This window comes from Scyliorhinus canicula, chromosome 11 (assembly GCF_902713615.1).
Source record: "Scyliorhinus canicula chromosome 11, sScyCan1.1, whole genome shotgun sequence".
Taxonomy (NCBI): Eukaryota; Metazoa; Chordata; class Chondrichthyes; order Carcharhiniformes; family Scyliorhinidae; genus Scyliorhinus; species Scyliorhinus canicula.
This window is the reverse complement of record NC_052156.1, coordinates 6,462,775-6,534,369: the sequence shown is the minus strand read 5'-3', so window position 1 is coordinate 6,534,369 and position 71,595 is coordinate 6,462,775. Positions and strand designations below refer to the sequence as shown.

Here is a 71,595-nt window from a genome sequence, read left to right as displayed (position 1 = left end):
TCAGAATGCTTAAAGTAATGACTATGATTGTCACACCCAATAGAATATCTGAAAACAAGTGCCTAATTTGTGAGACAGCCTTTTGTTATTGTACAGCCGTTATATTTCATTGTCTTCCTCTGCTTACATAGATCGACATGAAGTCATCGTCAAAGACATCTTGGAACTGGATCCTTGGGAGAATGTTTGGAATGTAGTGGCCCGCAATGTCCTCATGCACGACAGCTATGATGTCTGCCTGGTCGCAAGGCTCAACTCGAGAGACCTGATTCCACCACCGCCCCACATGGTGGACCAGTGAGGGAAGGAAGAGGCAGCGGCGTTGTTGGCACCGGGAGTCTCCGTTCCCGCCACTGGTCAATTGTCGCCACCCGAAGCCGCCGGGAAACCCAGTGGTGGGGGTGCGCTGCCACTGAGAACTCAACCCATTGCGCTTTAACTTAAGTAAGCAGATCACGGTATTTGAGTGGGTTAAAAAAAATGATGTAGTGATGGGAGGCGTCGGGTTTGTTTTTGAGCCGGAAGCTGTGAGCTGAACAACAGGGATACAGAGACAACAATGCATTAATCTGACAGGATCTGTCTCTCTCTCCAAGCAGTCTTTTGAAGGAATTCTTTATCCAGGGGTTGGCAACTAATCCTGTGTTTGGTAACTTTATTTCAAACTGGGTTTTGACCTGTGATGGGTTTTGCTTGATTGGAGATAAAGAAGGTATCAGTTAGGAGTTGAAGTGTTTCATTTCATTGTTAAGCATTGTTTAACTGTTAATTGTTGGCCAGATTTCTGTGGTGTTACATTGGTTTAATACCGTGTTAATAATAAAGTTTATTTTAATATACCATATCCCTACTTGTGTGTGGAGTCACTGCTGGGGTGAAATATCCTTTCCTAGTATCCTAGCAAATGTTGGGCTCTGGTCCAGGATCGTAATAACATGCTCGGCTCATCTTACCTAAAGATTATTCTGAATTCCCAAATGGATTTTCCTGGCGACTATCTTATATTGACGACCTCTAGTTATGTTTTTCTCTTCATATGGAACCATTCTCCCTGTATCCACTTAATCAAAAGCTTTCATAATTTTAAAGACCTCTATTAGATCACCCCTCAGTGTTCTCTTGGAAATTAAAGAGACCAGCCTGTTAACCCTTTGCTGAATATACCCACGCATACTGGCACCATCCTTGTCTTTCTTCTTCGAGCCCTCGCCAGTGCTTCCATATCATGTTTCATGGTCCGGTGATGATACAGATTACCAGTGGAGTTCTGCCACTGACAATGTTTAGAAACGTTCGCTCAAAGAGCTCGAATCAACAAAACGGAACAAAGTCCCATAGCGAGCGCATTTGGCCGTGTGTTTCCCAGTGCTCACAGCGGTGGGGAGGGGGGGGGCGCGTTGTGGGAGAGAGGAGCTGGGTTTACATATGGGAGTGAGAGGCTGTGTGTGTGTGTGTGGGGGGGGGGGAGTGAGATACCGGGTGTGTCTATGTGGGACTGAGGGGCTGGGTTCATGTATGGGAGTGAGAGCTTGTTATATAAAGTTTGTTAAAATATACCATATCCCTATGTTTTCATGAAATCACTCCTGAAGTGAGGTCAGTGCAGTGTTGGACTGAGCTGTGTGTAGAAGCAAGCATGGAGACAGCACCTAGCCCTGGATCTTTACTGTACCAACGTTTATAGCTTATAGTAGTTAATAATGGTGACCACTGAACTACCAAGACTTCATAAACCTCAATAGATCCATCCAAACTGCACCCAATAATACAGGGCAGTGTTCTCCGACCCCGTGTCGGGTTGGAGAATCCCGGGGGGGGGATCGCGCCACGCCGCCCTGATGCTGACTCGCCGATTCTCCAGCGCCGATTTTCGTGCGCCCGCAGGGTCGCCACCACGCCGGCCGGGGGCCGTTGAAAGCCGGCGATTCGACGGGCCACGTGCTCGCCGGCGTGGGTTACTCAGATCCCACACGGCGGGACCTGGAAAGTGTGTCTGCGGGGGGCCGTCTTGGAGGGGGAGGGGGGGATCTGACCCCGGGTTGGGCCCTCCACGGTGGCCTGGCCTGCGATTGGGGCCTACCGATCGGCGGGCGGGCTGGTTCAGTGGGGGCCTATGTTAATCTGCGCCCGGCCCCTGGGCTCTGCCATGTTCCTGGGGGGGAGTGGGGGGGGGGGGGGGGTGCAGAGACAGGAGCCCACGCGCATGCCAGAGTGCAGTGGGATATTTAATGTCCACCTGATTGAACCGTAATTTAATTATCTGAAAGACAGTACATTCAGTAGTGTAGGGTTCCCTCAATACTACATTGGAGTGTCCGTGTAGATTGCTACACTTGAACATGGAACCTTGTGACTTGGAAGCAGAGCTACTGCTAACTGAGCTCCATATGAAACTTGTTAACAGTCTGTGAGACAGTGCTGTGCTGCTGTGTGCGTCTGCTTTGTGGCTCCTTGTTTACCATCACAGCATTGCAATTAAATTATCTGTGACTGGCTTTTCTCTGCAACAGGGGCGAGGGATGTGTAATGTTCCGCTATAAACATCCTAAAAACTTGCTCCTTAGTGGACCCAGCCCTGTGGAATGTGGAATGTAAGGTCAAATCGTTGCAGCTTTGGAAAAAAACATGTCTCACTTGGATACTAGTCAAGGTCAGGTGGAGGTTAGGCTACTGAAATGATAAATTCTCCTCGTGGCTGAGAAATCATCAAAAAGCAGAACACTGCAGACACCGGAAACCTGAATTAAAAACAGTAAATGTAGGAAACGCTCAGCATTTCAGGCAGTGACTGTGGAGAGAGAAACAGCTGGGGCGGGATTCTCCCATACCCGGCAGGGCGGGCGGACCCGGGGCCATATCCCCCCGCGCCCCCTCCCCCCCGAGGACACCGGGGGCTGCCCGCAGAGTCAGGTCCCGCCGGTAAGTACCAGGTCTAATTTACGCCGGCGGGACCGGCCTAAATCGGGCGGCCGCTCGGCCCATCGCAGGCCAGAGAATCGGCGGGGGGGGGGGGGGGGGGGGGGCGGTGCCAGCGGCTGCCAGCCGCGCGACGCGATTCCTGCCCCCGCCAAAACCCCAACGCCAGAGAATTCGGCAGCCGGCAGGGGCGGGATTCACGCCGTCCCCCCGGCGATTCTCCAGCCTGGCGAGGGGTTGGAGAATCCCACCCCCGATGTTCCAGGGCGATGACCCTTCATCAGAACATCACCCATCTCCTCGCCCTGGATCTTAGGGTGGGATTCTCCGTTGTCCGACGCCGATATCGTAATCGCCGATTGGGCACAGAATCCCTTTTTACGACCGAATCGGGGCCGGAGCCAGGTTTCAGACGCTCCGTCCCATCCAAAACGACACCATTGGGACGACCTCAGAACGTCACCTTAAGGATCTCAACCGACGCTCCGCCCCCGTTGGGCTGTTTCCCGATGGCGTGGATCACTTGGGCTCTCAGTTTTCATCCACCTCGCGTGACGGCTGAGGACTGTGTCCGGCACTGCCACAGTCCGGGGGGGGGGGGGGGAGCCGTTCCGATGGCCGGGGGGATCCTTGGCGTGGGCTGGGGGGGGGGGCAGGTGGGGGGTGGTCCGGGGTTGGCGACGGGGGGCGCTGAGGGGCACTGTCTGTCAGGTTGGGTCCACGCACGGCTGACGCCATCTTTGTACGGTGTGGCTGCTACAGGTCGTTGCCGTGCACATGCGCGGCCACGGACCCGGCCATTCCCCAGCCGCTTTCAGTGCGGGAGCCAGCTGTTTGACCAGCTGTTTGACCAGCTGTTTTACCAGGTGTTTTACCAGGTGTTTTACCAGCTGTTTTACCAGGTGTTTTACCAGGTGTTTTACCAGCTGTTTTACCAGGTGTTTTACCAGGTGTTTTACCAGGTGTTTTACCAGGTGTTTTACCCGGCGCCGCTGCTAGTCTCTCACCGGTCCCGGAATTGGTGACAGTCCGACGCCAATATTGGCATCGTACAACGTCACGGTTCCCACGCCGGCATCGGCACTTAACCGCAAAATCGGACAATCCAGCCCATTAACCGATTCTCCGCTCCCCACGCCGGGTGGGAGAATTGCGGGAGGGCCGGGCGAATCACGCCACACCGCCCTGGCACCCCCCACGATTTTCCCACCCCCCCCCCCCCCAAAATGGCGTGTCGCGTTTTGCGACAGGCCACTCGGAGAATCGCCGCTCGCCGTTTCTAACGGCGACCGGTGATTCTCCGGCCCGGGTGGGCCGAGCGGCCTGCCGAACCCGACCGGTTCACGCTGGCGCCAACCACACCTGGTCGCTGCCGACATGAACAGCGCGTGACCGCTGTGTGTGGGGCCTGTGGGGGGCAGATGGAGGATCGAGCACCACAGGCGTGCTCAGGAGGTGTCTGGCCCACGATCGGTGCCCACCGATCGTCGGGCCATCGTCTCTAAAAGACGCACTCTTTTCCCTCCTCCGCCCGCAAGATCAAGCCGGCGTGTCTTGCGGAGCAGTGGAGGGGACGACGGCAACCTGCGCATGTGCGGCTGACGTCACTTAGGTGCCGCCGGCCGCGTCATTCCCAGCGCGCCGCTTTGACGCAAGCGTCAAGGCCTGGCGCGCAAAATTCACGCACCGCCGCTCCTACCCCCCTGGTGGGGGGGGGAGGATAGGTGGCGAGGAGTGGCCTCCTACGCCGGAGTGAAACACTCCGGGTTTCACTCTGGCGCCGGCTGTTTGTCTCCCTTTGGGAGAATCGCGCCCAATGTTCTGGGGACCATGTTCAAATCCCGTCATGGCAGGTGGTGAAATTTAAATTCAATAAAAATCTGGAATTAAAAGTCTAATGATGACCATGGAACCATTGTCGATTGTCGTTAAATATCCATCTGCTTCACTAATGTCCTTTAGGGAAGGAAATCTGCCGTCATTACCCGGTCTGGCCTACATGTGACTCCAGACCCACAGCAATGTGGTTGACTCTGAAATGCCCCCAGGGATGGGCACGTACCAGCCTCCCCAAACAGGCGCCGGAATGTGGCGACTAGGGGCTTTTCACAGTAACTTCATTGAAGCCTACTCGTGACAATAAGCGATTTTCATTTCATTTCATTTTTTCAATAAATGCTGACCCAGCCGACGATGTCCACATCCCATAGATGAATTTTAAAAGAAATATCCAGCATTTTTTTTACTGTTTTTAATTGAAGTCTATGAGGAGATTTTTAAATCACGAACAGGTTAGATGAGTAAATAAAGACGAGATATTTCCACTAGCGGAAGGATCAATGACCAGAGGGCACAGATTTAAGGTCATTAACAAAAGAACCAGAAGCAACATGAGAAAGTTTAAAAATTAATTCCTGGGAATTTTAAAAATTCATTAATAGGATGTGAGCGACACCAGCTTTTGGTACCCATACCTAATTGCCCTTGAACTGAGTGGCTTGCTGGGCCGTTTCAGAGGGGCAGTTAAGAGTCAGCGGGTCTGGAGTCACATGTAAGGATGTGCAGATTTCCGATGAATCAGATGGGTTTTAATGACACTATGTTCTATTGGAATGGTGTAGGTCAGATAGGCTTCAGATGGTTTCACGGGTCGGCGCACCATCGAGGGCCGAAGGGCCCGTACTGCGCTGTAATGTTCTATGTTCTATGACACTGGTTTCATGGGGCTTTCAATTGTGGATCTTTATTGCATTCAAATTTCACCATCTGCCGTGGTTGGATTAGAACTCAGGTCCGCAGAGCATCCCCCTGGGACGCTGGATTACTAATCCAGCGGCATTACCACGACGCCACCCCATATGTGGTCAGCTTTTGTTGCCCATCCCTAATTGACCTCATAGAGTGGCGGTGAACCCCCTTCAACCACTGCAGTCCGCGTGGTACAGATGCCACTCTTTAGGAAGGGAAGACCTTGGAGCAGATACAGAGGGGGCTAACCAGGATGGTGCCGGGGATGAGGGTCTTCAGTGATGTGAAGAGCTATGAGAGGTTGCCCTTCTTAGAGCAGAGATGATTAAGGGGAGTGTTGGAACCAACAATTCTACGACACGTGCTTGTAGGATTAGAATACAATTCCCAGAGCTACTCCCCCGGTGATCAGGTAGTGCAACTGCACTTACAATATAGACACATGTATATACAGATTATAATCCCGTGTGAATCACATTCACCACAGGGAGATTTAATTGAGGTGTTCAGAGTTACGAGGGGGTTTCTAATCGAGCAAGGAGGGAGAAACTGTGGGTCACCAGTCAAAGGTCATAAATCTAAAATATTTGGCTAAAGACCTCAGTGGAAAATGAGGAGGAAGCATTTCACACAGAGGGTTGTTAAGATCTGAAAATCACAGAGAGGGCGATGGAGTCAAATTCCATAGCAACTTTCAATTGGCAATTTGAAAAGAAATGATGACAGGGTTATGGAGAGAAACGGAGCTGACGGACTAAATTAGAGAACACCTTCAAAGAGCTAGCAGAGAAATGGGCTGAATGACCTTTTACTGTGTTGTAAGAATCTATGGTACATCTAAATACCTGCCGAAGCACAGGCCATGGAGACTATGAGGGGACTAAGACCTCACCTTGCATAGTTTTTATAGACACAGATATCTCCAAAATGTTAAAAACGGGACCTTTTAAAATGGTTGGAGCTATGTCTGTTTGTCAATATCAAATACCTTGCAATTTCAAAGAATCCAGCACCACGTTATACCCGAAGAGACATCTCACATAAGGCACAGGTTGATATGGAGGCAAGGGAGGAAGGCCAATGGCTGCTGGATGAGATTTTGGAGGTGGATGGTAAGTATTCGGAGGACCTCACCCCAGAGGGCCTGGCCAGCAGGAAGAAACTGCAAACGCAGTTTGACGTTTTGTCCACAGGTAAGGTGGTGCGCCAGCTGCGGTGAACAAAGGCAGCAACGTATGAATTTGGGAGAAGACCAGTCGTTTAATGGCGGGCCAGCTGAGGCAGCAGGAAGCCTCCTGGGAGATTCCGGTTCGGGATAGGGGAGGTGGGCTGATGCCCACAGCGGACAAGGTGAATGGGACGTTTGAGGAGTTTTACAAAATGTTGTGTAGGTTGGAGATACCTGGGGATGAGTCGGATAGGGCGGAGATATTGGAGGGATTGGAGTGTTCCATAGTGGAAGAGGAAGCTAGGGCGGAGTTAGAGGAGCCACTGGGTGTTGAGGGGCTCCGGACAGCTATAGGGAGAATGCAGACTGGCAAAGCACCGGGGCCAGATGGTTCCCGGTGGAATTTTACAAAACGTTTGCTGACCAGCTAGCGGAGATGTTTGAAGATTCAGTAACGTGGGAGTCGCTCCCGGAGAAAATGATGCAGGCATCCATCTCGCTCCTATTAAAGAAAGATAAGGACCCAGTGGAGTGCGGATTATACCGACCCATCTCAGGGATAAGGGCAATTTATCATGGCCAATCCACCTAACCTGCACGTCTTTGGACAGTGGGAGGAAACCGGAGCACCCGGAGGCAACCCACGCAGACACGGGGAGAAGATGCAGACTCTGCACAGACAGTGACCCAAGTCGGGAATCGAACCTGCGACCTGGCGCTGTGAAGCCACAGTGCTAGTCACTTGTGCTACTGTGCTGCCCGTTAAGCAGGCTCAAGGGGCCGAATAGCCTCCTCCTGTTCCTATTCCTGATAGTCTTATCTGTCTTTCAGGCAGCACATGGCAGCTCACAACCTGCTGTTTTAAATAATTGACCTTTTGTGTCATCTCTGGTTCTTTTGTCAGACACTTTAAATCTGTACATTCTGGTTATTGGCCTTATAGCCATTGGAAACAATGATTTCCTCTTAATATTCTCTGCTCCCAGGGGAACAGCACCACCTTCTCCACACTCATCACTTAGCTCAAGTTACTCATCCCTAGAGCAAGAGGGCATAGAATCCCGAGAATGTGGAAGGAGGCCATTCGGCCCATCGAGTCTGTACAGACCCTCTGAAAGAGCACCCTGCCTAGGCCCACTCCTTCGCTCTATCCCCGTAACCCCTACACACCTAACCTGCACATCTTTGGACTGTGGGAGGAAACCTGAGCACCCGGAGCAAACCCACGCAGACACGGGGAGCACGTACAAACTCCACACAGATTGTTACCCAAGGCCAGAATTGAACCCAGGTCCCTGGCGCTGTGAGGCAGCAGTGCTAACCACTGTTCCACCGTGCCATCCCTCCCTGGAACTGTCTTCAACACTGAAAGCCGTTCAGTGTTTTACTTTTCAGTTAGATACTGATGACTGGTGGATTATTGTGAATACTGGAGCGGACATGCCCTCTGCTGGATGAATCTCACATCTGCAATGCCATTTAATTTCCACACCAAAAATTGAACTGCATCAGCCATAAGATATTGTGGCTACAAGAGGAGGTCAAAGGCTAGGAATCCTGTAGCGAGTAACTCACCTCCTGACTCCCCAAAGCCAGTCCACCATCTACAAGACACTTGCCTGGATGAGTTCCAGTGTCAAAGAAGAACTAGGCAACGTGTCTCAATGACTACCGTCCAGTGGCCTTGACATCGATCATTATGAAGTGCTTCGAGAGGTTGGTCATGAGACACATCAACTCCATACTCCCAAAATGCCTTGATCCACTGCAATTTGCATACTGCCGCAACCGGTCCACAGCAGGGGCCATCTCCCTGGCCCTACACTCATCCCTAGAGCATCTCGACAACAAGGATTCCTACATCAGACTCCTATTTATTGACTACAGCTCGGCCGTAACACCATAATCCCAGCCAACCTCATATCAAAGCTCCAAACCCTAGGACTTGGCTCCTCCCTCTGCAACTGGATCCTCGACTTCCTGACCCACAGATCACATTCAGTAAGGATGAACAACAACACCTCCTCCATAATAGTCCTCACTACTGGGGCCCCGCAAGGCTGCGTACTTAGCCCCTACTCTACTCCCTATACACACACGGCTGCGTGGCAAAATTTGGCACCATTTCATCGACAGATGTCAGTTTTCAGTCAATTCGACTCACTCCGCGTGATATCAAGAAACGGCTGAAGGCACTGGATACTGCAAAGGCTCTGGGCCCTGACAATATTCCGGCATTAGTACTGAAATCTTGTGCTCCAGAACTTTCTGCACCCTAGCCAAGCTGTTCCAGTGCAGCTACAACACTGGCACCTTCCCGGCAATGTGGAAAATAGCCCAGGTGTGTCCTGTACACAAGAAACAGGCCAAGACCAATCCAACCAATTATTGTCCCATCAGTCTACACTCATTCATCAGTAAAGTGATGGAAGGAGTCCTCAACAGTGATATCCAGTAGCACGTATTCAGCAATACCCTGATCAGTGATATTCACTTTGGGTACTGCCAGGGCCAGTTAGGTCCTGATATCATTCTAGTCTTGGTTCAAACATGCACCAACCATCTTCAGCTGCTTCAATCCGAACAGGCGCCGTAATGTGGCGACTGGGAGATTTTCACAGTAACTTCATTGCAGTAATGTAAGCCCACTTGTGACACTAAAGATTTCTTAAATTAAGTCAAACGAATTTCACGCTCGGATTAAGGAGACCAGGTTTATGAAGATTTAACCAAGACTGGAATATTTGTCTAGCTTTGGCTAGACGAGGGGTGGGATCTCCAGGGTAACCCTCACTGTAAAAGTCAATGCAGGTGTTAAACATTTCCCAGCTCAAAAGGAAAATGAAGCTAGCCATCAGCCGTTAGAAATCACTTTGGACTGCTTCCTAAAAAATAAAGCATCTACTTAAGAGATTGTGTAAAATACATGATTCTCCGCAAATGCGGAGAGTTGTGAAGGCTGCCGTGAAACTGGCCGTCTTTCACGGCAGCCTCCGCGCCCCCTCCCGGGACCCGATTCTGCTCCCCGGTCGGGGCTAGCAGCGGGGCCCCGTGAACCACGGCATCGCAGGCTTAGCCCGCGCGCCAAGGGTAACGGCGGCTGACGTGCACGATGACGTCAGCCGCGCATGCGCGGATTGGACGGCTCCAACCCGCGCATGCGCGGATGACGTCATCACGCATATGCGTGAAACCCGCGCATGCGCGGGCCGTTATGCCCCTCAGCCGCCCCACTGACTGATCCAGCGGGGCGGCGGAGGAACAAAGAGTGTGCGGGGTTCGGACCCGCTGCCCGCGATCGGTGCCCATCGATCGCGGGCCCATGTGACCCTTGGCACGGCCGTGGTGCGGCCGTGCCAATCGGTGCCATGGTTCTCGAGAACGGCACTTTGCGGCCGTTTTCACTAACGCTGAGAGCAGGTGTGTTGGAGTTCGTGAAAACGGCCGTAAAGGCCTGGGAACTCGGCCCATCGGATAGGGGAGAATCGTTGCTCATCGTGGGGGGCGGAGAATCGCGATGGGATTTTCATTCATTTAAAAGTTAAACAGAGAAATACCTTTTTACAATTTAAAGTATAAGGGGCCTAGATTAATTAGTCTTTAGTGAATGTTGCTTTTAATTCATTTGTTACAGTGAAAGTTTTAAAATGTGAAATCTTGTCATGTGATCCTTTTGGTTGGATGCAGGAAGTTCAAATTTCTTTCTATAGGTTAGCAGTCTGCCCAGGCATTGTAACAACTGAGCTTACTTTCCATCAAAACGTTTTCAATCCTTAAACTTCCCAATGGCAGCCAGTACTTCAGCAGGTTGATAAAGGGTGACGGGGACATGAACGGATAGATCTCTTTGGGATTCTGTACTCAGGACTTTTGTGGACGCTCAGTTGTTGTGTAAATACAGGCCCGAGGTCAATAACGTTTTGTAGACTAACGGTAAAATCTTGTGCCCTCATCCATGGGGAGTTTGGTGGTGGCAGCACGACATTCAATCAGGTAGGGAGTTGGCAGTTCGGGGCCCCCCAACCTCTGCCTCAGCCTCAATTTCGTCTGGGGCAGGAAGACCCGTCGGCTGTCTTGCATTTATATAACGCCTTTCACAACCGCCTGACGTCTCAAAGCACTTTAGAGTCAACAAAGTGCTTTTGAAGTGTAATCTTTGGGTCGCTGTGTTTATCTTTCGAATGGAGCAATCACTGTTGTAATGTAGGAAACACAACAGCAAATGTATGAACAGAACCACCCCCACCAAGTCATAAATAGCGATGTGACAATCTCCCTTTTGCCATATTGATTGAGGGATAAGTATTGGTCAGTACCAGGGACAACTCTCCTGCTCCTCTTCAAAATTGCACTTTTACACCCACACAAGGAGACAGATGGGGCCTCCTCAGCTTAATGGTTTATCCAAATAATAACACTTCCAACACTACTGTGCTCGCTCAGTACTGTACGGGGAGTGTCTGCCTTGATCTTAGTGTTCAAGCACCGGAGTGGGACTTGAACATGGCATTTTGTGAATCACAGGCAAATGGGAGAATTAAAAACTTGGGATTGTAAATCCCAAATCAAACCAGTGCAACCTCCACCCCCCCCCCCGCCTTTCCCTTCACCCCCCCACCCCCCCGCCCTTTCCCTACACCCCCCCGCCCCCCCGCCCTTTCCCTTCACCCCCCGCCCTTTCCCTTCAACCCCCCGCCCCCCGCCCTTTCCCTTCACCCCCCCGCCCCCCCGCCCTTTCCCTTCACCCCCCGCCCTTTCCCTTCAACCCCCCGCCCCCCGCCCTTTCCCTTCACCCTCCACCCCCCTGCCCTTTCCCTTCACCCCCCACCCCCCTGCCCTTTCCCTTCACCCCCCTTTCTCTTCACCCCCCCCCGCCCTTTCTCTTCGCCCCCCACCCTTTCCCTTCACCCCCCACCCTTTCTCTTCACCCCCCACCCTTTCCCTTCACCCCCCCCCACCCCCCCCCGCCCTTTCCCTTCACCCACCCCCCCCCCCCCCGCCCTTTCCCTTCACCCCCCCGCCCTTTCCCTTCACCCACCCCCACCCCCCCCGCCCTTTCCCTTCACCCCCCGCCCTTTCCCTTCACCCCCCCACCCCCCGCCCTTTCCCTTCACCCCCCCGCCCTTTCTCTTCACCCCCCCGCCCTTTCTCTTCACCCCCCCGCCCTTTCCCTTCACCCCCCCCGCCCTTTCTCTTCACCCCCCGCCCTTTCTCTTCACCCCCCGCCCTTTCCCTTCACCCCCCCGCCCTTTCTCTTCACCCCCCGCCCTTTCCCTTCACCCCCCCCGCCCTTTCCCTTCACCCCCTGCCCTTTCTCTTCACCCCCCGCCCTTTCCCTTCACCCCCCCACCCCCCGCCCTTTCCCTTCACCCCACGCCCTTTCTCTTCACCCCCCCGCCCTTTCCCTTCACCCCCCGCCCTTTCCCTTCACCCCCCCGCCCTTTCCCTTCACCCCCCCGCCCTTTCCCTTCACCTCCCCAGCCCTTTCCCTTCACCCCCCCGCCCTTTCCCTTCACCCCCCGCCCTTTCCCTTCACCCCCCCCGCCCTTTCCCTTCACCCCCCCACCCCCCCCCCGCCCTTTCTCTTCACCCCCCGCCCTTTCTCTTCACCCCCCCGCCCTTTCTCTTCACCCCCCCGCCCTTTCCCTTCACCCCCCCACCCCCCGCCCTTTCTCTTCACCCCCCCACCCCCCCGCCCTTTCCCTTCACCCACCCCCACCCCCCCGCCCTTTCCCTTCACCCCCCCACCCCCCGCCCTTTCCCTTCACCCACCCCCACCCTTTCTCTTCACCCCCCGCCCTTTCTCTTTACCCCCCGCCCTTTCCCTTCACCCCCCCCCCCCACCCCCCCGCCCTTTCTCTTCACCCCCCGCCCTTTCTCTTTACCCCCCGCGCTTTCTCTTCACCCCCCGCCCTTTCCCTTCACCCCTCCCCCACCCTTTCCCTTCACCCCCAGCCCTTTCTCTTCACCCCCCCGCCCTTTCCCTTCACCCCCCCACCTCACCGCCCTTTCCCTTCACCCCCCGCCCTTTCCCTTCACCCCCTGCGCTTTCTCTTCACCCCCGCCCTTTCTCTTCACCCCCCGCCCTTTCTCTTCACCCCCCCGCCCTTTCTCTTCACCCCCCACCCTTTCTCTTCACCCCCGCGCTTTCTCTTCACCCCCGCCCTTTCTCTTCACCCCCGCCCTTTCTCTTCACCCCCCCCCGCCCTTTCTCTTCACCCCCCGCCCTTTCTCTTCACCCCCCGCCCTTTCTCTTCACCCTCCGCCCTTTCTCTTCACCCCCCGCCCTTTCTCGGGCGCCATGTTTTTGAAAACTCACCATTATTCTTAGAATTCCCCCTATACCAAAAAGTGTTGATATTCTAAATGGTGAACAGGGATTAATTAAGTTATTTTGTTATTATATTTTTTTCTTTTAAAAGCTCTAAACACTTTCTTCACAAAAAGGTAAAAAGATCTTGCTTCTGGATCCTTCTGGTTGGTTGAAGGGACCTTCAGGCCCACCTTGACAATCAATCTTCTTTAAAGTCTGGTCTTCTTTAGATGTATTTGCTGGTTAGCTCTGTTGCTGTGTCTTGTCGATCCCATGTACTGAGCTATAAGAGCTGGCTTTGCTGGCTATCTCTCAGCTGACTCTGACTCCTGTTTAAATTCTGGTCTTCCTTAGATGTATAGCTGTTTAAGCTTGGCTGCTTGTCTCATATTTCCCATGACCGAGCTGTGAAAGCTGAATATGCTTCTCTTGTTCCTTCTCTCTCTGAGTTCTGGTTCTGCTTCTGCTTCTGGTCTCTGGGTTTATATTCTCTTTCTTACAGTTATTCAGTTTTAATGACCTTATTGTCAATTAACTTATTTCACTTTGATTGTTAAAAAGTATCTTTGATCTAAACATTCTAATACAACTAAGTATTCATTTTGGGCATGGCCTCAGCCCTCAGATCTGATTACATTGTCCTTTGTGATGTCCAAAGTTCCTTTGTGATATTCAAAATGCTTTGGTTTCACGAGGTGTTACTTTTAATTCCTGTGATCTCAATAGTTTAATTTTCCAATTGTCCCCAGCTCATAACTTTGCCTTTGATTTTGACTTTAAATTATGTTTCTCGTAGACTGATAGTCTCCAATTTTCTTTTAATTTACTTGATATCAGTAGAATTTCACACTTAGAATTGACACCTAATTCAACTGAACCTGATCCTTTCCTTTCCAGCTGTTTACTAAGAGAGTTAATTTTAATGAAGGTGTGAGCCATTGTTTTTTGCTTAATACAAGAATACTGTGTGTTTGCTAAGCCTGCTTGAGAGAAAGAATCTTCATTTTATAATCCTGCTCTTTGCAGCTGCTATTAACCTTTTGTGGGATCTTTCCCTACATTCTCTCATGTTTCTCTCAGACCCGATATTGCTAGACTTCCATGTTTCAAATGATACATTTTTCCGTATTTTCAACAACACCCCGTCTTGAAATTTGAAACATAACTATATAATTTGGTCAATTATCCCCCCATCTAATTATACTGACTAATATATATCCCTGATCTTTGTCATTTGTCTGCATGTGTTGTGATTTGAAATTGTGCACCGAAATCAATTTGTAAATGTATCCAGATCACAGACCAGTGTCGATAAGAGTCTTTTTTCATTCTTTCCTCAAGTCCAATTACCGTGAACCATTGCTGCAGCCGCTCAGGAAGGTAACACAATAGCTTATCCATGTGTTCCACTACCTCCGAAGCATTTTACTTCCTTGGGGTAGCAGCACCATAGAAGCTTCCTCATGTCTCTTAGAAACAGCACCCAACTCAGTCCATCAGTAACCAAAAAGGTATTTTGTCGATCACTGGCTGTTAAGTGTCCCATTTTTCCGTCATCCAAATTGCTTTCCATTTCTCATTGGAATGGTAAATTATGATATCATGTACCACCCACTGATTCCCTTGCTTCATTAATTTAAAAGGTTCAATTGATCCTGCTTCTATTCCTGACTTCCTCACATTAATGTCTAACATTGTCCTGAACCATGTGTGTCTGCCAACCTCTGGTTTACATGAGAGAATATCTTTCTGACAAATTTCCTTCAAATCCCTTCGTCTGTTATCATTTCCCTTACAACATGAAAGTGTATATTTTCCATTACAACATTTGCGATATAATATGCTAACAGTATTCGCAAAACCACATTGAACCGTCACTTTTTCCAAATAAATTCTCCCTATTGTTAAATACATAGTAAAAATTTAAGTCTTATCTTAACACATTGCTCATTACCTAACCACACAAATAGACTGTGTGTTACAACTTTACATATTTGCAACTGTTATCACAATTTCAATACTAAAAATAAGGTACAATATCAACACATCCCTTCGTGGCTTTGGGACCAATAGTCATTACATACTAAATATGGCGTGTAAACAACATCAATATTATTCGTGATGTTCTATGCGTTAAATCAAGAAAACACACTAAACTACCACTATTCCCCCTCTATTAAAACATTCACACAGTTTAGAAATGCTGATCTAGTTCTTGAACAGCACACATACCCCATTATCATATATAGCAGTCCCTCCCAATTTACATGACATTTCTTCTTTAATAACTATTACAGCTCTTCAATGCAATATTGTTTTGCTGCATTGGTAACAATTTTCCCACCGTGGCATCATGCTACAAAAATTCTTAAACTATTGTCATTTATCATGTTGGGGTTCCTCGTCAGTCGCTGGTATCTGCCGAGACCCTTAATAACTCCACCGCGTAGTACATACCCCGTGGAAACCACAGATCATCCATCAGCTGATGTCCAGTTAGAGATGTCTGACCGGAGGTTTCATTGTTCAGTAATAATTTGGTATTTTGATTTTTTTCTAACCCGTAAAGTTCTCCTCCGGGCTCTGTTATTTAATTCCCTCAAATATGTAGCCAATTGTATCATTAGTTTCCCCCCAATCCTGTCTAAAACATTCTTCTCTGTGGAGTAGTTCTCTTCCTTCTTGTGAACTGGTTTGTCTGTTATTAATTTTTTCCATTTGAAAAATCAAATGAACAGATCAAGGGTGGAGAGGGCCCTATTCTTTAATTTGTACTTTCTATTTTCGTTTGGGTACCCCAGAAGTGCCCTCTCCAGGACTTCCGGATTTCTTTTGCCACCATTTCTTTCCTTTTTCGTTTTGAACTGGTTTATTTTCCTTATCATTTATGTCCTTCATACAATTAAAGCCTGTTAAGCCTCCTCCTTCTGTCATTGCACCTCTGAGTGAGATTCGAAGAATCTCAAACTCCTTCTCTTTTGCTCACTCTGATCCAATCTGGTCCAAACCTTACCCTGATACATTCCTGACATTGCTACTGCATTTACTTTAATTAGTTTATTTTGATTACAACCGGATTTTTATGAAGTTCCAAACATGACATTTTAACTTTATCATCTGTCCAATAAATGCTGCTAATGGATTTTAATTCACTGTCTTCCCACCAATTGGGTCATGTGTTATAATTGTGATACAACTTCTTTTGCTCCAGACACCATGCTTCTCTAAGTCAACAGCATGTCCACCCAGATTCTGAATGATCTTGTCTTTACATTTTACAGCTTCACTGATTATTTTTCCTGCAGTTTTAGTTGGTAGCTTCACCCAAATTTCCCCGTATTATCAATTGTTCTTAATGTCTTAATTTTTCCTGCATCAATTTTTATTAAATCTTTTCCTGCCATCAGATTCTCATTTCCTGATACTGCAAGTAATTCTCTCAATCTAACTTTTGGTCCAATATCTTTATTCTCCAAAGCTCCTTCTTCAATGTATTTAACATTCTAAACATCATTATTTTTGCCAGTGATATTCATCTGATCGCGGGGCACTAGGACCCTGCGGAACTATGCAGTGTCAATTTCAACGCAGCAGTTTCAAAGTAATTTCCTGCAAGCAGCTGATTGCTGCCCAGTACAAACTTCTGTATCTGTTTATTCTGAGACCAATTTAGTTCTGAACATACTAATTCACCACCTCATAATACTGATCACATTTCTACCTGCCATTTACAACTTCCAATTGATGTGAAACTCGGTTGTGCAAAATTCAACATTTTTAAAAATACAAACACCAAAGGAAATTCACAAATCCTTATGAAACATACACACACTCATTCATCCACTCAGATCTTGGATCTCTACTTTGTAGGGTTTCACAAATCCTTATTAAACACACACTCATTTATCCACTGAGATCTTGGACCTCTATTCAGTGGGGTTTTAGTTACTCTTAACAAAAATTGAGACCCCTCCATGCTGATAAGTTTCACTTATGCAGGAGTTTTTTGCCTCTGTTAAGCTTTTGCACTCTTGTTTCATTGCTTCAACTCTCTTGACCGTGTTTCAGAGCAAGAGGATTATTCTAATTGCCATTTTTCGGAATTCAAATTCTGTTCCTGGTTGTCCCTTTCAGTTCCAATCTGAAATTAAGGATAAGTACCCTTTCTGGGCCCTATCCAAGGCTGACTAAGGCACTATCTTCCCGTTTTAGTTAAGGGTCGATTGGTTATTGGTCTCTAAAGATTTTAGGCGTCCCTATTCTCCAGGTAATTTCCTCACAATCTGCCTTACTCTAAGGATGATTTATTTTTTGGCCTCCTTTTACCAGTAATGGATGCAAGATTTTTAGTGCTGTCACCAAGATGTCTTGCAGACTTTTTCTCAGGGTCAGCATCTTCTAGTCTGCTGATTTTCACACCCAACCTGAGTTTCAGTCCCCTCGATCCACAGAATATCCTTCGAAAAGTCAATCACGCATGACTTTCCAAACTAAACTCGGCAGGTAAAGTCTGACTCACACATAGACCAGAAACTTCTAATATCCTAGCCTTTGTGCCGGTTAGAAACTTCTAATATTCCAACCGTTTCTTGGGAACTAGAAACTTCTAATATTCTAGGTCCCTGTTCGGGCGCCATGATTTTGAAAACTCACCACTATTCTTAGAATTCCCCCTATCCCGAAAAGGGTCGATATTCTAAATGGTGAACAGGGATTCTCACTCCCTGACTCCGATGCAGGCTTCGGTGGGTGCTATTCAGGTCAAACTATATTTTCAAGTTATCCCCCGGTATAACCCATACCTTCACCGAAGATTTCATCTACTTACCCCTTAGTAGCATCGATCCTGGGTCCCGCATTGCTAAGTAAGTAAAGTAGACTTAGGAATAAACCACTGTTTCAGGTTAAATTAAGTTATTTTATTATTATATTTTTTTCTTTTAAAAGCTGCAAACACTTTCTTTACAGAAAGGTAAAAAGATCTTGCTTCTGGATCCTGCTGGTTGGTTGAAGGGACCTTCAGGCCCAACTTGACAATCAATCTTCTTTAAAGTCTGGTCTTCTTTAGATGTATTCGCTGGTTAGCTCGGTTGCTGTGTCTTGTCGATCCCATGTACTGAGCTATGAGAGCTGGCTATCTCTGAGCTGACTCTGCCTCCTCTTTAAATTCTAGTCTTCTTGAGGTGTATTAGCTGTTTAATCTCAGCTGCTTGTCTCATATTTCCCATGACCGAGCTGTGGAAGCTGAATATGCTTCTCTTGTTCCTTCTCTCCTTCTCTCTGAGTTCTGGTTCTGCTAGTTCCTGCTCTGGTCTCTGGGTTTATATTCTCTTTCTAACAGTTATTAAGTTTTTATGACCTTATTGTAAATAAACTACTATTTCATTTTGATTGTAAAAAGTATCTTTGATTTAAACCTTCTAATACAACTATTTTGACATGATCTCACCTCTCAGGTCTCTGATTACATTGTTTCCTTTGTGATGTTCAAAGTTCCTTTGTGATATTCAAAAATGCTTTGGTTTCAATAGAGGTGTGAATTTTTGTTTGGTTCCTGTCATTTCTACAGTTTTCTTTTCCAATTGTGTCCCCAGCTCATAATTTTGACTTTGATTTTGACTTTAAATTATGTTTCTCGTAGACTGATAGTCTCCAGTTTTCTTTAATTTGCCTGATATCGGCAGAACTTCACACCTAGAATTGTCACCAAATTCAACTGAACCTCATCCTTTCCTTTCCAGCTGCTTACTAAGATAGTTAATTTCTATGAAGGTGTGAAACATTGCTTTTAGCTGTATGCTAAAAATCCACTTGGTTGTAACTTGAAAGGTTTACATTTATCACTTAGCTCAACTGAAACTCTCATCCATGTTTTTCCAGATGATTACTAAGATAGTTACTTTCAATGAAGGTGTGAGCCATTGTTTTTAGCTTCATACAAGAATCCTGTTTGGGAGAAGGAATCTGCATTTTATAATCCTGCTCTTTGCAGCTGCTATTAACCCTTCGTGGGATATTTCCCAGTATCCTCTCATGTTTCTCTCAGACCAGATATTGCCAGACTTCCATGTTTCAAATGACACATCTTTCCATATTATCCATTACAAGGGTTGACGGAGGTACTAGGACGACACCCAGATGTATTCCAGCCCGGTTTGGGGAAGATAAAAGGGGCCGTAGCCCGTATCCAGGTAGTAGGGGAGCTCACTCGATTGGAGTCCTTGGGGCATCCGTTTCACTGAGTGGGCAACCCAATTGCACCTGTAATGAAGCCAGATGCCATAGTTCGCTTGTGCGGCAACTATAAACTTGCAGTGAATACGGCTTCCCGGCTTGACCGATATCCAATGCCCCACATGGAAGATCTCTGCGCGAAGCTTGCAGGAAGACTCTTTCACAAAATTAGATTGGGCAGCACGGTAGCACAAGTGATGAGCACTGTGACTTCACAGCGCCAGGGTCCCAGATTCGATTCCCAGCTTGGGTCACTGCCTGTGCGGAGTCTGCACATCCTCCCCGTGTGTGCGTGGGTTTCCTCCGGGTGCTCCGGTTTCCTCCCACAGTCCAAAGACGTGCAGGTTAGGTGGATTGGCCAGGATAAATTGCCCTTAGTGACCAAAAAAAGGTAGGAGGGGTTATTGGGTTATGGGGATAGGATGGAAATGAGGGCTTAAGTGGGTGGGTACAGACTTGATGGGCCAAATGGCCTTCTTCTGCACTGTATGTTCTATGTTCGATATGAGTCACACCTACCTACAGTTACCTACCTGGCTCCCGGCCATATGTGACTATTACTACACACAGGGGCCTATATGAATATACACGGTTGCCCTTTGGGGTATCCACTGCCTGCGCTATTTTTCAACGCATCACGGAGGGTGTGGTGATGTGCGTCACTGTAGAGACACAAGGGGTTAATGTAAATACACTACAACTAAGTAAACACTAGAGGGAGCACCAGAGACATCATGACATACAGACATACAGCTAGTGAACACATAGTATAGGACACGACCAATGGGCAATCAAGACACCCAGAGGTGACACTACCACCAGGGGACAACCCATATAAAAGGACAGGGCACACATGCTCTTTCTCTTTCCATAGGCGACACTCAGAGAGACAGGGGCAGATCAGAAGCATCACACCCACCGCATGGCTTAGAGCAGACTGGTTAGTTAGACTGAGTTACTGTAGCAAGATTAGCAGGAGAGTCGAACTCAAGTAGGAGAATTGTTAACTGTTCAATAAATGTATTCAACCTATCTCCAAGTCTGAACCTTCCTTTGTCAGAGTATACATAAAGGAAGCAACTTATGCTACATGAAGAAGCATATCACAACAGATGGCACCTTGAGAGGTTTACCGCGTGTCGCTGTCCACTTGGACAACGTTTTGATTACAGGGACGTCGGAGCAGGAACATTTGGAAAATTTGGACGCTGTCCTTAGACGCTTCTCAGAGGCTGGAGTCCGTTTACGTCGTTCAGGCGAAGGAAGTGGTCTACCTGGGTTATCGGGTGGACCGCGAAGGTTTGCACCCCGTCGCAGAGAAGGTGCGCGCGATTCAACAGGCCCCCGCCCCGACTGACACTTTGCATCTTCGTTCTTTTCTCGGCCTCGTAAACTATTACAGGAAGATCCTCCCCAATCTGGCAACTACGCTGGCCCCGTTGCACCTTCTGCTGCAGAGGAATCACACCTGGGTTTGGGGTCAGGCACAAGAAACCGCTTTCCAGCGGGTAAAACAGCAATTGTCGTCATCGGGGTTACTAACCCACTACGATCCTGGAAAGCCTTTGCTCATCACGTGTGATGCATCCTGATGGAACCATCAATTCACGAGACACGTGCTTTAAGATATGAACAATGGTTTTAATCTACTTACTACAGAGCCATCCTGTTACCCGTTGAACTCTCGATGAACTGCAGGCTGGCCCTGGACACGGTTATTTATACAGCAGTCAAGGGGGAGGAATCGTGGGCGGAGCCAAGGGTGGAGCCCTGTACAAACTCCTGAGCATTCCCAGAGCTACTCCCCCTAGTGGTTGGATAACGCTACTGCGCTTACAATGGTATTGGTAAATGCAGTGTGAATTACTATGTTACATTCACCACACATCCCTGTATGGTATTGGGGCCGTCCTGTCCCACAAGATGGAGAACGGTGTAGCCTCCTGGGGTGGACACGTCCCGATTACAAAATGGACACTTTGCAAAGAATGCAGGGAAAATGGACAATGCTGAGAAAGCAAGCAGGTGCAAGGTTTGTCTGTTGATTGGAGCTGTAGCTCCCAGACAGGACCGATACTGCAAAGCCATTACCATACTAATGAGCCACCTCTGGGGACAAAAGAGTAACATTTAGGTAAACGATACTAAAGCAGATACCCCGGCGCCAGAGGAGACTAGAACAAAGCAGGCCAACGGTCACCTAGGACCCGCCCAGCAATAGGGTACCCACCCCTTTTATTGGAGGAAATCGATACCAATGATCAGGATACGGTCCAATTAATTGGGGCCAAGTTCAAGGCCCGCCCAAAAGTGCTCAAAGCCCCTTTTCGGTATAAGAAGAAGCCCCCAAGAGAGAATCGCTCTCTTGGCCTTGGCTCTCAGCGAGGAGAGACCTGCCCAGCAGCTGCACCAGAACAAGTAAGTCCAAAGTCAACGCACGCTCCGAGACAGATGCTTCTAGCTACTATTCCGTACCAGCTCCATCCCAGCAGCCTCAGAACCGGACAACGGCCATTGTTCCTCTGACTGAGTGGGTGCCCGAAGCTAAGTATAGGCGTTAGTAGTAGTGATAGTTTAGTTGGTAGAGTTTTGTGTGATGCATGAGTATATTTGAATGTGTGTGTAAATAAATGAGCATTGATCTCGAACTTACTAACTGGTGTATCGAGTCTTTGATCAGTATTCGCTTTTGAACCTTGTGGCAGTATCGAAAGATACCTGGCGACTCTTGAGCAAACGCAATTAGAATTAAGGAAGGCAACCATATTAACCGCCATAAACAGAGCCAATTAAAGAGAGAACACAACGAGTAACAACGGGGCCGAGCGGCCGATAGCTTTAGCCTCCCACGCATTGATTGCAGCGGAAAATAAGTATGCGCAGATCGAGAAGGAGGGCCTGGCGGTGGTCTTTGCGGTGCAACGCTTCCACCAGTATGTGTATTGCCGCCATTTCACTATCGTAACTGATCATAAGCCTCTGCTGGGACTTTTCAGTGAGGATAAGCCAATACTGCCCATTGCTTCCGCACGGATCCATCGCAGGGCTTTGTTGCTCGCTGCTTATGAGTATTCTCTGGCGCATAAGCCAGGGACCCAGATAGCGAATGCCGATGCACTGAGCCGATTGCCTTTATCGACCGGCCCCATGTCGACCTCCATGACAGGTGAGGTGGTTGCAACCCTAAATTTTATGGACACCTTGCCAGTCACGGCATCACAGATCCATGAGTGGACCCAGACGGAGCCAGTCCTGTCAAAGGTTCGGCACATAGTCCTGAATGGTGGGCAGCATAGACAGCTCCCAGGCGAGTTGCGGGCATTTTCCTCCAAGCTGTCCGAATTCAGCGTGGAAGACGGCATCCTCTTTTGGGGGACGCATGTGGTTGCCCCGGAAATAAGGACAGGACCTGATACTACTTGACTTGCACAATGGGCATCCGGGTGTGACCAGAATGAAAATGTTGGCCCGGAGTTATGTCTGGTGGCCAGGCCTTGACACCGACATTGAGAAGGTGGCCCAAAACTGCTCCATTTGCCAGGAGCATCAGAAGCTTCCGCCGGCCACGCCCCTACATCACTGGGAATGGTCAGGGCGGCCTTAGGCGCGCTTGCATGCGGATTTCGCTGGTCCTTTTCAAGAATCCATGTTCCTGCTATTAATCGATGCCCAGTCCAAATGGCTAGAGGTGCATAAGATGGTAGGCACAACGTCCTGCGCAATGATGGAGTTCAAAACTGAACACAATACTCCAGGTGTGGCCTCACTAACACCTTATACAATTGCTACATAACCTCCCTAGTCTTAAACTCCATCCCTCTAGCAAAGAAGGACAAAATTCCATTTGCCTTCTTAATCTCCTGTTGCACCTGTCAACCACCTTTCTGTGATTCATGCACTAGCACACCCAGGTCTCTCTGCACAGCAGCATGCTTTAATATTTTATCATTTAAATAATAATCCCTTTTGCCATTATTCCTATAAAAATGGATAACCTCACATTTGTCAACATTGTATTCCATCTGCCAGACCCTAGCTCATTCACTTAACCTATCCAAATCCCTCTGCAGACTTCCAGTATCCTCTGCACTTTTCGCTTTACCACTCATCTTAGTGTCGTCTGCAAACCTGGACACATTGCCCTTGGTCCCCAACTCCAAATCATCTATGTAAATTGTGAACAATTGTGGGCCCAACACTGATCTCTGAGGGACACCACTAGCTACTGATTGCCAACCAGAGAAACACCCATTAATCCCCACTCTTTTCTTTCTATTAATTTACCATTCCTCTATCCATGCTACTACTTTACCCTTAATGCCATGCATCTTTATCTTATGCAGCAACCTTTTGTGTGGCACCTTGTCAAAGGCTTTCTGGATATCCAGATATACCATATCCATTGGCTCCCCATTATCTACTGCACTGGTAATGTCCTGAAAAAATTCCACTAAATTAGTTAGGCATGACCTGCCCTTTATGAACCCATGTTGCGTCTGCCCAAGGGGACAATTTCCATTCAGATACCACGCTATTTCTTCCTTGACGATAGTTTCCAGCATTTTCCCTACTACCGAAGTTAAGCTCACAGGCCTATAATTACCTGCTCTCTGCCTACCTCCTTTTTTAAACAGTGGTGTCACGTTTGCTAATTTCCAATCCGCCAGGACCACCCCAGAGTCTAGTGAATTTTGGTAAATTATCACTAGTGCATCTGCAATGTCCCTAACCATCTCTTTTAGTACTCTGGGATGCATTCCATCAGGGCCAGGAGATGTGTCTACCTTTAGCCCCATTAGCTTGCCCATCACTACTTCCTTAGTGATAACAATCCTCTCAAGGTCCTCACCTGTCATAGCCTCATTTCTATCAGTCACTGGCATGTTATTTGTGTCTTCCACTGTGAAGACCGACCCAAAAAACCTGTTCAGTTCCTCAGCCATTTCCTCATCTCCCATTATTAAATCTCCCTTCTCATCCTCTAGTCTAAAGGACCAATATTTACCTTAGCCACTCTTTTTTGTTTTATATATTTGTAGAAACTTTTACTATCTGTTTTTATATTCTGAGCAAGTCTACTCTCATAATCTATCTTACTCTTCTTTATAGCTTTTTTAGTAGCTTTCTGTTGCCCCCTAAAGATTTCCCGGTCCTCTAGTCTCCTACTAATCTTTGCCACTTTGTATGCTTTTTCCTTCAATTTGATACTCTCCCTTATTTCCTGAGATATCCCTCTTTCTACCGTCCTTCCTTTTTGTTGGTATAAACCTTTGCTGAGCACTGTGAAAAATTGCTTGGAAGGTTCTCCACTGTTCCTCAACTGTTCCACCATAAAGTCTTTGCTCCCAGTCTACCTTAGCTAGTTCTTCTCTCAACCCATTGTAATCTCCTTTGTTTAAGCACAAAACACTAGTATTTGATTTTACCTTCTCACCCTCCATCTGTATTTTAAATTCCACCATATTGTGATCACTCCTTCCGAGAGGATCCCTAACTATGAGATCATGAATCAATCCTGTCTCATTACACAGGACAAGATCTAGGACCGCTTGTTCCCTCGTAGGTTCCATTACATACTATTCTAGGAAACTATCGCGGATACATTCTATAAACTCCTCCTCAAGGCTGCCTTGACTGACCTGGTTAAACCAATCGACATGTAGATTAAAAACCTCCATGATAACTGCTGTACCATTTCTACATGCATCCATTATTTCTTTGTTTATTGCCTGCCCCACCATAATGTTACTATTGGGTGGCCTATAGACTACTCTTATCAGTGACTTTTTCGCCTTACTATCCCTGATTTCCACCCAAATGGATTCAACCTTATCTTCCATAGCACCAATGTCATCCCTTACTAGTGCCCGGATGTCATCCTTAAATAACAGAGCTACACCACCTCCCTTGCCATCCACTCTAACCTTCCGAATAGTTTGATACCCTCGGATATTTAACTCCCAGTCGTGACCATCCTTTAACCATGTTTCAGTAATGGCCACTAAATCATAGTCATTCACGATGATTTGCGCCATCAACTCATTTACTTTATTCCGAATACTACGAGCATTCAGGTAAAGTACACTTATGTTGGCTTTTTTACCTCTGTTTTGAATCTTAACGTCTCGATCAGTAACCTCTCCTAAGTTATATTTCCTCTTAACTTTTCTCCTAATTTTCCTTGTCTTTGAACCCATATCTTCATGTAACAACCTGCCGCGTTGCTTACCATTAATATTTTTACTTCCCGTTTTATTCCTTTTAGTATTACTGGGCCTTTTCACTGAGCTCCCCTCAGTCACTGTACCTTGTACTGTCGCCCTTTTTGATTTTTGACTATGGCTTCTCTGCCTTACACTTTTCCCCTTACTTCCTTTTGCTTCTGTCCCTGTTTTACTAACTTCCAACTTCCTGCATCGGTTCCCATCCCCCTGCCACATTAGTTTAAACCCTCCCCAGCAGCTCTAGCAAACACCCCCCCCTAGGACATCGGTTCCAGTCCTGCCCAGGTGCAGACCGTCCGGTTTGTACTGGTCCCACCTCCCCCAGAACCGGTTCCAATGCCCCAGGAATTTGTATCCCTCCCTCTTGCACCATCTCTCGAGCCACATATTCATCCTATCTATCCTGACATGTCTACTCTGACTAGCTTGTGGCACTGGTAGCAATCCTGAGATTACTACTTTTAGTTTAACTCCTAACTCCCTGAATTCAGCTTGTAGGACCTCATCCCGTTTTGTGCACCACGACAGCTGGCTGTTCACCCTCCCCCCCAGAATGTCCTGCAGCCACTCCGAGACATCCTTGACCCTTGCATCAGGGAGGCAACATACCATCCTGGAGTATCGATTGCGTCCGCAGAACCGCCTGTCTATTCCCCTTACGATCGAGTCCCCTATCACTAAACCCCTGCCATTCTTTTCCTGCCCTGCTGCGCAGCAGAGCCAGCCATGGTGCCATGAACCTTGCTGCTGCTGCCTTCCCCTGGTGAGCCATCTCCCTCAACAGTATCCAAAGCGGTATATTGTTTTGCAGGGAGATGACCGCAGGGGACACCTGCACTGCCTTCCTACTCTTGCTCTGTCTTTTGGTCACCCATTTGGTATCTCCCTCAGTACCTTTCACCTGTGGTGTGACCACCTCGCTAAATGTGCTTTCCACGACGTCCTCAGCATCGCGGATGCTCCAAAGTGAGTCCATCCGCAGCTCCAGAGCCGTCAAGCGGTCTAACAGGAGCTGCAGCTGAACACACTTCTTGCACGTGAAGGAGCCAGGGACAGTGGACGTGTCCCTGAGCTCCCACATCGCACATGAGGAGCATGACACGGGTCTGGGATCTCCTGCCATGTCTTAAACCTTAGGTAAACTTATACAACTACAATTTCAAAAAACGAAAGAATAACAAATAAATTACACAATGAAAAGGAAAACTACACAATGAAACTACACAATGAAAAGAAAAACTACTTACCAGTCACTTACCAGGGAGCACCTCCTCCCCACCTAGCTTCAAATTCCCAAACTCACTCTTGTGTCTTCTCTGGCTCCTGGGAGAACTCACCCAGGGTCTCAGATGCTCCCTGGTTCTCTCCCTTTCCTGATTACCTCACTGCACCAAATTACCAAGTTCCAACTTCCCACTCTGGATGTGCCTCACTCCGGCTGTGTCTCCTCAACTTGCCTGTCCATCACGGAAGCGCCGTTCTCCGTCTCGTTACACGCCTCGTGCAAATGGTGTCCGGCCTGCGGCAAAACGAGTCCGACGCCATCCTTCGCCAGGGTCTTCGGTGGATTCCTTGGACTTTGGAGGGGGAGGGATGTTATAACCTGTCTGCTTTCCACTGGCTGGGGACTAATGGCAATCCCACAATCCTTTGGGAGTATGAGCTTCCCCAATGAGGGAGGGGCGGAGAAATCATTAGCAGATTTCCTGCATAAATAAAGCTGGCCAGTATGGAACCAGCTAGAGCAGGCATTGTCAAACTCGGGGGCGCGACCCACTGGCGGGTCACGGGCGGGTGTCAGGCGGGTCAGGGGCGGGTGTCAGGCGGGTCACGGGCGGGTGTCAGGAGGGTCACGGGCGGGTGTCAGGCGGGTCACGGGCGGGTGTCAGGCGGGTCACGGGCGGGTGTCAGGCGGGTCACGGGCGGGTGTCAGGCGGGTCACGGGCGGGTGTCAGGCGGGTCACGGGCCGGTGTCAGGCGGGTCACGGGCCGGTGTCAGGCAGGTCACGGGCGAGTGTCAGGAGGGTCGCAGAGCCGTCCATCGCGGTGCTCCCGATCGCGCAAACCTAGGGATAACAGCCGCAGCAGCCGGCTGTAATAACGGCGGCTGCAAGCCGGCTGTAATAACGGCGGCTGCAAGCCGGCTGTAATAACGGCGGCTGCAAGCCGGCTGTAATAACGGCAGCTGCAAGCCGGCTGTAATAACGGCAGCTGCAAGCCGGCTGTAATAACGGCGGCTGCAAGCCGGCTGTAATAACGGCGGCAGCAGCCGGCTGTAATAACGGCGGCTGCAAGCCGGCTGTAATAACGGCGGCTGCAAGCCGGCTGTAATAACGGCGGCTGCAAGCCGGCTGTAATAACGGCGGCAGCAGCCGGCTGTAATAACGGCGGCTGCAAGCCGGCTGTAATAACGGCGGCAGCAGCCGGCTGTAATAACGGCGGCAGCAGCCGGCTGTAATAACGGCGGCTGCAAGCCGGCTGTAATAACGGCGGCTGCAAGCCGGCTGTAATAACGGCGGCTGCAAGCCGGCTGTAATAACGGCGGCTGCAAGCGGCCTTCAAAATGGCCCCGAACATGTAAGAAAAATGCGGCCGCACTGCGCATGTGTGCCAGATCATCAGCGCGCATGCACAAAACTATGCGCAGTGGGCACGCACGCGCAGTGCGGCCACTTTTTCTCTAAGCGGTTGCAGCCTTTTGTTTTACAGGTTGGGGGGGTTTTATTCATTTATTTTATTCATTTAATTTTTTTGTACGTTTATTTTTTACATTTTTTTTTTACAAGTTCGGGGGGGGTTTATTTGATAAAATTTTACAGGAAAAAAATGCAGAACTCTGGACAGATGGAGACTCCACACTTTCCGACATCGGAAGGCTTCACTTCATCCAATAGGTTCCTTTGGAGGAGCGTGTACGAGGGCCAAAGGGACCCAAAACCATTTCCTCCATTTTTGTCAGCAGCAAACAAGGTAAGAGAAATTGGTGGGTCGCGCAGGTCGGCCAGGTTGGGTCCCGAAGGTCAGCCGGCATGGGTCGCGAAGGTTGGCCAGGTTGGATCGCGAAGGTTGGCGAGGTTGGGTCGCGAAGGTTGGCCGAGTTGGTTCACGAAGGTCGGCCTGGTTGGGTCCTGAAGGTTGGCCGGGTTGAATCGCGAAAGTTGGCCAGGTTGGATCGCGAAGGTTGGCCAGGCTGGGTCCCGAAGGTTGGCCAGGTTGGATCGCGAAGGTTGGCCAGGCTGGGTCCCGAAGGTCGGCCAGGTTGGGTCCCGAAGGTTGGCCAGGTTGGATTGCGAAGGTTGGCCAGGCTGGGTCCCGAAGGTCGGCCAGGTTGGGTCCCGAAGGTTGGCCAGGTTGGATTGCGAAGGTTGGCCAGGTTGGGTCGCGAAGGTTGGCCAGGCTGGGTCCCGAAGGTTGGCCAGGTTGGATTGCGAAGGTTGGCCAGGTTGGGTCGTGAAGGTTGGCCGGGTTGGATCGCGAAGGTTGGCCAGGTTGGATCGCGAAGGTAGGCCAGGTTGGGTCCCGAAGGTTGGCCAGGTTGGGTCCCGAAGGTTGGCCAGGTTGGGTCGCGAAGGTTGGCTAGGTTGGATCGCGAAGGTTGGCCAGGTTGGGTCCCGAAGGTTGGCCAGGTTGGATCGCGAAGGTTGGCCAGGTTGGGTCCCGAAGGTTGGCCAGGTTGGGTCGCGAAGATTGGCCAGGTTGGGTCCCGAAGGTTGGCCAGGTTGGATCGCGAAGGTTGGCCAGGTTGGATTGCGAAGGTTGGCCAGGTTGGGTCCCGAAGTTTGGCGAGGTTGGATCGCGAAGGTTGACCAGGTTGGGTCGCGATGGTTGGCCAGGTTGGATTGCGAAGGTTTGCCAGGTTGGATCGCGAAGGTTGGCCAGGTTGGGTCCCGAAGGTTGGCCAGGTTGGGTCGCGAAGGTTGGCCAGGTTGGATCGCGAAGGTTGGCCAGGTTGGGTCCCGAAGGTTGGCCAGGTTGGGTCGCGAAGGTTGGCCGGGTTGGGTCCCGAAGTTTGGCCAGGTTGGGTCGCGAAGGTTGGCCGGGTTGGATCTCGAAGGTTGGCCAGGTTGGATCGCGAAGGTTGGCCAGGTTGGGTCCCGAAGGTTGGCCAGGTTGGGTCGCGAAGGTTGGCCAGGTTGGATCGCGAAGGTTGGCCAGGTTGGGTCCCGAAGGTTGGCCAGGTTGGGTCGCGAAGGTTGGCCGGGTTGGGTCCCGAAGTTTGGCCAGGTTGGGTCGCGAAGGTTGGCCGGGTTGGATCTCGAAGGTTGGCCAGGTTGGATCGCGAAGGTTGGCCAGGTTGGGTCCCGAAGGTTGGCCAGGTTGGGTCGCGAAGGTTGGCCAGGTTGGATCGCGAAGGTTGGCCAGGTTGGGTCCCAAAGGTTGGCCAGGTTGGGTCGCGAAGGTTGGCCGGGTTGGGTCCCGAAGTTTGGCCAGGTTGGGTCGCGAAGGTTGGCCGGGTTGGATCTCGAAGGTTGGCCAGGTTGGGTCCCGAAGGTTGGCCAGGTTGGGTCCCGAAGGTTGGCCAGGTTGGGTCCCGAAGGATGGTCGGTTGGTAAAAATGGGTCCCTGGAAAAAATGTTTGACAAACACTGAGCTGGAGAGGAGTGAGCAGCAAGGGAGTTACTGCTGCTGTTGTATATATATATGTAATTGTAAATAAAGTTTTATTTTTGTTCTACAAACTTGTGCTGAATTCTTCATGGCCCTCACAAAAGAACGGCTGAGATAGAGTTGGTGAATACAACCAGCAGAGCCTGGATGGGCTGAATGGCCTCTATGTGTGTTGTAAATTTTATATCATTCAATGTAACACATCTGAGATTGTCCAAGATGAACACAGCGCCAGTGGGAACAGCTGCTCTGCTACTTCGGGCTTTTCCGTCAAGGTCACCAGCCGACGTCAGTCACCTCGGCTGTTTCCGTCAAAAGCCAGTGTGGGGCGCTGATCACGTGGCCTGAGGACCGTTCGTGTCGTTCCGTCAATTTGCCTTCGCCGAGTCGGTGATTTCCGTGAGTGGAAGGGGAGGGAGAGGCGGGCGGCGATCATGTGGTATCCGATCGCGGGCTGTGATTGGCTAGGGCTCGGTGACCGGCAGTAAGGTCAGGTGGTACCTTGGCGCGGCTGTGATTGGCTGACCGGCGCCCTGGAGGGTCAGGTGGTACCCGGGCGCGGCGGTGATTGGTTGATCGGCGCCCTGGAAGGTCAGGTGGTACCCGGGCGCGGCTGTGATTGGCTGACCATCGCTCCCTGCTGTCGCTGCCGGGAGCTGACGTGTCTTTCTAGCCGCTCCGACACCGAGTGAAGGTAAAGAGCGCGGGCGGCCCACTGCCTTCCCCAACCCAGCAAGCGGACACCGAGCGAGAGAGAAGGCCGCCAACATGGGCAGTAAGTCACCGCCGAGGCAACAAACCGTCCGCTTCACCTTCCGGAGGCCGCGGCCAAGCCTGGGCCTCGCGTGATTTTTGTAGCCGGGTTTGGGCGCCCGGGGGAGGGGAGGTGCTCCGGTCTGATGTGAGGCCGGGTGTTATCAGTGTGAGGGTGGATTTGAAAGGGGGGCGAGCACCTTCCCTTCCCCGGGGGGGGTCAATGCCGTTAATGTTCAGTTTAAAAGCTCGAGCCTCGCCCTTCAGCCCGGCCGCCACCCCCCTCCCCAGCCCGGGGCCGCCGGCTGTGGGGCTTCCAGTGCCACGTCGCCCTTTATATTGAAGCCTGAGAACAGCAGCAGCCAAGCCAATTAACAGCAGCAGCCAACCCCATCCCAATTAACCTCAAAATTACCCCCCAATTCCCATTGAACCCCCCATTGACATCCTGGGGCAGGAGTGCCAGGGTTCAAACCAGATCGTCATGGTTCCTTCCGCAACTCTTCCCAGTTGTGTTGCTGGGGGCTTCTGGTTTTAATGCCTAGATCGTCTGCAGTTGGTGTACTTTAGTGCCGCCCAATTAGAATTGAAATGGAAATCGCTTATTGTCACGAGTAGGCTTCAATGAAGTTACTGTGAAAAAACCCTAGTCACCGCAATCCGCCGCCAGTTCGGGGAGGCTGGTACGGGAATTGAACCGTGCTGCTGGCCTGCTTTGGTCTGCTTTAAAAGCCAGTGTACTAAACCAGCCCCTTGGCTCAACTGTTCTGGCGATGTGGGGTGTGTGTGTGTGAGAGAGAGGGGAGTATGGGCACCGCAGCCCTTAACGCTGCATCTATTGCAATAAGGATAAGGTCAGTCCTCTGCCTGTGTTATTTTTTTAAATGGTTTCCAACCACCGTAGCGCCTTGCATACCCCCGCCAGACGTTCCCAAAGCTCGTTCCAGCCGCTTTTGTAAGATAGGAAACGTGGCAGACAATCCAAAGGCAGCAGTCCCCCACGAATGTGATAACGACCAGATAATCTGCTTTGGTGACGTTCGTTGGTGCTAAGTATTGACAACAGGAAGAACCCACCTGAATATGGCTGAGGGATCTTTAATCCTGGGCAGACAGTCCGTCGGCTCTAGCTGGATAGGGACCGCACTATCAATACGGAATCACTTGCATTGGCTTCCCTCCCCGTTCCCATGACCTTCTGATGTTATGCAGTGATATAGTACAGAAGTGGCCCTTCGGCTCATCGAGTCTGCACCAACAAATCTATAATAATCCCACTTTCCAGCACTTGGCCCATAGCCTTGAATGTTATGACATTTCAAGTGCTTTTTAAAGGTTGTGAGGTTTCCGGCCTCTACCCTCCCAGGCAGTGCCTTCCACTCCCATCACACTCTGGGTGAAAAGCTATTTTATCACTGACAATAAGGGACCCAGCACAGTTCCCTGTAATGTTCCACTAGACACCAAGCTCCAGTCAGACGGACAGCCTTCTACCACCATCCTCTGTCCCTTAGCACTGAGAAGTCTTAAAAGGTGTTGTAAGACTTCTTACTGTGCTCACCCCAGTCCAACGCTGGCATCTACACGTCACCATATCACTAATTAGTCTCATGTGGGGACCTTGTTCGAGGCTTTGCTGAAATCCATATAAAATTACATCAGCTGCACTATGCTGATCTGCACACACTGACCTCCCTCTGACAAAGTCATGCAGACTATCCCTGATCAAACCTGGCCTCTCCAAGTGGAGATTAATTTTCTCTTTCAGAATTTTCTCCCAATAGTTTTACTTTCACTAATATGAGACTTATTGTTCTGTTCAAAGAAAAGTACAGCACAGGAACAGGCCCTTCGGCCCTCCAAGCCTGTGCTGACCATGCTGTCCGTCTAAACTAAAATCTTCTGCACTTCCAGGGTACATATCCCTCTATTCCCATCCTATTCATGTATTTGTCAAGATGCCCCTTAAACGTCACTATCGTCCCTGCTTCCACCACCTCCGACAGCGAGTTCCCAGGCACCCACTACCCTCTTGTGTAAACAAAACTTGCCTCATGCATCTACTCTAAACCTTGCCCCTCGCACCTTAAATTCCCTAGTTTATCACTGCCACCCTTCTTGAAAAGTGGAACGACATTAGCTGTCCTCCAATCCTCTGGCACCTCCCCTGCGGCCAGAGAGGAATTAAAAATTTGGGTAAGCAGCCTAGGGTACAACTCATCCGGCCTGGAGATTTGTTAATTTTTAAGCCTGCCAAAATCTCCAATACCCCCCTCACTCCTCATGTCAAACTGTTGAAAAACCTCACAAGCCCCTCTCCAAATTCTGTATCTACATCATCCTGAGTGAAGACAGATGTGAAATACTCGTTTATCACCCTCCAAAGTCATATGGCTCCATGCACAGATTTCCCCTTGGTCCTTACTCTTTCCCTGGTTATCTTCTTCCCCTTAATATACTTGTAGAATATCTTGGGATTCTCCTTGATCCTACCACCAATGTTTTTCATGCTCCCTCCAACAACTTGCTCTCCTAGTTGCTGTCTTCAGTTCCTCCTGCACTTTGTATAATCCACTAAGACCTCTGCTGATTTGCGCCCTTTGTACCTGCTAAAAGCCTCTCTCTTCTTTCTTATCCAGCCCTGAATATTCTAAGACATCTGGGGTTCTCTGGGCTTGCAGCTCCTACATTTCATCCTAAACAGGGCTTGTACTCTCCCAATCATTTCTGTTTTGAAGCCCAGATTGTTGGCCAGATCTTGCCTTTTTATTAAACCTCCTCTCTCCTCTCCCCCCCCCCCCCCCCCCCCCCCCCCCCCCCCCCCCAGTTTTTGCAGAATATCTTTTTCCTTTTCCATAACAAACTTAAATTGTTCCCCAGAATTAGATCCAGCACTGCGTTATCCATTCTTTGGCCTTCTATATATGGACATAAAAAACTCCTGAATACATTTCAGAACTCTTTCACACTGACTTTCCCAATTAATGTCGGGGAAGTTGAAAACCCGTAATATAATTACCTCATTATTATTTTACACACCATGGGCAGCATGGTGGCACAGTGGTTAGCATTGCTGCCTATGGCACTGAAGACCTGGGTTCGAATCCCAGCCCTGGGTCACTGTCTGTGAGGAGTTTGCACATTCTCCCCGTGTCTGCGTGGGTTTCGCCCCCACAACCCAAAGATGTGCAGGTTAGGTGGATTGGCCACGCTAAATTGCCCCTTAATTGGAAAAAATAATTGGGTACTCTAAATTTATTTTTTAAAAAGAAAAAATAAATATTTTACACACCTCAGTGAATTGTCTGCGCATCTGCTCCTTTATTGCCCACTGACTTTTTGAGACCTATAAATACTCTCTCAGCAATGTGACTGGCCCCCTTTTTATTTCAAATTTCTACCCACAGTCTCATTTGAAGAATCTTCCAAGGTATCGTCCCTCCACACTGAGGTAACTGACTCCTCAGTTAATGCGACCCCACCCTCTCCTGTCTCTTCTGCAAATTCAATCCTATGTTGGTCGAGGGATAAAGATTAGTCAGGACACCAACTACTCTTCAGAATGGTGCTCTGATGCATCGACAGTGCAGCACTGAGGTGTGTGCCAGCTTAGTTCAAGGCATTGTGGTGCTCAGACCGAGGTATCAATAGGCTGATATCTATTGACATCATTTTTAGTCCATCAATGATATCTTGGTGAAACTGTCAGTGTTTGCTTAATGGAGTAGTTAAGCTGCAGTGTTGTGAACCATTGTGCAGGGTGTCCATGGTGCAAAGAAGAAAAATATAATGAATTTCTTGAACTTAATTTTATTTCCTGAAACAACTTAAAAGTACATTACATAACAATGGTAGGTAGTCATATGGTTAAGTAAATAATTCCAAGCATACCTCCACCTTTACCTTTATGAAAACACAGGTCCGGCTTCCTCTGGAGTGTTGTCTCCAACCTGAGAACTACACTTTACAAGTGAAGGGATTGAAGAGGGTCAAAAAAATAGTGTGGCTCTGAGGGTGAGACACATCCGCTACATGGCGAAGCGGGGTTGTTCTCTTTAGGAAAGTGGGGATTGGATGGAGGTGATTAAAATCATGCGAGATGGGGAAAACTGTTCCCATTGGCGGAACGTTCGAGAAGCAGAGGAAACTGATTTAAGATGATTGGCAAAAGAACCCGAGGCAGGATGACCACCTCTTTTAAGCCGTGACTGGTTAGGATCTGGGATGCACTGTCCAGGAGCGTGGTGGAAGCAGATTCAATCGGGGCTTTCGAAAGAGAATTGGATAATTATGTGAAGAAAATAATTTTCAGAGCTATGGGGAGAAGGGCAGGAGAGTTGGGTAGTCATGTTTGCCTTGTAGAGAGCTGGCAATGAGTCATTTGTTTTAACTTCCAAAAGGCTCACTAATTAATGTGCTTTTAAGTTTACATGGGAAAATAATTCAACCTCTTAAACTGTCCTATAGGACCCAGTACATTCAGCATTTTATTGAGGTAACAAGCATTTGGATTGGATTTGTTTCTTATCTCGTGTACCAAGGTACAGTGAAAAGTATTTTTCTGCGTGCAGCTCAAACACATAATTTAGTACATGAAAAGAAAATACATAAAAGGGCAACACAAGGTACATAATGTAAATACATAGACACAAACTTACAGGATCTATTAATCAGGTCAGTCCATAGGAGGGTCGTTTAGGAATTTACAATTTGTTCGTTAGACATTTACAATTTGTTTTCTCTTTGATAAATTGATTGAAATTGATAACTCTCTCTAACTAATTGTATTATCTTAATGAAAGGTCTGCCTGGTGCACCCTGTATTTTGAGCAGTGCACAATAGCGTGACACAGTCTGACACATCAGAGCTGTCCGTTCCAACTACACTAGTGGGTAGAGGATCCATTATTTTGTATCTGGGAATAGCATTTTCACCTTACCTTTTTATAGTGCCATTGGTACCATCAAAGGATTGTGTCCTCGCCCAATAAAACGTAAAAATCTGCATTTTCAATCGTTTTCGGTAGCTTCTTGAGATCAACCTGTGACTTGAAGACCCACAACACCATTCGTAGATCATAGAATTTACAGTGCAAAAGGAGGCCATTCGGCCCATCGAGTCTGCACCCTACTTAACCCCACAGCCTACTTAACCCCTATCTCTGTAACCCAACAACCCCACCTAACCGTTCGATACTTGAGAGGCAATTTAGCATGGCCAGTCCATCTAACCTGCACATCCTTGTACTGTGGGAGGAAACCGGAGCACCCGGAGGAAACCCACACAGATATGGGGAGAACGTGCAAACTTTGACCCTGCCGGGAATCAAACCTGGGTCCCTGGCGCAATGAAGCCTCATGGGGACAATGGCTCCGTTCAACAGTTTACGTCATCTTTGAGTTTACAGGCCACATTTTCTGGGTGGAACATGTCTTTCTTGTCATCTGTATGAATTTGAGCTCGTGCAAAGATGAAGGGCAGCCAGTTATGGGTGCCCTACGGAATTTTGATGCCTTTTTTCCATCATACCTTACGCTCCTTCACCCAGACTGCAGAATTCTCCTCCAGTCTCTTTGGGCCATCAGTCTTAATCCAGGCATTCTCAGTGAAACAGGATATCTATTTCTTGTATGTGATCATCTTCACCTCTGCCAAAAGCAAGTAATTTGAAGGGAAATCAGGCTGTTCGACTGATCCGCTAATATTTGATTACAGAACCAACTAGTATCCAACCTAATTGTGCTTTTAAATAATCATAAAGTGTGGCCCCTATGTCATTCTGGACCTATTTAGTTGAAATAACTGACCTGCAACAACACAATCTAGTCCTTTCCTTCATAAAATCCATTAACTTAAACCCAATGTCAGGACAGCACGCTGCCTCACAGCGCCGAGGTCCCAGGTTCGATCCTGACTCTGGGTCACTGTCTGTATGGTGTTTGCACCTTCTCCCCGTGTTTGCGTGGGTTTTGCCCCCCCCCAACCCAAAGATGCGCAGGCTAGGTGGATTGGCCACGCTAAATTGCCCCTTAATTGGAAAAATGATTTGGGTACTCTAAATTTAAAAAAAACACTTGCATCTAATGTCTGTGCTTTTCTGAAGAACACGGACCCAGCTTGCTGAACGTGTTTGGTGGCAGCCTTCCATCTCATACAGTGATGGTTTTTGTATGATTCGCTGGTCTCGGTTTTCCCTGGACTCTATTCTCATCTAGCTGAGCTTTCCGTTTCTGATCGCACTCCCAAACAGTCAGCCTCCAGAGCTCACAGTCGTCAGCAACTGTATCCCAGTTGTCAGTGTCCACCATCTTCATATCTCATTTGCAGGTGTCCTTGTTACGGTGGCAAAGACTCCCATAAGGCCATGGCCAGTTGACCGCACAGAAGGTCTTTGGGTATATGACCGCCATCCATCCAATCAACGTAGGCAGTGCAGATTTTTTTGACTTGGCAGTGTGTATGCGAGCGGAATTAGCACGCTCCAGGGACTCGTTGGTCACCTTGTCCAGCCAAGAGATGCTGAGACAGATGAGCATGGGAACTATTCAGCTCTTCTACCTAGTATATGTTTGTTGTCCAGGTCTCACCTCTGTAGAGTGCACTGAGGACACAGGCTTAGTAGACGCACAGTTTGGTGTCCTCAATCAGGACATAAACTGCAGCTTTTGTGATGCTTAACTTCAGTATCAAGTGTCAGATTGTTGGTGATAGCAGAGTCTAGATGTGTGAAGCTATCAACAACCTCCAGTGTCATATTGTCAATGCTGATAGTCTGATAGGGAACATCAAGGACACGGATTCAAAATAATGGGCAAAAGCAGTAGACGGGATGTGAGAAAAAATGTTTTCACCCAGAGGGTGGTTGGAGTCTGGAAGAGACTTTCTGAGAGGGTGGTGAGAAGCAGATTTGATCAATGTATTAAAAAATGAGTTAGGACAGCACGGTGGCACAGTGGTTAGCACTGCTGCCTCACAGCACCGGGGTCCCAAAGTCAGGGTTTTTTTTCTCAGACGTTAATTTGGTGGGGAATCGAAGAACTCCGAATTAAAACTGGTTGACAGTGGATCGCTGAAGAGTTTCTGCTGATGCCTGAGCCAGACCTGAGGATTTCAGTACACTTTGTGTTATCTGGCACTCTAATGAACCGGAATTCTCTGCTCCCTGGATTTCCGATCCCCTAATGTGATTCATTAGTTTACCAACTGGAAGCAATGAAGAAGTTATCTGGAAACCATACTAGTATACTGCGTTATTTTATACTTTGTTTTTGATATTCTGTTAAATATTAAAAGTAAAAAGCATACTGTTCTTCCTGAATGCTTGTTACATGTAAATGGAACTGTCCATTAACTGGCATTTTGATTAACTGTCACCACCCATTCCCTGTCCATGTTATAAATATTTTACTGTGTTTGGTGCCGCATGTTTGATTTTTGTTGTATTTCTATAATTAATTGTGCTTTCCTTGCTTTCCAGTAAAATTCCTTGAAGTTATCAAACCATTCTGTGCGGTGTTACCAGAAATCCAAAAACCAGAGAGAAAGGTAAACTTGTTGTCCATTTTTGTATTCTGCAATTTCTTCTTCCCTAAAAGTGTCATTACAGAAAGGTAGATGGCATATGCGAGTGGTGTGTTGGTATGAAGGTATTTCAGCACATCTAAAATTGTACGGCCACACCATTTGTAACTGTATGAAATTTCAGGTACAGTACCCAGTTTACTGAATATATAGCTCTATAAACTGTAGCTCTCATTAGCCAGGTGCGAGGTTGTTTAACCTAGTCTATGCCACTGGGAGCACAGCCTCTATTTCCTCTCTGGAGATTGGAATTAAGACGCTGCGGATGTGGCTGTCGGTGTGTTATTTTTAGGTGACTTGTTATCTTTGTGCTTTGGGAGTGCAATTAACCTGCATGAAATTAAATGAAAATCGCTTATTGTCACGAGTAGGCTTCAATGAAGTTACTGTGAAAAGCCCCTAGTCGCCACATTCCGTCGCCTGTTCGGGGAGGCTGTTACGGGAATCGAACCTTGCTGCTGGCCTGCCTTGGTCTGCTTTCAAAGGCAGCGATTTAGCCCAGTGTGCTGAGCAGCCCCTCTAACCTGTGTATATTAACACTTGAGTTCTTGAGACTCCTCATTCTTATGTTTTAAATTCCAATAACGTGCAATTCATACTCATACAGGCAAACCCGGCTAACATTGAAAATCATGTCTAGTTCGCTCTTACTATTTCGAGCCTCATTTAAAAGATATTGGTCACAACTGTATACGCTTTAGTCTGAAATATGGTTACTTCCACATTGGAAGAATTGTTACAATGCCTAACTTCATTTGGAACAGAGCTGAGTGCTGTATTGCAGCCTGTATGCTATGGTATGGCAATTGGACAGCGGCTCCAAGAATGCTGTGCTGGGTTCCTAATCCGAATAAATCAAGGAATGGGAAGGACAAACTCAGTAAAATTACAATCACTAGGGAAGTGGTATTGAGCATATTGTTGGGTCTGCGAGCTGACAAATCCCCTGGCCTGGTTGATCTTCACCCTAAGTCTTGAAAGGTGTGGCTAATGAGATAGTTGATGCATTGGTTTTAAATTTCCAAAATTCCCTAGATTAGGGGAAAGTTCCATTAGATTGGAAGATAGCAAATGTAACTCCTTCATTTAAAAAGGCAGGGAGACAGAAAGCAAGAAACTACAGGCCAGTTAGCCTAATATCGGTCATCGGGAATATGTTAGAATCCATTATGAAAAATGTGATAATGGCACTCGGCCTGCAATCAGGCAGAGTCAACATGGTTTTATGTTTAACCAATTTGTTGGAGTTCTTGATGATCTTTATTATTGTCACAAGTAGGCTTTCATTAACACTGCAATGAAGTTACTGTGAAATTCACCCAGTCGCCACACTCCGGCGCCTGTTCGGGTACGCGGAGGGAGAATTCAGAACGTCCAATTCACCTAACAAGCACGTCCTCCGGGACTTGTGGGAGGAAACCAGAGCAGTCGGAGGATACATGCTCAGACACAAAAAGAACGTCACAGACAGTGACCCAATCTGGCAAATGGAGTGTAATAGAGAAATGTGAAATTGTCCATTTTGACAGGAAGAATAAAAAAGCTCATTATATAAATGGTAAGAGATCGCCGAGCTCTGAGATGCAGAGGGATCTGGGTGTCCTAGAAATCGCTTTATTGTCACGAGTAGGCAATAATTAGGAAAGTTATTGGACTGTTATCATTAATTGTGATGGGAATTGATTATAACAGTTATGCTTCAGTTGTGCAAGACACTGGTGAGACCACATCTGGAGTATGTGTACAGTATTTGTCTCCTTTATTTAAGGGTAGATGCAAATGTGTTAGAAACAGTTCAGAGAAGGTTTAATGAAATGAAAATCGCTTATTGTCACGAGTAGGCTTCAATGAAGTTACTGTGAAAAGCCCCTAGTCACCACATTCCGGCGCCTGTCCGGGGAGGCTAGTACTGGACTAATGCCAGGAATCGACGAGTTGTCTTATGGTTTAGCTCACTCAGCTAAATCACTGGCTTTTAAAGCAGGCCAGCAGCACGGTTCGATTCCCGTACCAGCCTCCCCGGACAGGTGCCGGAATGTGGCGACTAGGGGCTTTTCACAGTAACTTCATTGAAGCCTACTCGTGACAATAAAGTGATTTTCATGAGGAAAGATTGGAAATATTTGGTTCATATCGCTAATGTTTAGGAGGGTAGGAGGTGACTTGATTGAAACTTTAAAGATCCTGAGGGATATTGACAGGGTGGATGTGGCGACAATGTTTCCTCTTGTCGGAGAATCCAGAACTAGGGGTCACCGTGGCAAAATAAAAGGTTGCTCATTTAAAACCGAGATGAGAATTTTTTCTGTCCGATATTTGAGTCTCTGGAGCATTTTCTCAAAAGACAGTGGTAGCAGAGTCTTTGAATATTTTGATGGTAGAGTTAAACAGATTCTTGATTAACAACAAGCGGATGGAAGTTTATCGGGGTCTGCAGGAAGGTGGGGTTGAAGTTAAAATCAGATCAGTCATGGTTTAATTGAATGGCGGAGCAGGCTCTAGGGGCAGAATGGTCCACTCCTAATTTGTATGTCCATCCCTAATGGTCTACGTGATGGTGAGCTGCTGCCTTGATTGCAGTTGAGTGACTTACTAGCCCATTTCAGCCATCAGTGAAGAGCAAGCCACTTTACATGGGTCTGGAGTCATGTCAAGGCCAGTCACGGTAAGGATGGCAGATTTCCTGCCCCAAAGGGCATCATCGAGCCAGGTATTTTTTTATGGCTGTAGTTTCCTGGTCACCGTTACCAATATTGTTTTTTATTTTGGATTTATTTAATTGAAATTATAGAATTTACAGTGCAGAAGGAGGCCATTCAGCCATTCGAGTCTGCACTGGCCCTTGAAAAGAGCATCCTACCCAAGCCCACACCTCCACCCTATCCCCACACTTCCACCCTCTCCCCATAACCCCACCTAACCATTTTTGGATACTAAGGAGCAATTTAGCATGGCCAATCCACCTAACCTGCACGTCTTTGGACTGTGGGAGGGAACCGGAGCACCCGGAGGAAGCCCACGCAGACACGGGGGAGAAAGTGCAGACTCCGCACAGACAGTGACCCAAGCCGGGAATCTAATCTGGGTCCGTGGAGCGGTGAAGCAGCTGTGCTGACCACTGTGCTTCCGTGCTGCCCTATGTTTCTAGCTGTGTGATTTGAAGCCTTTGGATCAATATTTCAGGAGTTGCTTATTTAAGACCGAGGTGAGGAGAATTTGTTCCTGAGGGCCGTGAGTCTCTGGCACTCCCTTCCTCAAAAGGCAGTGGAAGAAGACCGTTGAATATTTTAAAGTTGGAGTTGAATCGATTCTTGATTAACAAGGGTGAGAAAGGTTATCAGGGGCCGGCAGGAATGTGGGTTGATGTTAAAATCAGAGAAGTCATTATCGTATTGGCTCGAGGGGCCGAGTGGCCTTTTCTTAATTCATACGTTAGTGTGTTAATCCAGAGTGGCGTGAAAACCTGCTGGTGATTTCTTTAAAATGGGCTGGTTGGTTGTTGCCTTTTGTTCCTCCCTGATCCTCCTAAACACCGAGCCTGTGCAGCACCAGCAGTTACTGCCCATCCCTTGTGAACCGCTGCCTTGGATACAACTTAGTGGCTTGCTAGGCCAGTTCAGAGGGCAGTTCATTGCTATAGAGCTGGAGTCACTTTTAGATCAGTCCTGATAAAGTCTTTGCCTGAAGGACATTTGTGAATTAGATGGGTTTCTTAAAATAACCAATGATCGTTTCATGTTCATTGTTACTGCTACTTTTTTCATTCCTGATTTATTTAATTGACTGAATTTAAATTAGCCCAGCTGCTCTGGAGGGATTTTGACTGGTGTCTCCAGAGTATTTGTCCAATAGCGTGACCACTATGCTGCTGTACCCACACAATAAATCCACTCTTATGATCCAGTTTGAGGGGATACTGTTTGCTGGTTTATGACGATATGGTGTAGCTAACCAAAATTAGCTGGTTAATTGCAAAGTAAGTATGGAAAATAGTTGTGCAGTGGGAATGATGGCATGTTATTCATGTTGTATTACGAGTGGATACATGTTATACATTTTCATGTAACAAGCCTGTGAGCAGGAACCTTGTTGGCCTAACTTGTAAGACATTTTTATGATTTTTGTAACTGGCATTAGATGCCAAATTGAGTGGAGTGTGACATCCCCTAACATCTTTCTCTGCTAATTTGGTTGATTATTCTGGGGTTTAACACGTTTGAAAGGTTTTTCCCCTAAGGTCTCCCTGCTTTTGTTTCAGTGACTTGAGTTTCCATTGGCCTGACTCGCCTTGAATTAGTTTTTTAGGTTTACCTTGCATGTGCCATTCAATATTTGAGATATTTCAGTACGATGCATGTTCTATTTAACATTCTGGTGATTGCAGTCTTCATTTCTTGGGTGATGTGTAACTACCAATGTAAAAACTAGGCTGCCCTGGGTTGTAGAAGATTCAATAGGTTGCTTGAGTGAAGCTTTCGGAATATTGATTGGTTCGATCAGACTATTTTAAGGGATGGCCAGGGAGCCCTACCCTGTGCAGTTTGCAAAGTTCCTGCCTTCTGGTTGAATTTCAATGCAAGATTCCACTTGAAGCTGCCCCTCCAATCACATGCTGTTTATCTTCCCTGCTTGCTGCTGATAGGCTCACTATCACCCTATCAGCAGCAAATGAGGCAGAGAAACAGTCTCTGATTGGAGGAATAGGGAACATGGTGCTGAAGGTTGGTGGGTGAGAGAGGTGAAGGCATGTTTGACTGTCGCGCGGGGAGACAGCCAATGGCGAGGCAGGAGCCCGAAGTTTGGGGGGGGGGGGACGGACGCGACAGCAATGGCAAGGCTAGAGCACGGTGTGTGGTCTTGGCAAAGCCGTGTTGTGCTTAGTAAGGTTGAAGTTTTGAGTGTGTGGGAGCGATAAGTGGGTCTGATTGAGTTGAGGGTGGAGGTGAGTCTGCTTTGTGTCAAGTCTAGTTTCTCTCTTCCTCGTGCACAGTCCCACGTACATACACGGACCCTCCAGCAATCTGGTAATTTTTATTGCTTGCTTTTTTAAAAAACTCAATTTGTCGATAAATCGTTGCTTTACGATTGTTCAGCAATTGTTAAAATATTCCTTAAAATATTAAAAATTCAGTTTATTATTTTGCTAAGCCTCATCTTTCCAAACTTTGCTGATCGGCCATTGAGTTAGAGAAATGTACAAATGTGGCCCCGAGTTAGATCTTTGAGCTGGTGTAAGAATTTAGGAAACACTTCCACGCAGATTGTGATAAAAGTGTAGGAAATTTTACCAAAGAAAACAGTAGATGCCAGCTCAATTTTTATTTCTAAAATTGACTAAATTTTTGTTAGCTAAGAAAATGAAGCTATGGTGGGTGAATGGAGTTCGGGCTCAGATCAGCCATGGTATAATTGAATTGTGCAGCGTATTTGAGGATCTGGCTTTGGCTTGTCCTGTTACTGTTCCTAGAATTTTGGTATATAGGTTGATCCAGTGTTTGTGCTCTAATTCTGTTTTTCCAGATTCAGTTTCGAGAAAAAGTACTATGGACGGCGATTACTCTCTTCATCTTCTTAGTCTGTTGCCAGGTCAGTCATTTACAAACTTGTTGAAGTTGCTTGTTTCACTTTTGAGGCATTCAGACTGGAAACAAAGTTCCAGTAATTTAACCGAGGGTTTAATTAATTTACAGGATGATTCCTTGTACAGAATCTTTATTAAGAAAAAACCCGAAGTATTTTTCAGTGGGCACCTGTGGAGAGAAGCAACAAGTTGACTTAACTCCCCCGTCCCAGCCACAGGTGCCGAGTAACCGTGTTTCCAGTATTGTGTGTTTCAGGTTACCCCCATCTACTTATCTTGTTTCGAGTGTAATTAGCATTTTATAATAGGTACAATTATAAACTAGTTTGTTTTTAAATCTCTTCAGATTCCTTTATTTGGTATCATGTCTTCGGATTCTGCAGATCCCTTCTACTGGATGAGAGTTATTCTGGCTTCAAACAGAGGTAATTGAATGAAACTTGATGGCCAGGGTTAGTTTCGGTAGAGGAGTGGCACTTGCATGGCCCAAGAGACACATGGGACCAACCACCTCTTCACTGCCCATTGACAGACCTGGTGCGCCCGTCAGCCTCCATTCCTCATCGCTTTGATATGAAATGAAAACCACTTCTTGTCACAAGTAGGCTTCAAATCAAGTTACTGTGAAAAGCCCCTAGTCACCACATTCTGGCGCCTGTTCGGGGAGGCTGGTACGGGAATGCAATTGGAGCTCAATAGTGTTCTCTCTCCTCTTCCTGTGCTGTCAAAAGCAGGAAAGAGATTAACCAGCATGGTTACTCCAGGCTCCATTGTGAAAGTAACTGTTCAAACTCTAGTATTGTTTGTTCCACATGAACCATAATTTCTCTGGGTTTCAGCTCTGTGTAAATACCTGGTCACCAGTTACACTCAATAGGAAATTTGAAACTGTGAGGTTATGTTGTGCATGCAGAACGCCATCTTAATCACTTTCTGGTGAAATATGTTGGATCATTCCTGAGAAGATCCTTGAGTTGGAGATTGCTCAAAATTCCAGAGCTTGCCAAACATTTGATGGAATAACTGGAATAGGAGCAAATCCCCTTGTTCCAATGTAGCTGAAAAATTGATGTAGGTAACATGTACATTACGTTGATCTGTCCCTGTGCATGGTACTTGTTTATCACAATTAGTACATGCTAGTGTCTATGCTCCACTCGAGCCTCCTCCCATCATTCCTAATCTAAATCTGTCTTCCCTGTATGCTTGCCGTGAATGCATCTTAAGTATTTGCTTCAGCCACTCCCTGTGGTGGCAGGTTTTACATTCTCATCACTCTTGAGTAAAGAGGTTTTTTCCGAATTCCCTTTGGATTTCTTGGCCACTCACGTTGACGGCCTCCTGGTTATGCTCTTCACCACAAGATAAGTTTCTCTCTGTATCCACTGTATCAAAGCCTTTATCTTAAAAGCCACCTCTACTAAGTCATACGAGGTCACCCCAAGCTTCTCTGTCTCTATCTCTTTTCCCCCCACCCGAGCTGCCCCAGAGAAAGGAAAATAGTTAGTGAATTCCTTCCTGATATTTAAATTATATATTTTTGCACATTTCTGCTATCATCCTCCTCAATCGTCTCCAAGTGTCTCTATCTCCTCTATATAATATAGTATTAAAGATGCATTTAAACAATGGTTATCATCAGCGGTCCTCGAACTGAACCTTGTGGAACGTCACTTTCCCCTTTCTGCCGCTCTGAATAGCTACCCTTTACTCCCACTCTCTGCTTTCTGTCTTGAAGCCAGCCCATAAACCATTCTGCCCCCACGTTCTCGCTTAATTATTAGTCTACTGTCGGAGACCTGATTAAAAGCATTTTGAAAATCCAGGAAGTTACATGTACTGCATTACCATTATCCCCATGTCTGCATGGGGTTTCCTCTGGGTGCTCTGGTTTCATCCCACCAGTCCTGAAAGATGTGCTTGTTAGGTGAATTGGACGTTCTGAATTTTCCCTCCGTGTACCCGAACAGGCATCAGAGTGTGGCGACTTGGGAATTTTCACAGTAACATCATTGCAGTGTTAATGTAAGCCTACTTGTGACACTAATAAAGATTATCATCAACTTCGTTACTACTTTAAAACATTCAATAAGGTTGGTCAAGCACGATCTTCCCTTTTGAAATCCATGCTGACCATTATATTTTTCATTTCGAGGTATTCCTTTTTTTTCCTCGCATTTTTGTTATGGGTTCCGTTATGTTTCTTACCACTGTTGTTATAAACTGACTTCTGCAATTCCCTGGACATGTTATATCCCCCTTAAACATAGAACACAATAAATAACAGGAGTAAACAACCTTTTGCACTGTATGTTCTATGGCCCCCTCATGCTGCCCCGCCATTCAGTGTGATCATTTCTGATCTAGGGCTTCAACTCCCATTTTCTGCCTGCTCACCATATCCTTCAATTTCCCGAGAGAATAAAACTCCGCCTATCCCTGGATTAATTTAGCGTATCTTTGGAATTACATCAGTCCTCGAGCACACCTTTTTCTAACAAATTATTTGGGTAGCAATGTCTCTGCTCTCTCATTTAAAATATGTGAATGCAAATCATCTGGATGATCAATACATTTATTCTAAATGCCCTTATGACATTGCTCATCTCCATTGTTCACTGTCATGTCTACATTGCCTGTGGTATCATCTTGTCTACCCCTTTAATCATAGAATCCCTACGATTCTGCACCAGCCCTTGGAAAGAGCACCCTACTTAATCCCATGCCTTTGCCCTATCCCCATAAACCTACCTGACCTATTGGACACGAGTGGGCAATTTAGCATGGCCAATCCACCTAACCTGCACATCTTTGGACACTAAGGGCAATTTAGCATGGCCAATCCACCTTACCTGCACATCTTTGGATTGTGGGAGGAAACCGGAGCACCCGGAGGAAACCCACGCAGACACTGGGAGGATGTGCAGACTTCGCACAGACAGTGACCCAAGCCGTGAATCGAACCTGGGACCTTAGAGTTGTGAAGCAATTGTGCTAACCACAATGCTACCGTACTGCCCTTGTTATCCTAGTATTCATATTTTCTCTGATCATGTTGCTGTTTGTGTACGCCTCTTTCCCAACCCTGAAGAGTTCCTTTGTGTCTTTCTTCATCCATGGAATCTCACTAGTGTGTTGTTTGTTCTTTTATTGTCCCTTCAGCATTTAGCAAGCAAGTTGATTGGTATTTCAAAGCATACTCCGTTGTAGATCTGGCCCAGTTTGATAAAGTGCTTGTGTGCTGTTCATGATTTATTTATATCTGGTTGCTTCCTCAAAGACCAACAGTGTAACTAACATTGTTCTACAGCTCAGAGTGCTATCTCCAGATGCAAGCTAATTTTGGACAGATAGCTTCCCTAATTGCACTTGGTTTGCTTTTTCACAGATCAGGTTGCACAGCATAGAAACTTTGATCCTTTAGACAGATGTTGTTCTAACTGGAGGCAAGTCTAAATAGTTACCATCACTAATGCCGAAGTTAAAATAGATGTTGCAGTTTGGAATGTACTAAATGTGATAATGAAACACTTTGAAAATATTGTTAATGATATTAAAAGAACATTTTAAATTTAGGTACACTGATGGAACTTGGTATTTCGCCGATTGTCACGTCTGGTCTCATCATGCAGCTTCTGGCAGGTGCAAAGATTATTGAAGTTGGCGACACTCCCAAAGATCGAGCTCTCTTCAATGGAGCACAGAAACGTGAGTATCAATATCCAGTTTGGTGCAGTAACTGATCGCGTCTTTTTGCGATGTTATAAAGTACTTACAGTGCAGAAACAGCATTAAACGGAAGAACTAAGAGCAGGAGTAGGCCATCTGGCCTTTCGAGCCTGCTCCGCCATTCAATGAGACCATGGCTGGCCTTTTGTGGACTCGGCTCCACTTTCCCGCCCGAACACCATACCCCTTTATTCTTCAAAAAACTATCTATCTTTATCTTGAAAACATTTAATGAAGGAGCCTAAATTGCTTCACTGGGCAGGGAATTCCATAGATGCACAACCCTTAGGGTGAAGAAGTTCCTCCTAAGCTCAGTCTTGGAGGCTGGTTTAGCTCACTCGGCTAAATCGCTGGCTTTTAAAGCAGGCCAGCAGCACGGTTCAATTCCTGTACCAGCCTCCCCGGACAGGCGCCGGAATGTGGCGACTAGGGGCTTTTCACAGTAACTTCATTGAAGCCTACTCCTGACAATAAGCAATTTTCATTTCATTTTTCATAAATCTACTTCCCCTTATTTTGAGGCTATGTCCCCTAGTTCTGCTTTCACCCGCCAGTGGAAACAACTGCCCACATCTATCCTATCTATTCCCTTCATAATTTTATATGTTTCTATAAGATCCCCCCTCATCCTTCTAAATTCCAACAAGTACAGTCCCAGTCTACTCAACCTCTCCTCGTAATCCAACCCCTTCAGCTCTGGCATTAACCTAGTGAATCTCTGCGGCAGTACGTCCTTTCTCGGGTAAGGAGACTAAAACTGAACACAATACTCCAGGTGTAATCTCACTTACACCTTATACAATTGCAGCATAACCTCCCTAGTCTTAAACTCCATCCCTCTAGCAATGAAGGACAAAACTCCATTCGCCTTCTTAATCACCTGTTGCACCTGTAAACCAACTGTTTGCGACTGGGACACCCAGGTCCCTCAGCACAGCAGCATGTTTTAATATTTTATCATTTAAATAATAATCCCTTTTGCTGTTATTCCTACCAAAATTGATAACCTCACATATGTCCATGCCGGTGTTTGTGCCCCTCGTGGCCCCCTCCCATTCCTCCATCTAATCCCATTCATCTACTGCCCTTGTTCTTCTGAGTGGTAGAAGTTCTCAAAGGACAACAATCCTATGGAGCACTCTGGGAGGGTTGCGCAGAGTTATGGAGAATTACCCAGCGCGGGATGTTCCTCACACCTTTATTCATCTAATTCTATCAGCATATCCTTCTATTCCTTTCTCCCTTGTGTTTATCTAGCTTTTCCTAAATCCATCTATGCTCTTTATCTCAACTCCTCTCTCCGGTATCCTTTGCACTGCACTGGTTGTTATTTTGGTGCTCAAGCCTTAGACTGGGACTTGAACCCACAACCTTCTAACTCGAGCGAGGGTGCTGCCAACTGCGACACAGCTGACACTGGTGTGTTTGTCTATTTGGCGTGCTCAAATCCTGGATCCCAGCCTCAATCAAAAATGGGATGAGTGCCAACCACTTTTCCTTTTCGCGATTGCTACAGTTGATGTTGCAATGAATGAAGTGGGGCTTCACCAAACCCCTGGGGTAACAATCCCCAGTGTGTTGAATGTCCCAGCTGTTTCTCACTGCAGAGGTCTTCTACAAAGCTGTGTCACCTAGTCACAAGGATGAAGGTTCCCCATTTCCCTGGAGTTGGATACAGATTGTGGGCAAAAATCTATAGGGATTGGAAAATAGCACCAGTAAACTGACACTGAGATCCAATTTAATCGATTGTTCAGATCTGCTCTAATTTTGCTCCTGTGAAGTACCTTGATTCGTAAATACACGTTGTTGAGGCTAGGATACTGGACCGAAACCCCCAATGTTTTTTATTCGTACAATTTGAAGAAAGGATATTTTGATCCAGGAGTGATTGCACAAAGAAATGGGGCTATAGTATTTTAAAACAAAAATTTATTTCCAACACTAAAATTTTTAACATCACCCCCAAACATAGCTTACAATTGCCCCTTGAACACTATTACTCAATCAAATGAATACAATACCCTTAATTACTAGAATTATTCCCACTTAAACAACAAGAAAATGAACCATCTCAACTCTCCATCCACCTTAAATACCAGTGGCACAGAAGAATGCTTGCTTTACAGAGTTATTGTGTGAGAAAGAGATCTCCTGACACTGCTTTATAGAACCGATCTGACTCCAGTCCGAACCCCTGCAGAGACTCTGGCTGAATATTCTTCAAAAGCTGTTTCAGCTCCCCCCCTTCTCCTCCGGCAAGTCTGCACTGCTTTAAATACTGTTAATTTCTTTTAGCTAACTTAGTGAGAGCAGAACTGTTTCACTGTGCACGCCGTCAGCCAGTTCGGAACTCAGCTGAAAAAACTTACTCACAATGCCTGATACATTAGCTCCATCCACCATCTCACCAAGCTGAAATAATTAACTCAAAAAAACCTTCACTCAAAACAAAATTGCATTAGCCCAAACCTTTTACCATGGTTAATTGCACCTCTGGCTCCTAAAACTTTTGTTATCTTTCAAACCAAGATTCTTTTTTAAAACATGACTTCAGCAGTCAAACACACTCTTACGCAGGCTTCTAAGCCTTTTTTCACCAAATACATATGATCCAATATAGCTGATATTCCTACATTCATTACATGTACATATCTCACTGTGAGAAGTGGGAGCTATCGGTGCATGTTTCAGGGATTGCATCTTCACTCCAGGCTGCTGTTGGAATTGAAATTAAAAATAGAATGTGTTTGAAATATTCCAGGTCATCAGAACTGAAATGTTACCTCATTTTCTCTCTCCACAGATGTTGCCTGACCTGAGTATTTCCAACATATTCTGCTTTTATTTAACATTTCCAATATCCGCAGTGATTTGCTTTAGTGTGATTGTTGCTGATGTAATTGTTTTTGTCCCTCTATACCTTTTGGCCCTGCAGTTTTTGGTATGATCATCACTATTGGACAAGCCATTGTATACGTCATGACAGGGATGTATGGAGACCCATCAGAAATGGGAGCTGGCATCTGTCTATTGATCATTATTCAGGTAAAGTTGGTGATGGTTTCAATGTGAAATCCCAATATTGAGGATGGGCTCCCATGCCACCTGCTAATTACTCTCGATTATGAAATAGATAGAATTGGATTCATAGAATTTACAGTGCAGAAGGAGGCTATTCGGCCCATCAAGGTCTGCACCAGCCCTTGGAAAGAACATCATATTTAAGCCCACACCTCCACCCCCTCCCAGTAATAAGGGGCAATTTAGCATGGCCAATCCACCTAACCTGCACATCTTTGGACTGTGGGAGGAAACCTAGCACCCGGAGGAACCGATGCAGACACGGGAGAACGTGCAGGCGCTGCACAGTGACCCAAACCAGGAATAGAACCTGGGACCCTGGGGCTGTGAAGCAATAGTGCTAACCACTGTGCTACTGTGCCGCTACATTTTTTATTTTCTGTCTTCATTGTGAATTACCTTTGTCCTGAGGTTGAGGTTGTTTATATGTTTTGAATTTGCGAGTGCTGTGTTGAACGAACCCAGCGGCTTCCAATTGCTCCCTCACTCCAGTAATGATTGTATCTATGAACCAGGAGGCAGCAGGATCAGTATTGATCTGTTCAGATGCAAGTTAGATTTATCTCAGAAGATAGTTAGGATCTGGTATGAGTAATAAAACATGAAATATGGTCACTCCATTGTACTGATTTCCTTTCTGTTTGAATAATTGTCAAGCAGCCACATTTAGTAACATACCTGCTGCCCGCAGAACGAAGCCTTTGTGCCCAAGTGTGTGGTTTGGGAAATAAATCTATGACTTAGTTTGGTCAATGGTCATCATTCGTGGTTTGGACTGACCCAGCCGGGCAGCACTGCTTTTTCCTGGCAGAATTTTACAGGGTCTGATCGATGTTTTTTTAAAAACTTTTACAGCTGTTTGTTGCTGGGCTAATTGTGCTGCTCCTGGATGAATTGCTGCAGAAAGGATATGGTCTTGGATCTGGTATCTCCCTCTTCATTGCCACTAACATCTGTGAGACCATCGTGTGGAAGGCTTTCAGCCCTACTACTGTCAATACGGGTCGAGGTAAGCAGATTATGATCTTTACACTCTTACAGTATATACCCCATGGCCAATCTGAAAAAATGGTTTAGATGATGGGCTGCAGTTTGAGGAATACTCGCCTGGCCGTGCAAGAGATTGAGGCAAATCAAACCGATAATTGGACGGGAAACTGCATTTTGATTAACACAGTGGGGTTGTAGAGGGGGAAAGTAGGCTGGGCTTGTGCAGCTGGAGAGAAGTACCCTGAATACGGGCCACATTGTTAAAATAGAGATGCACAAAATCATATTCGAGGAGACTGACCAGCCACTGCATCCTTTTGGAGAATGCTATGTTAAAGGGAAAGCAGCCTATGGGCATCTGGGATGACTCAATGTTACTGACTAGTTTAGTCTTTATTTTAAAGATCGCTGTGCCTAGTCCTTGATATTTGTTTGGAAAATGTTTGTTACCAGTCACCAGTTGTTAACAGAAGGCATACTACTTCATGGCAAAGAGACAAAACAGGACTCAGAATGTGTTTGCTCCGTCTGGCGGTAAACGGGATGACTGTACTTGACTGTGATGCTAATACCCCGAGCCAAATTCAACCTGTTTGGCTGGATAATGTAGAGAAAGCTCAAATGGATTTTTTTTCTTTAAATGCTCATTAAACCAGAACTCAGTAATGCAGTGACGGTTGTAACGTGGTAAAGAATCTCCCAATCTAACTACTCCGACCGTTTTTAATCGTGGCTTCTGTTTTCAACAGGGACCGAGTTTGAGGGATCGATCATTGCCCTGTTCCATCTCCTGGCCACAAGACAGGACAAAGTCCGGGCTCTACGTGAAGCCTTTTACCGTCAGAACCTGCCAAATCTCATGAACCTGATCGCCACCATCTTTGTTTTTGCAGTGGTCATATACTTCCAGGGGAGTGATTGGTGAAACCAGGGCTGTGAAAATCGTTCTGTTTATTGCCTGTTCCAAGAACCTATGGGAACAAAATAGCAGCAGCGTTTACCCACTTCAAAGTGAAAGGCTATAGATAACTTTCTAAAGCGTGCATAATTTTCAAAGATTGGTGATATGTTAATTGAGAGGGGATTGTGGGAAGTGGCATTAGTGCCTGTTTCAGGGATTGCCTCTTCACTCCAGGCTGCTGTTGTAATAGAAATAAAAAATAGAACGTGTTTGAAATACTCCGACCCAGACAGAGTTTAAGGTTCAGGTCATCAGAACTGAAATGTTAAATCATTTTCTCTCTCCACAGATGTTGCCTGACCTGAGTATTTCCAACATGTTCTGCTTTTATTTAACATTTCCAACATCTGCGGCAATTTGCTTTAATATTATTGTTGCCAGTGTAATTGTTATTGTCACTCTATGCCTGACCAAGGCAATACCATATTTATTGCACCAGAGAGCGTACAAAGCAGATATGTGAGGATGCTGCCAGGAACAGAGAATTTTAACTCCGAGGTGGGGTTGGGACAGATTGGGTTTGTTTCCTTTGCAATGGGGGAGTCTGAGGGGAGAATTAATTGAGGTGTATTAAATTCTGGGGGATCTAAACAGCAGATAAGGAGATGGCATAGATTTAAATTCATTGGAGAAAGATTTGTGGGGATTCAGGAGAAATATTTTGAGGGTGATGGGGTTCTGAAACTCTGCATGAAAGGGTGGTAGAGACATAAATCCTCATTACATTTAAACAGTACTTAGACATGCATTTGAGATGTGGAAATACAATGCTCTGGACCAAGAGTGAGGGGCAGGCTGGATAACTCCAGATGGGTTGAATGCCCACCTGTTTTGTAAATATTGTGTTGCTATGTTTTTACTGAAATTGGTGTGAAAAATGTTGCCTCTGGTGCAAATAAAGCCAGTCGGAGAATAATTGTTCGGTCCCCTGCCAAGTGCCCTCTGTCCAGAATTGTCTCGGTGCGTTACTTAATCTCTGCAGCTGGATTCCGTTTTACAACTTTTTTTTTAAATTTCAGTGTGAATCACTTCAAATAGTAATCTGTACTAAATATCTATATGTTTGCACCTTGCAGGGTTTCAGAGTAGATCTTCCAATTAAGTCTGCCCGATACCGTGGGCAATACAACACCTATCCCATCAAGCTTTTCTACACGTCTAATATTCCCATCATCCTCCAGTCTGCTCTGGTCTCCAATCTCTACGTCATCTCGCAGATGTTGTCAACAAGATTCAGCGGCAATTTCCTAGTCAATCTATTGGGGACGTGGTCTGTAAGTATCATTTTGGGGGCTTCGGGTGAGAAACGCTTTTCTTAAAATCAAAGACACCAAGTAGCAAGCAGGCCATAAGACATTGAAGCAGAATTAGGCCACTCGGCCCATCGAGTCTGCTCCGCCATTCAGTCATGGCTGATATTTTTCTCATCCCCATTCTCCTGCCTTCTCCTCGTAACCCCTGATCCCTTATTAATCAAGAACCTATCTATCTGTGTCTTAAAGACACTCGAGTGATTTGGCCTCCACAGCCTTCTGCAGCAGAGTTCCACAGATTCACCACCCTCTGGCTGAAGAAATTCCTCCTCATCTCTGTTTTAAAGGATCATCCCTTTAATCTGAGATGGTGTCCTCTGGTTCTAGTTTCTCCGACAAGTGGAAACATCCTCTCCATGTCCACTCTATCCGGGCCTCGCATTATCCTGCAAGTTTCAATAAGATCCTCCCTCATCCTTCTAAACTCCAACCAGTACAGATCCAGAGTCCTAAACCGTTCCTCATACGACATTAACCAAGTTAATGTTGGTCAGAACTTTCTGGATAAAATCGCAAAGTAGATCCAGGTGAGGAAGGTGACTTAGCTAGTCTTAACTCGAGATCTCAAGACCATATTCCCCTCCATTCCCATGATGACAGCCAGCTATTTGTGATTGTTGTCTGTCGGGGAGCCCTGCTTGCGTCGATCACTCTCTCTGTGGAAAATGTTTCTGGTGCTGGTCCTAAACTTAAGCCCTCCGTGACATCCACGCTCCTCTAATTCTGGCCTCTTGGGCGTCCCACGTTTTAATTGCTCTGCCATTGATAGCCGTACATCCAGCTTCCTGGGTTCTAAACTCTGGAGTTTTCTCCACAAACCCTCCCTCCCCCTTTCTCTTGCTTACTGCCCCCACTTTAAAAAGCACAATATAAATGCAAGTTGCTCTTTTCCCAGTTTGAATTTGTACCCTCTTGTCCATAGTTTGAGGAGCAGTAAGAGAGGCAGAATGTAAAGAATTGCATGATGGCCAAAAAAGTGTCTCGGGTTTACTCGAGGGCAGGAGTGGGGGAGGTGACTCCACTGGTTCCAAGAACTTATTGAGACTGAAAGAAGTTTGAAAATGTAAATACCTCCATGTATCCGGCATTCAGCTTCGATCAGACAGCAGTTTCCTGCATTATTTCTAAAGGCAAATTGGACAAATTGCTCAGCCAAATAGGAGAATGAGATTGGGGCTCGCAGGAGTTTGAAGGCATTTCTAGCTCGCTGGGTAAACGGTGCATCCAGTGTAGTGGAGATCCTTGGTATGGGTGTGCAGCTAAATGATCTCCAGCATTCGGATGCTGCAGTTACACTCAGAGTCCTCTAGGGAGGTCAAAACAAAGTGCATTTCTTGTTCCTGAGCGCAGCCCACTTAACCCTGTGCTGAGAAATATGAAAGCAGAGTGAGTGATTACTGTACCCTGTTAGTGTAAACTCTCGCACAAAGACTAGGCATTGGGTGATCTGCTGGGTAATAGCCATACAAACCTGCACAGAGCATCAAGACCTTGTGAAGAGATGGAGAGAACATTAGGCGCAGGTGAGCTCCTGTCCATATTATCGTCTGAAATTGACTAATCTGGGGTAACTGACAGCCCCTTCACCCCAGGTTATCTTAACAAAACTCTTCTTTTTACTTTGCAGGATAACACGGGTGGTGGACCAGCGCGTGCTTATCCGGTTGGAGGTCTCTGTTATTACCTATCCCCTCCGGAGTCATTTGGTTCGGTGTTGGATGACCCTGTTCATGCAATGATTTATATTGTCTTCATGTTGGGCTCCTGTGCTTTCTTCTCCAAGACCTGGATCGAGGTGTCTGGTTCTTCTGCTAAGGATGTAAGTGTTAGTTCTGTAGAGATTTGTTTCTCTCCAAGGATCTTGCCATCATTTCCTTATTGATTTATTTTTTTAAATTGTCGACCTGCTCCGCGCCCTGTGGACCTGGGTTTGATCTCCGCCTGACTCTTAGTGGGCGTTGGACTGCAGTATAAAACTGCCCCTAATTTAACATATCCTCCAATGTCATAAGTTGCCTCATGCCGTATATGGAAATATTGTCTGACTCATTGCAGCAAGTGATTCTTGTATAGCTGAGGCAGAATGGGATGTCCGTTAACACTTGCTGCACTTAATTCTTCAGTACTTCATGCTAATGCTAGCAGTCCCTAACAACCTGCATAGAATTCTAGAAGGTTTCGGCACAGGAGGAGGCCATTTGGCCCATTGTGTTCATGTTGGGTCTCAATCAGCTCGTCCCACTCCTCTGCCTTGTCCGTGGTAGCCTGGAGCATTTTTACTATTGGTTGCCCAATGCCCTTTAAAGCATAGTTGAATCTTGCTCCGCCAGAAACTGTGCGGTGTCTGCCTCACGGTGCCAAGGACCCGCGTTCAATCCCGGCCTCGGGAGGTTGCACATTCTCCCCGTGTCTGCGAGGGTCTTTCTCCCCCCCCCCCCCCCCCCCCCAACCCAGGGTAGGTGGGTGGGCCATGCTAAAATTGTCCCTTAATTGGAGGAAAAAAAGAATTGGGTACTCTAAGAATCTTCCACCACCACTCATTCTCGATGCCGACCACACAGTCAAAAGTTTCCCCTCGTGCCACCTCGGGTGATTTGTAAACATTTATAGTTAAAAGTAGAAACAGGTTTAATTTTAAAACTATCCCTGTTTTCGAGGAGCTTGTGGTGCCCCACAAGAAGGCAGGTCTACCCCAGAGCTATACTGAGCAGGGAGTCATGTTCAAGGAGATTCTGAAGTGGCAGGCACTGGAAACGGGACCTGTTGGCTCCTCTTCCTCCCACTCCTCTCATTATGTATCTTCTGCCGCAATAGCTGCCAGGCCAACCAATATTGAATATTTGGACAATAGCTGAAGTGTTTGGAGGTGCTGCTCAACTGCTCCACCTGTTTTATCTCGAACATGAAGCAGAAGGGAAAAAGAGAAAGATGGAATAATTGTGTTTGCTGGATTGGGACCTACATCTGAGACTGTGACAGACTAATAATCTTATATTCACCTTGAGGCCTGTGGTTTATTTGCTTGCATTCTCACAGCACAATTGAGTATTTCTTATTGAATTACAGGTAGCCAAGCAACTGAAAGAACAGCAAATGGTGATGAGAGGACACAGGGAGACCTCGATGGTCCATGAGCTTAACAGGTACATCACTAGCTGTGTAGCATTTCCCCACTGAAACGCTATGCAATTATTTTCATAGAATCATTCCAGCACAGAAGGCCATTCAGCCCATCGTATCCATGCTAACTCCTACGAAGCAATTCCTGTACTGCCACTTCCCTACCTGGTTCCTGTACATTCCTCCTTTTCAGATATTTAGTTTGAAAATGTTTCAAAACTTACAGCAGAGAAGGAGGCCACTCTCCCAGCTATAAACCGGCTCCCAGCCCAATCCCGTTTGATTGTAATCTCTATGGGACTCAGACGCATATCCAGACCCCATTTCAAATGGGCTTTTAAGGCTTCTGCCTCTACTTCCCTTTCAGGCAGCGAGTTCCAGACCCCTACCCCTACAGATACATGGAGAAGCTGGGGCCGTTCTCCTTGGCAGAATAGATTCGGGCAAGATTTTATTGAGGTGTTTCAAATCATGAAAGGTTTAAATAGAGTAACTAAAGAAAACCTGTTTCTGGTTGCTGGAATGGTCATTTCCACAAGGCACAGATTTTGGATGCCTGGCAAAAAGAAGCAACGGCAGAAAATCTGGTTTGTGCAAAAAATGAGCAGGGTTTATAATTCACTAACTGATGAGGTGGTGATATCGATTCAGTAGTAGCTTTCAGAAGGGAATTGGGTAAATCCTCTTTTGATATGGGGGCAGGAAGGACGAAGGAATGGGACTATCAAAAATTGCTCTCTGAACGGCCAGCAAAGACTTGGATGGGCCGAATGGCTGAATCCTGTGCTGCACTGTTCCACGATCACTGCTGTCGCATCTGAGATGGCGAGGAGGGGACCGGTATTTCATTCCTGTTGTAATTTCATTTTGTGAACCTTGGGGAGGAGACGGTGATGTGAAGTGAGGTGACCTGTTGTTACAACCCGACTCCAACCACGGTTTAGGCTGCTGGCTTCCTTGCCCCTTTCCCCAGCCAGAAAGTGTCATAGAGAAGGGCTGGAATAGGATTTGCTTGGCCCTTGAGTCGGCACTGGTCTGAATGTTCATTTAGTGCAAACTGATCAAACCGTTTGAGAATTTAAGGCAATGTGTTTTTGAATATTATTAAGGCAGAGGTGGAGAGATTGTTGGTAAGTGAGGGGGTGATAGGTTATTGGGGGTAGGTAGAATGAGGATTTGAGGTTTTACGGTTAGCCATGATCTTGTTAAACGTGGAGCAGGCTCGAGGGGCTGAATGATCTCCTCTTGCTGCTTGTTCATTTGTTCATATATTGGATACAATAGTCTGAAATTGGTATTTAATCCTTTCAACTTTTGTTTTTCAGATATATTCCCACTGCCGCTGCTTTTGGAGGCTTGTGCATTGGCGCACTGTCTGTACTTGCGGACTTTCTGGGGGCGATAGGATCTGGGACTGGTATATTATTGGCGGTGACCATCATTTACCAGTACTTTGAGATCTTTGTGAAAGAGCAGAGTGAAGTGGGAAGCATGGGTGCCCTACTCTTTTAACAGTGTGCTGACTCTCCTTCCGAGTGTTTTAGTGAGAGTCCAGGCGAGAGAGATCTCCAAATTATCACAGCAGGGAAGAATGTCTCTCGACCCTTTCTCGCCCATTTTTTATTTTCTGCGAATTCGCAGCTGAGTAGGATAGGGTTAATTCAGCTTTTCATTGTACCAAGAACTCAAATAACATATATTTTGGAATCTTGTTTTGTTTAATTACGGTTTAAAGCACAAATTTTCTCCATGGAAAAGCGTTGTTATGTATGTGTGGCGTGTGCATTTGCAATGTGTGTGTGGTGTCTGTGTGCGTGCACATGGTGTGTAGTGTGTGTGTCTGGGGGGGCATGGTGCGTGTGTGTGTGAGGCATGGTGCGCGTGTGTATGTGTGTATATTCTTTCACTTTGATTCAACGGTGCAACTAAAATATCCGGAAGGAACCGGTGTTTCTTTTGAATTTAAACTTCTCAATGCCCCTGTGGCTAACTACATGTATTATTGGGTCTTCCCGATCGGGACTGGTTTGTTCTGAGTTTCTAAGCCAGCAACAGATCACTCGGCAGCGAACCTCGACACTCCTGATCTGGGTAGTTCAGGCAATCTTCCCAACCATAAATCCAAAAACGCTGGCTCAAAATGTACATTGATGTGTGACGAGGACAAGGTCAGATTCTGCTCTGGTGCAACTTATGGTCTAATAGTCATCTGACTGTACCCAAGCTCACATGCAGGGGACTGCTTACCAGCTTGGGAAGGCGCCTCAGCAGAGATTGGCCGTCTCCTGGAAAGAAGGGGTGAAGACTGGGGGAGAACATTTAAATAAATGATCCTGGATGTAAGTGATGCAAGGCTAGTGTCCAAGCTCAGTGTAATCGCACTGCCCATCTGTGTGATTCAGTGTAATGTTGAGATGCTGTTCATTCATTCCCCTCCCTCCCAGTTTCGGGCGCTTGTGTTAAACTATGGTCAGTGCAATGATGGCAGTGATACTGACATTGCTGAGCTTCAGGTGTATATGGCTTTGACAGTGGATGCGGCAGCAAATTTATTGGAATTTCTAGGGTTGGCGTATTTAAGGATGTGAGTCTTCACTGTGTGGCTGATGCTCTGTGTTACAACCAGCTGTCGAATTGCTTCTGCTTTTCAAACTTCAAACCATTGAACCTTAAGATACAGGGTAGAATCCTCTTGATTCTTAAGCTTGAAACAATAAAATAAAATGTGACACTTGGCTTCTAAAAGGCTGGTTAAATGTAGCTGCTTTTTTGTGTACAGCTGAGTGATGCCTTTTCGTTTTAGTCCGTTTTCGGGAATTAACTGTGTAGTACTCATTGAGGAGTTTCTGATTTTTATTTCACGCCTGCTGGGCCAAGCCAGGGTAGGAGAAGGGTGTTTGGCTGCTCTTCATTGTCCTTCACTAACTCCTGCTGCATCATACATGGACCTCCCCATGATGCTGACTTTCCTGGGTCACATTGTCTGCTGACACTCACACAGGCAGAGTAGCCACATGGGGAGCAGTCCCTTCTGCTCGGGAAGGATGGGAGACAGCTGGTGTAATTCGAAAATGCTGAGCTCACACCAGTAAATTTGCTGCCACCCATCTCCAAATGTTTTTTTTTTAAGTATAGTTAGTTTTGTACGTAATTCTCAGCGCCTGGATGAAAGCCGATGTTCCTCTGTTGTGATAATGAAATTTTAAAGGATTCTCTCTTGCTCAGTGGTGTAAAAACATTTACGGATTTCTCTCCCAGCCCATGGTTCCAGCATGGGGGGGGTGGGGTAAAAAATGGAATTTCTATGCATTCCTACCTTGTTGGCTGTGACTAAACCTTGTTAAGCAGTGTTTGTTTTCCCCAGGACCTGCTCACTTAAAATACAGTCTTTATAAATAAAAGTGTTTGAGAACATGTTGATTGGTCTTCATGATTGGGCTCATTCTGTGATGGCACATAGCATTAACGTCACGTTACAGCATGCAATTGGGGGCTTCCATCCAGCCAGTGTATCACAGAACCAGCAGGCGAATGGGAACCTGACCTTGAATGCTCAGTGGGCCAGAGATTTAGGGCAAAGCAGTAGCTTAAAAACCCTCTGAACCCATGGAATCACCTTCATTTATGCATTCATTCCAGAACCTGTGCCCCTGTGTTCTGCTTCCAACCCATCCAGGCCTTCCTATTGCATTAACATTTAATTCTCCTGAAAATGTCTGGTTGTGCTGCTGTGTTTGCTCAAATAGCTGGGTTATTACTGAAGACCAGTAAGATACGGAGTATCAGCAAGCTGCTTAACCATGGTAGGCATCATAGTTGACTCTGTCCTTTCCAGTTTCCAACAGTGATCATCCAAGAACACGGGTACAGTACTGGGGCACAGGTCTGTCATTGATAGGTACTGTACTAGTGGGTGCAGTCTCACTGACGTAGGTACACTACTGGTGAGACTGGTCTGATATGGGTACTGTACTGGTGGAGGTCTGTCTCGGCATAAAAGCAAGTTACTGCGGATGCTGGAATCTGAAACCTTCCCGTTGCTTGCCATTTTAACAAAAGACTCTGCTCCCATGCCCACACGTCTGTCCTTGGCCTGCTGCAATGTTCCAGTGAAGCGCAACGCAAACTGGAGGGACAACATCTCATCTTCCGGTTAGGCACAGTACAGCCTTCCGGCCTGAACATCGAATTCAACAGCTTCAGATGATTAGCTCTACTACTCGACCCATTTGTTTTCATCCTGTTTCATTTTAACTGTCTTTTACCATTTCTCTTTCTTGATATGTATTACCCCCAACCCTGCCATCTTAACAAAGAACAAAGCAAAGTACAGCACAGGCACAGGCCCTCCAAGCCCATGCTGCCCAACTAAACTACAATCTTCTACACTTCTTGGGTCCGTATCCCTCTATTCCCATCCTACTCGTGTATTTGTCAAGATGCCCCTTAAACGTCACTATCGTCCCTGCTTCCACCACCACCTCTGGCAGCGAGTTCCAGGCACCCACTACCCTCTTTTTAAAAAAAAAAAAAAATTGCCTTGTACATCTCCAAATCTTGCCCCTCACCCCTTAAACCTGTGCCCCCTAGTAATTGACCCTTCTACCCTGGGGGAAAAGCCTCTGACAATCCACTCTATGCCCCTCATAATTTTGTAGACCTCTATCAGGTTGCCCCCCAACCTCCATCGTTCCAGTGAGAGCAAACCAAGTTTATTCAACCGCTCCTCATAGCTAATGCCCTCCATACCAGGCAACATCCTGGTAAATCTCTTCTGCGCCCTCTCTAAAGCCTTCTGGAAGTGTGACGACCAGAATTGAACATTATACTCCAAGTGTGGCCTAACTAAGGTTCTATACAGCTGCAACATGACTTGCCAATTCTTGTACTCAATGCCCCAGCCAATGAAGGCAAGCATGCCGTATGCCTTCTTGACTACCTCCTTCACCTGTGTTGCCCCTTTCAGTGACCTGTGGACCTGTACACCTAAATCTCTCTGACTTTCAATACTCTTGAGGGTTCTACCATTCACTGTATATTCCCTACCTGCATTAGACCTTCCAAAATGCATGACCTCACATTTGTCCGGATTAAACTCCATCTGCCATCTCTCCGCCCAAGTCTCCAAACGATCTAAATCCTGCTGTATCCTCTGACAGTCCTCATCGCTATCCGCAATTCCACCAACCTTTGTGTCATCTGCAAACTTACTAATCAGACATTTTCCTCTAAATCATTTATATATACTACGAACAGCAAAGGTCCCAGCACTGATCCCTGCGGAACACCACTAGTCAAAGCCCTCCAATTAGAAAAGCACCCTTCCATTGCTATTCTCTGCCTTCTATGACCTAGCCAGTTCTGTATCCACTTTGCCAGTTCACCCCTGATCCTGTGAGACTTCACCTTTTGTACCAGTCTACCATGAGGGACCTTGTCAAAGGCCTTACTGAAGTCCAGATAGACAACATCCACTGCCCTACCTGCATCAATCATCTTTGTGACCTCTTCGAAAAACTATCAAGTTAGTGAGGCACGACCTCCCCTTCAGAAAACCATGCTGCCTCTCACTAATATGTCCATTTGCTTCCAAATGGGAGTAGATCCTGTCTTGAAGAATTCTCTCCAGTAATTTCCCTACCACTGACGTAAGGCTCACCTGCCTGTAGTTCCCTGGATTATCCTTGCTACCCTTCTTAAACAAAGGAACAACATTGGCTATTCTCCAGTTCTCCGGGACGTCACCTGAAGACAGTGCGGATCGAAAGATTTTTGTCAAGGCCTATTCTGGGGTTTCGAGTCCAATGACTCTGTCAAAGTTAACAGCGAAAGTGGGAAATATACTGTGAAGTGAGAATGAAAGATGAGTCATAGCCACAGAAACCCAAGGAAATCGGGTGCTAATGGCCACAGAAATTAAGGGGAAAGAGTGCTAATGGTTGTGGTTGTCGCTGGCTCAGCCATCCCTAACTACCCTTGAAAGGTGCTGGTGAGCTGCATTCCTGAATCAGTGCCTGGGGTGTAGGTACATTCGCAGTGCTGTCAGGGAGTTTGAGGACTTTGACCCAGTGACGGTGCAGGAAAGGCGAACCTGGGGGGGACGTTGGAGGTGATCCCATGTGTCTGCTGCCCATGTCCTTCCCCGTGGCAGAGGTCACCGATGTGGAGAGTGCTGTCGAAGGGACTACAGTATTGTGAATCTTGTGGATGGTATATATTGTGTGTCGGTGATGGAGGGGGTGGATGTTTAAGGTGGGGGATGGGATGCCAATCAAGCGGGTTGCATTGTCCTGGATGGTCCCACGATCGATCCCAGCCCTGGGTCACTATCCGTGTGGAGTTTGCACATTCTCCCCGTGTCTGCATGGGTTTCTAGCACTGGAGGGTGTGCAGAGGAGATCCACTAGGTTAATACCAGAGTTGAAGGGGTTGGATTATGAGGAGAGATTGAGTAGACTGGGACTGTACTCGTTGGAATTTAGAAGGATGAGGGGGATCTTATAGAAACATTTAAAATTATGAAGGGAATAGATAGGATAGATGCGGGCAGGTTGTTTCCACTGGCGGGTGAAAGCAGAACTAGAGGACATAGCCTCAAAATAAGGGGAAGTAGATTTAGGACTGAGTTTAGGAGGAACTTCTTCACCCAAAGGGTTGTGAATCTATGGCATTCCTTGCCCAGTGAAGCAGTTGAGGCTCCTTCATTACGTGTTTTTAAGGTAAAGATAGATAGTTTTTTGAAGAATAAAGGGATTAAGGGTTATGGTGTTCGGGCCGGAAAGTGGAGCTGAGTCCACAAAAGATCAGCCATGATCTCATTGAATGGTGGAGCAGGCTCAAGGGGCCAGATGGCCTACTCCTGCTCCTAGTTCTTATGTTTCGCCCCCACAACCCAAAGATGTGCAGGGTAGGTGGATTGACCACGCTAAATTGTCCCTTAATTGGAAAAAATGAATTGGACACTCTAAATTTATTAATTTGTTCTTTAAACCGGAGATTCTTCTCAAACCTTCTTCAATAATTTCGAAGGCAACACTCTGTTAAAATTACCCCCATCTTGTCTTCTGGCCGAAGGACGTCACGGTGACGCAGTGGTTAGCACTGTTGCCTCATGGCGCCGAGGTCCCAGGTTCGAATCCCGGTCCCGGGTCACTGTCCTGGTCTGTTGCTGAGTTCGCTGACCTTCATGTGAAGTTTAATTCCTTTCCTTGAGTGTTGTTTACCAGAAGCTCCCTCACTCCAGGTGCTCCAGCACCAGCCTCCGAGACCAGCAGTGTCAGAGGGAGGTTTTTGGTTTGGGACTTTGGACTTGCTCTGCACACTACTTGAACAGAATGAGATTTGGTTCCACACCAACCTGGTTAGAAAACCCAGATCCTGTCACAGCTACTTGTGAAACTGAGAGCCACCAGGAACACCTGGTTCCCTCCAGACATGGACATGGAGCTCTTCCCTGGGAAAAGAAAACCTTGTGGGAATGTAACACAGAAAGACAGAGAGCCTTTGGACAGTGTCCCAGTTAGAGACAGTCCCTGTGGATAGTGTCCCAGTTAGAGACAGTCCCTGTGGACAGGGTCCCAGTTAGAGAGAGTCCCTGTGGTCAGGGTCCCAGTTAGAGACAGACCCTGTGGTCAGTGTCCCAGTTAGAGACAGTCCCTGTGGACAGGGTCCCAGTTAGAGACATACCCTGTGGACAGGGTCCCAGTTAGAGAGAGTCCCTGTGGACAGTGTCCCAGTTAGAGACAGTCCCTGTGGACAGTGTCCCAGTTAGAGACAGTCCCTGTGGACAGTGTCCCAGTTAGAGACAGTCCCTGTGGACAGTGTCCCAGTTAGAGACAGTCCCTGTGGACAGTGTCCCAGTTGGAGACAGTCCCTGTGGACAGGGTCCCAGTTGGAGACAGTCCCTGTGGACAGAGTCCCAGTTAGAGACAGTCCCTGTGGATAGTGTCCCAGTTAGAGACAGACCCTGTGGATAGAGTCCCAGTTAGAGACTGTCCCTGTGGACAGGGTCCCAGTTAGAGACATTCCCTGAGGACAAGGTCGCAGTTAGAGACAGATCCTGTGGACACTGTCCCAGTTAGAGACAGTCCCTGTGGACAGGTTCCCAGTTAGAAACAGACCCTGTGTACAGGGTCCCAATTAGAGACAGTCCCTGTGTAAACCTGGTCCCAGTTAGGAACAGTCCCTTTGGACAGGGTCCCTGTTAGAGACAGACCCTGTGGTCAGTGTCCCAGTTAGAGACAATCCCTGTGTGCCTGGTCCCAGTTAGAGACAGTCCCTGTGTACCTGGTCCCAGTTAGAGACAGACCCTCTGACCAGGATCCTAGTTAGAGACAGACCCTGTGGACAGGGTCCCAGTTAGAGACAGTCCCTGTGGACAGGGTCCCAGTGAGAGACAGACCATGTGGACACGGTCCCAGTTAGAGACAGTCCCTTTGGACAGGGTCCCAGTGAGAGACAGTCCCTGTGGTCAGGGTCCCAGTTAGTGACAGTCCCTGTGGACAGGATCCCAGTTAGTGACAGTCCCTGTGGACAGGGTCCCAGTTAGAGACAGTCCCTGTGGACAGGGTCCCAGTGAGAGACAGACCCTGTGGACAGGGTCCCAGTTAGAGACAGTCCCTGTGGACAGTGTCCCAGTTAGAGACAGTCCCTGTGGACAGTGTCCCAGTTAGAGACAGTCCCTGTGGTCAGGGTCCCAGTTCGAGACAGTCCCTGTGGTCAGGGTCCCAGTTCGAGACAGTCCCTGTGGACAAGGTCCCAGTTAGAGACAGACCCTGTGGACAGGATCCCAGTTAGAGACAGTCCCTGTGGACAGGGTCCCAGTTAGAGACAGTCCCTGTGGGCAGGGTCCCAGTTGGAGACAGTCCCTGTGCACCTGGTCCCAGTTAGAGACAGTCCCTGTGGTCAGTGTCCCAGTTAGAGACAGACCCTGTGGACAGGGTCCCAGTTAGAGACAGACCCTGTGGATAGTGTCCCAGTTAGAGACAGTCCCTGTGGATAGAGTCCCAGTTAGAGACTGTCCCTGTGGATAGATTCCCAGTTAGAGACAGACCCTTATGGACAGGGTCCCAGTTAGAGACAGTCCCTGTGGGCAGGGTCCCAGTTAGAGACAGACCCTGTGTACAGGGTCCCATTTAGAGATATTCTCTGTGGATAGTGTCCCATTTAGAGACAGTCCCTGTGGACAGGGTCCCAGTTAGAGACAGTCCCTGTGGACAGGGTCCCAGTTAGAGACAGTCCCTGTGGGCATGCTCCCAGTTAGAAACAGACCCTGTGGTCAGGGTCCCAGTTAGAAACAGGCCCTGTGGACAGGGTCCCAGTTAGAGACATTCCCTGAGGACAAGGTCGCAGTTAGAGACAGATCCTGTGGACACTGTCCCAGTTAGAGACAGTCCCTGTGGACAGGTTCCCAGTTAGAAACAGACCCTGTGTACAGGGTCCCAATTAGAGACAGTCCCTGTGTAAACCTGGTCCCAGTTAGGAACAGTCCCTTTGGACAGGGTCCCTGTTAGAGACAGACCCTGTGGTCAGTGTCCCAGTTAGAGACAATCCCTGTGTGCCTGGTCCCAGTTAGAGACAGTCCCTGTGTACCTGGCCCCAGTTAGAGACAGACCCTCTGACCAGGATCCTAGTTAGAGACAGACCCTGTGGACAGGGTCCCAGTTAGAGACAGTCCCTGTGGACAGGGTCCCAGTGAGAGACAGACCCTGTGGACAGGGTCCCAGTTAGAGACAGTCCCTGTGGACAGTGTCCCAGTTAGAGACAGTCCCTGTGGACAGTGTCCCAGTTAGAGACAGTCCCTGTGGTCAGGGTCCCAGTTCGAGACAGTCCCTGTGGTCAGGGTCCCAGTTCGAGACAGTCCCTGTGGACAAGGTCCCAGTTAGAGACAGACCCTGTGGACAGGATCCCAGTTAGAGACAGTCCCTGTGGACAGGGTCCCAGTTAGAGACAGTCCCTGTGGGCAGGGTCCCAGTTGGAGACAGTCCCTGTGCACCTGGTCCCAGTTAGAGACAGTCCCTGTGGTCAGTGTCCCAGTTAGAGACAGACCCTGTGGACAGGGTCCCAGTTAGAGACAGACCCTGTGGATAGTGTCCCAGTTAGAGACAGTCCCTGTGGATAGAGTCCCAGTTAGAGACTGTCCCTGTGGATAGATTCCCAGTTAGAGACAGACCCTTATGGACAGGGTCCCAGTTAGAGACAGTCCCTGTGGGCAGGGTCCCAGTTAGAGACAGACCCTGTGTACAGGGTCCCATTTAGAGATATTCTCTGTGGATAGTGTCCCATTTAGAGACAGTCCCTGTGGACAGGGTCCCAGTTAGAGACAGTCCCTGTGGACAGGGTCCCAGTTAGAGACAGTCCCTGTGGGCATGCTCCCAGTTAGAAACAGACCCTGTGGTCAGGGTCCCAGTTAGAAACAGACCCTGTGGTCAGGGTCCCAGTTAGAGACTGTCCCTGTGGTCAGTGTCCCAGTTAGAGACAGACCCTGTGGACTGTGTCCAGTTAGAGACAGTCCCTGTGGACAGGGTCCCAGTTAGAGACAGACCCTGTGGACAGTGTCCCAGTTAGAGACAGATCCTGTGGTCAGTGTCCCAGTTAGAGACAGATCCTGTGGTCAGTGTCCCAGTTAGAGACAGTCCCTGTGGACATCGTCCCAGTTAGAGACAGATCCTCTGACCAGGGTCCCAGTTAGAGACAGTCCCTGTGGTCAGTGTCCCAGTTAGAGACAGACCCTCTAACCAGGGTCCCAGTTGTGGACAGACCCTGTGGTCAGGTTCCCAGTTAGAGACAGTCCCTGTGGACAGGTTCCCAGTTCGAGACAGTCCCTGTGGACAGGTTCCCAGTTAGAGACAGTCCCTGTGGACAGGTTCCCAGTTAGAGACTGTCCCTGTGGACAGGGTCCCAGTTAGAGACAGTCCCTGTGGACAGGGTCCCAGTTAGAGACAGATCCTGTTGACACTGTCCCAGTTAGAGACAGTCCCTGTGGACAGGTTCCCAGTTAGAAACAGACCCTGTGTACAGGGTCCCAATTAGAGACAGTCCCTGTGTACACCTGGTCCCAGTTAGGAACAGTCCCTTTGGACAGGGTCCCTGTTAGAGACAGACCCTGTGGTCAGTGTCCCAGTTAGAGACAATCCCTGTGTACCTGGTCCCAGTTAGAGACAGTCCCTGTGTACCTGGTCCCAGTTAGAGACAGACCCTCTGACCAGGGTCCTAGTTAGAGACAGACCCTGTGGTCAGGGTCCCAGTTAGAGACAGTCCCTGTGGTCAGGATCCCAGTTAGTAACAGACCCCGTGGATATTGTCCCATTTAGAGACAGTCCATGTGGACAGGGTCCCAGTTCGAGACAGTCCCTGTGGACAGGATCCCAGTTAGAGACAGTCCCTGTGTACAGGGTCCCAGTTAGAGACAGACCCTGTGGACGGGGTCCCAGTTAGAGACAGACCCCGTGGACAGGGTCCCAGTTAGAGACTGTCCCTGTGGTCAGGGTCCGAGTTAGAGACAGTCCCTGTGGATAGAGTCCCAGTTAGAGACAGTCCCTGTGGTCAGGATCCCAGTTACAGACAGACCCTGTCCCAGTTAGTGACAGACCGTGTGGTCAGGGTCCTAGTTAGAGACAGTCCCTGAGGACAGGGTCTCAGTGAGAGACAGACCCTGTGGACAGGGTCCCAGTTAGAGACAGACCCTGTGGTCAGGGTCCCAGTTAGAGACAGTCCCTGTGGACAGGGTCCCAGTGAGAGACAGACCCTGTGGACAGGGTCCCAGTTAGAGACAGACCCTGTGGACAGGGTCCCAGTTAGAGACAGTCCCTTTGGATAGGGTCCCAGTTAGAGACCCTGTGGACAGTGTCCCAGTTAGTGACAGTCCCTGTGGACAGGGTCCCAGTGAGAGACAGTCCCTGTGGACAGTGTCCCAGTTAGAGACAGTCCCTGTGGACAGGGTCCCAGTTAGAGACAGACCCTGTGGACAGGGTCCCAGTTAGAGACAGTCCCTGTGGACAGGGTCCCAGTGAGAGACAGTCCCTGTGGACAGTGTCCCAGTTAGAGACAGTCCCTGTGGACAGGGTCCCAGTTAGAGACAGACCCTGTGGTCAGGGTCCCAATTACAGGCAGTCCCTGTGGTTCAGGTCCCAGTTAGAGACAGTCCCTGTGGACAGGGTCCCAGTTAGATACAGTCCCTGTGGACAGGGTCCCAGTTTGAGACAGTCCCTGTGGACAGTGTCCCAGTTAGAAACAGTCCCTGTGGACAGGGTCCCAGTTAGAGACAGACCCTGTGGTCAGGGTCCCAGTTAGAGACTGTCCCTGTGGACAGGGTCCCAGTTAGAGACAGTCCCTGTGGACAGTGTCCCAGTTAGAGACAGACCCTGTGGACTGTCCCAGTTAGAGACAGTCCCTGTGGACAGTGTCCCAGTTAGAGAGAGTCCCTGTGGTCAGGGTCCCAGTTAGAGACAGTCCCTGTGGTCAGGGTCCCAGTTCGAGACAGTCCCTGTGGGCAGGGTCCCAGTTAGAGACAGACCCTGTGGACAGGATCCCAGTTAGAGACAGTCCCTGTGGACAGGGTCCCAGTTAGTGACAGTCCCTGTGGACAGGGTCCCAGTGAGAGACAGTCCCTGTGGTCAGGGTCCCAGTTAGTGACAGTCCCTGTGGACAGGGTCCCAGTTAGTGACAGTCCCTGTGGACAGGGTCCCAGTTAGAGACAGTCCCTGTGGACAGGGTCCCAGTGAGAGACAGACCGTGTGGACAGGGTCCCAGTTAGAGACAGTCCCTGTGGACAGTGTCCCAGTTAGAGACAGTCCCTGTGGACAGTGTCCCAGTTAGAGACAGTCCCTGTGGTCAGGGTCCCAGTTCGAGACAGTCCCTGTGGTCAGGGTCCCAGTTCGAGACAGTCCCTGTGGACAAGGTCCCAGTTAGAGACAGACCCTGTGGACAGGATCCCAGTTAGAGACAGTCCCTGTGGACAGGGTCCCAGTTAGAGACAGTCCCTGTGGGCAGGGTCCCAGTTGGAGACAGTCCCTGTGCACCTGGTCCCAGTTAGAGACAGTCCCTGTGGTCAGTGTCCCAGTTAGAGACAGACCCTGTGGACAGGGTCCCAGTTAGAGACAGACCCTGTGGATAGTGTCCCAGTTAGAGACAGTCCCTGTGGATAGAGTCCCAGTTAGAGACAGACCCTTATGGACAGGGTCCCAGTTAGAGACAGTCCCTGTGGGCAGGGTCCCAGTTAGAGACAGACCCTGTGTACAGGGTCCCATTTAGAGATATTCTCTGTGGATAGTGTCCCATTTAGAGACAGTCCCTGTGGACAGGGTCCCAGTTAGAGACAGTCCCTGTGGACAGGGTCCCAGTTAGAGACAGTCCCTGTGGGCATGCTCCCAGTTAGAAACAGACCCTGTGGTCAGGTTCCCAGTTAGAAACAGACCCTGTGGTCAGGGTCCCAGTTAGAGACTGTCCCTGTGGTCAGTGTCCCAGTTAGAGACAGACCCTGTGGACTGTGTCCAGTTAGAGACAGTCCCTGTGGACAGGGTCCCAGTTAGAGACAGACCCTGTGGACAGTGTCCCAGTTAGAGACAGATCCTGTGGTCAGTGTCCCAGTTAGAGACAGATCCTGTGGTCAGTGTCCCAGTTAGAGACAGTCCCTGTGGACATCGTCCCAGTTAGAGACAGACCCTCTGACCAGGGTCCCAGTTAGAGACAGTCCCTGTGGTCAGTGTCCCAGTTAGAGACAGACCCTCTGACCAGGGTCCCAGTTGTGGACAGACCCTGTGGTCAGGTTCCCAGTTAGAGACAGTCCCTGTGGACAGGTTCCCAGTTCGAGACAGTCCCTGTGGACAGGTTCCCAGTTAGAGACAGTCCCTGTGGACAGGTTCCCAGTTAGAGACTGTCCCTGTGGACAGGGTCCCAGTTAGAGACAGTCCCTGTGGACAGGGTCCCAGTTAGAGACAGATCCTGTTGACACTGTCCCAGTTAGAGACAGTCCCTGTGGACAGGTTCCCAGTTAGAAACAGACCCTGTGTAGAGGGTCCCAATTAGAGACAGTCCCTGTGTACACCTGGTCCCAGTTAGGAACAGTCCCTTTGGACAGGGTCCCTGTTAGAGACAGACCCTGTGGTCAGTGTCCCAGTTCGAGACAATCCCTGTGTACCTGGTCCCAGTTAGAGACAGTCCCTGTGTACCTGGTCCCAGTTAGAGACAGACCCTCTGACCAGGGTCCTAGTTAGAGACAGACCCTGTGGACAGGGTCCCAGTTAGAGACAGTCCCTGTGGTCAGGATCCCAG

General features: G+C 47.8%; 2 protein-coding genes across 3 annotated transcripts in view; both read left to right on the top strand.

Moving 5' to 3' along the window:
* kbtbd12 (kelch repeat and BTB (POZ) domain containing 12) overlaps positions 1-786 on the top strand; it is an 85,403-nt gene extending 84,617 nt beyond the window's left edge. For both annotated transcript variants that reach the window (XM_038812728.1, XM_038812729.1), the window contains one exon: positions 132-786. In XM_038812728.1, coding sequence (XP_038668656.1) covers positions 132-301 — 170 coding nt within the window. In that variant the 3' untranslated portion in view covers positions 302-786. The remainder of the gene's footprint in view (positions 1-131) is intronic.
* Positions 787-30,798: 30,012 nt separating this feature from the next.
* Positions 30,799-60,744, top strand: LOC119973737 (protein transport protein Sec61 subunit alpha-like 1). The gene is made up of 12 exons (XM_038812147.1): positions 30,799-30,986; positions 38,443-38,510; positions 44,067-44,132; positions 44,474-44,552; positions 47,704-47,835; positions 50,795-50,904; positions 51,796-51,949; positions 52,680-52,840; positions 53,968-54,165; positions 55,832-56,023; positions 57,271-57,347; positions 58,650-60,744. Exons 1-12 carry the CDS (start codon positions 30,980-30,982, stop codon positions 58,834-58,836), a joined length of 1,431 nt encoding a protein of 476 aa, XP_038668075.1. The 5' UTR covers positions 30,799-30,979; the 3' UTR covers positions 58,837-60,744.
* Positions 60,745-71,595: the final 10,851 nt, after the last annotated feature.

Excerpts from the sequence above, each read along its gene's own strand:
- LOC119973737 (XM_038812147.1), top strand. Across the intron at positions 44,553-47,703 it reads TATTCTGGCTTCAAACAGAG|GTACACTGATGGAACTTGGT; the intron begins GTAATTGAATGA and ends TTTTAAATTTAG. Across the intron at positions 54,166-55,831 it reads ATCTATTGGGGACGTGGTCT|GATAACACGGGTGGTGGACC; the intron begins GTAAGTATCATT and ends TTTACTTTGCAG.